The sequence below is a fragment of the Oreochromis niloticus genome, linkage group LG3, assembly GCF_001858045.2.
Source record: "Oreochromis niloticus isolate F11D_XX linkage group LG3, O_niloticus_UMD_NMBU, whole genome shotgun sequence".
NCBI lineage: Eukaryota > Metazoa > Chordata > Actinopteri > Cichliformes > Cichlidae > Oreochromis > Oreochromis niloticus.
In genome coordinates, this window is record NC_031967.2 from 19,099,926 (window position 1) to 19,172,014 (window position 72,089).

The following is a 72,089-nucleotide window of genomic DNA, read 5'->3' on the forward strand; positions in this document are numbered from 1 at the left end:
AAGAAGCTTCTTGGATGAGAGGTGAAATATCTTTACAACCCAAAAGAAATCCAGTTTCTTTCATTTAGAGCACTTAATGCTCTCAATTACCATGACCCGGATGACTGAGAACCTGCACAGGCCGGCTCAGTGAGGGGCAGCTACCTGCCGTGACTGGTTGGGGATTGAAGAGAACGAGAAGAGAAAAAGGAGAGCACTCGTAGGTCACAATCAGCAAACAAGGCAAAGTTGGAAGACAAAAATTATAGGATGCAGATAAAAAATTTAAAAAAAATTTCATGATAAAGGCCTCGGACTTTTATAGAGATTTTGCGGGACATCCATAATAACAAACACGGTGATCTTGTGACTGGAAAATATTGCTAACATCCTTTATGTGGAAACTAATGCTCAATAATGCCTACCTCGCTTTTTGAAAAGGCCAGCTTCCCATTGACCTCTATCAAAACATCGCAGTGAACTCACTGAATGAAGAACATCATTACGCTGCTCGGTGGGAGGTATGCAGGATGAGAATATCAAAATAATAACATTTATATTGAAAAACTGATGAAAGTGACATGAGTTTACTTTATTTTCAAAGTCATAACGCAGTGTCTTTCAATTTAGAACACATTAATATCTTATTTCATGCTTTCTCTATCTGTTCCAGTGGGCCGCTTTGTCCTTTCATATATTTGTGTTTTTGTCCCAGGAATATCCTTATTCAAAATAGGCAATTTTATTTTGACAGCTATTTGTATGTAAAGTGTGAAAGGGGGGGTGCCTTGTCATTGCTCCTGTACTTTGCTATTTGCTGAAGCAGCTTTTTTTTTCTCCCAGAATAGTCCAAGACATCCTCTCAGTGGATTAGATGCTATTCTTCGCAATAAATTCTCAGCAAGGTAGAGTCAGGAAATACAAAATAAGAGCGGAGAGCACTTTGTGGCAGCTGACTCGATTTCAGATAACTTTTTCCTCTCTTGCATTATGTCATGTGAACTTTTCTTTATTCTGTGCATGCACCTGTAAACACAAACCAACTCACTATTAGCTCACTCTTTTAGGATCATCGCTTTCATCTTTTACAATAGTGTAAAACTGAAGACAACCTCACTAGTGCTTAGCATGCATTGCATTCAATAGCCGTGTGCTTTTATTCTGAATAAACCAGTTCTGGGAATCGTTTAGTGCTGTGCTTCCATTACATGTCTATTAGCAGGTCAGAGTCAATCAACCATTTAATGAAAGGAATTTTATTAGTAAGCTGTCGGCAGATATGAAGATGGAAAACAAGGAATAGGGGAGAGGAGTAGGGATAACTTGTTCTCACCTGCATGTTCAAGGACAAGGGGGTTAGATGCTTTTCAGTGTTATTTTTCAGTAAGTATAAGTATGTGGGTTAGGCATGTGATTGATAGGCAGTGTGTCCGAGATATCTGGAGTGGTTCCAGCCCACACAACCATGAACAGAACCAGCAGTTTAGAAAATAGATGGGATCATAATGGATTGCACTGTTTTGCAGGAGTATTTGTTATGGTTCTTTTAGGTACTGTGTGTACATTTAGACTTGGCATATTTTTCCATTTCATCTCCTGCCTGCACTACTTGATTTTGAACCAGCCAGGGGCGGTCCAGCTCGCCAGAAACAACACTGACATACTGTATCACCACAGTGTTGAAGTGAAGTTGTTTAGCATTCACATGGAGTCAGGATTATGTCCCCCAGTGGGTATAAATCCAATATTTACCAAAACAGTAAGCTAAAAGATGATAAAATATTCCATAAAGCTGAAGCAGACTGCAGGTTTGGGTGCTAATTAGATGTGGCTTCAACAACTGTTACCTTTCACATTACTCGCGGTGGATTGTTTGATGGTGAAATGAATAAGCAAACTTTTAGCGCACTTGTAAATGCCAACTTACTTAGTTATGAGCTGATAAGATTCAAACACAGAGCAGTGCTATAATCAACAGTTTCACTGATAAGTAACAAATAACTGTCAGAAATGTACCAAACGATGTGAAAATATGCTTAAAATAGGTCATAACATATTGTTGGCAAGAACAAAGCTGACTCTTTTAAGATGTAAGGTTTTACATATCCGGACTTAATAAGAGGCATTTAATCCTTAGCAAGTCTTAAAATTAGATAAATTCAACCTCGGATGAACTACAAAACACGACATGTCACATTACATCATTATTAGTTTAAATGAAATTAAAAATTAAGCCAAATGCAGCAGCAGTGTGTGAAAAGTTAAGTACAGCCTAACTGCTTACTGAGAAATTAAGAGGTTAAGTAGCAGCCAGGTGGTGCTAATCAAAAACAGTTGATTAACTGATCACCAGTAAGTGTGAGCACCTCTATAAAAATCTAACGTTTTGCATTCAGGTGTGTGTTAGCATACGGAGGAAACACATCATCAAGGAGCTTAGAGAAGCAATTGTTGCTGCCCATCAATGTGGGAAGGTTTATAAGGCCATTTCCAAACAACCTGAAGTCCATCATACTACAGTGAGAAAGGTTATGAGAGTTAAGAAAGTTTAAAATACTCCACACAGTTGCCAGTCTCCCCAGGAGTGGATGTCCGAGCAAATTCAACCCAAGGTCAGACCGTGCAATTAGAAAAATTAAACACAATTAGAAAAATTACTTTTTTGGAAGCGATGCCAGGAGAAAGTCTCTTCCTTCTAGAAAAAACAAGGCAGCACAGCTTAGGTTTGCAGACTTCTGGACAGATGAGAACAAAGAGGAGACGTTTGGCATAGGAGTTGATTTAGAGGAAAAAATTACAGACTATGTCAGCATTTCAACTTTCAAGCACGGTGGAGGAAGGGTTATTATTTGGGCTTGTAGTGGAGCCAGAGGACCTGGGCACCTTGCAGTCATTGAGTTAACCATGAACTCGTCTATACCAAAGAATTCTAGAGTCAAATGTGAGGCCATGTGTTACAAATGTCAGTCCATCTTCGTACAACAGGACAATGATCCCAAGAGCAGCAGCAAATCTCCAACAGAATGGCTGAAAAAAGAAAAGATATAAGGTGTTGGACCAGTCAAAGTCCAGACCTCAACCCAACTGAACCTTAGGAGAGCTGTACATAAACAAATATCCACAAACCTCAATGAACTTAAACAGTGTTGTAAAGAATAGTGGGTCAAAATTCCTCCTTCATGATGTGAGACACTGACAAAATCATACAGGTCAATCATGCAATCATACAAAGCTTTACTTTAAATCAAGGGTCCTAAAGATGATTTTATGAGCCACTAAATATTTGACTCAGTTTTTTAAACACTGTTTTTACATTTTAGCATAATTTTTGTTACATAAAAACAATACAATGTAAACTTTTAAGACTTGGTAAGTACTAGATCATTTCTAATTATCTTCTGATCTGTGAAATCTCAGAACTGACAGAGGGTGTGTTTCTTTCTTTTTTACCATGGCTGGATTTTCTAATCATGTAATTCATCATTATAGCCTGTCAGCTATGCTGGTGATCAGGATATCCTAAGTGTTAGCTGAACAGATGGCAGGCATCTTAAGGTGCAAACAACCTGCCACTGAGGACGGATGAATTCACAGAAGCAGCAGAAGAAGAAAAAGGAAGCAGTTCCCAATATTGAGGGATTATACAGTAAAAACTGCTTGTATTTTCTCAGGAGTATACAGGTTTACTGATATTCCAGAAGTACAATGATACTGTCAGAGCAGATTAAAGACAAACTGAAATTCTATAAGTGTATTTATATGATTTAGTTTATTTTTTATTAGATCAATACTATGAGAGAGCTAATACTAATTGTTTGAGTCACTGGTAATCACAAGATCTGCAACAACAATAGTAAAGAACGTAATTTTGACAGATCTCTATTTACTTTGATGAGAAAATCGGTGTCAAGTAGACTTTTTTCGAGTTAGCTTAGCCTAGAGTAAAATGTGGAAATAAGGAAATAACTAGCTACTGCTAATACGAAAGTAACAAAAACTGAATATCAACGCATCTACAGCTTACTAATTAACATGTTATACATGTAATGAGGCGCAAAAAAAAACTAAGCCGTGGAGGCAGTCCTAAGGCAAACCGATAAGGCTAGAGGCTATCATACATGGCTAGACATAAGTCCTCCACATAACCTGAGATAACACTTTCTTGTACTTGTGTTTTGCTTTTCCTAGCATATCAAGTTAAGTTTTTTAAGGTGTAGACTGATTTTACCCTTAAACAGAGCCAAGTTAGCGGTGCCTCTACTTTCTAGTATTTATGATAAGCTATGCTAACCCAGTTCCCAAAAGTAGCGATTCTAAGCTAATATAGCCAAACATGTGCTTTTGATGACCCAACAGAGAGTCATCAGTTGGCTTTATGGTGATTCAGAGTGAGCTTCTACTCACTGTTTAGCCACCCAGCCCTCAACTCAAATGTAGTCACAGCTGGCCACTTGCTTTCACCAAAAAACAAGAAGAAAACCTACCTGTTTAACATTAAATAGCATGCAGAGACAGAAACGACTCAAATGAATAACAATGTTGTTTGATAACTGCTGAACCAACAACTGTTCCCAACATGTGTGCATTATAAACTTTAAAACATGTTAGTGTTGGGTTCACAGCTTGTTGCTGTAGCTTCCAAGCTGCCAAAGAGGGTTTTTTAATAGATTGAAATGAAACATGAACCACAATGCAGTGGAAAAGTTTGACTATCTTTGTGTGTGATAGATAAGCTCAGCTTTCATACGTGTTCTGGCAATTTGCAAATAATTTGTTCGGCTGACAGTTCAGATAGTGTCAGTGTAATATGGAGAGTAAGAAGCACAGAAAGGCAACTCTGACTTTGAAACGCATGCATTTTTATTGGAATGCTGTCTGAAAGTTTGTGATATAAGCATCTGTAAAAGGTCTCTGAAACACAACCTTTGCGATAGTCGTCTTCCCCATGTCGGCTATTTCACATTGACCTGTCTGAATTATATTTCTGTTCGGATTTCACCAGACAGTTGACTTTTTGCTCTCTGTCTTACTTCTGTAGTTCATCACCATTACAGAATTTGAGTCTCGGGCAAATTTCTGCAGCGGAAAACCCTTCAGTCAGTCAGTCTCAGCCCACATGCCACGAAGCAGTCCTCAGCTGAAGCAAAAGATAAAAACTTTTTGTGTAACTTTGCAACAGCCATTAGACCAGGAAGAGCTGAATAACATCCAAACCCTTCATTTTTATGGCACTTTTCTGTTCCTGTATTTTCTTGTTTATTTCTGTGGCAGAAAAAAAGTGCCCAGATAAAGATTTTTTTAATTATTTTATTCTTGTAGGTCATGCCTTTCACTGTTTGGCTTGAATTATGCATGTGGTTCTTATCTATGAATGTATGATGTTTGACTGTGCAGAAAGCACTCAGCAAGCACTTGTATGAAAAAAAAGAAAGCTTTAGAGTCTGAGAGCATGCTACTGCAAGACTCATGTGCTGCACAGTCATGTGTATACAATAGGGACCAGCAGTAGCACTCCAGGATTCCACTTAACCTTTTTGGTAATCGACTCATGTCACCTGAGTTTTTATTAATACTTGCAGATGCACATTTGTGATTTGTTCCCTGCATCAGAAGCAGTATCGTGTTTAAGTGCCAGCTGACAGGCCCCCCTTCTGGTTGAGGAGCACTATTGGTAATGAGTGGAGTCCATGAATATGGCACAAGAGACCAAACAGACGCCGTAGCGATGGAAGGATTTAACGTCTTTAAGACTGAAGAAGGCATGTGTATCAGGAACGTGCTCATATCTTTGACATTCACAGGGTTCTGCACTATCCATTCCTTACCTTGGATCAGACAGATAGAAATCAGATCAAGAAAACAGGTTCTTACACAAGCTTTTGGCCATGCTGCTCCATTGTGCTCCATACATGGTGAAGGTATTGGTAACAAAAAGGGCTTTCAAGGAGGAGGATTCTAAGTGATGCTGTAGTGTGTTAACGCAGAAAGTGACTACTTTGCAGTAGTCACTTGAGCTGCAGCTTTTGCTTTTTGTAGGCACAGTTACTGACCTTTTTGATTGGTGTTTTGCATCGAGTAGCCTGCTGACTAAAGGGACCTACGCACAGCTGCGCCAACATGTTGTACTTATGTAGTGTCACCAGAGGGCAGTGTGTAAAATATGAGCAACAGCTGGTCTGTGGGCTACTCCTATTCCTGTTGTAGTTTGCCCTTCTATAGCCTGCAGACGACCAAAATAATAACATACAAAGACTTTCCCTGTAGTTAAATGAAACTGAGCATTAACACTGATTTTAAAATATGCTGTTCATTGTAGCCACTGTCTGTGCTCCCCTTTACTCTAAGCTTTGCTATCATTTCCTTTCCTGCATAGGCAAACTTTTCAACCAATCGACATTCAGTGGTAGTGTCTTCAACTGGACATCTGCACAGACAAATACAAACTGACCAAAATGTGGCACCTCTAGTTTAGCCCCTTGTTAAAAAGGGGAAATACTTCATGGTTTTCCTTTCTGTTATGTGTGCTGGTCATTGTGCAGATAAAAAATGTAAAAAGCCAATAAAAAGCTACCATCATTAGATCAAAACCATTGTTTTCCAGATTGCACATCAAAGAACGTAATCCCTCGTTTGCTCTCCACACGAACTGTTTACCTGCATACAACCAAAGCATACTGCTTGGTCAGTAGATGGTGGATTAACAAAAAGCTTGTTTCTTCCTTTCATATGAAGACATCTGCTCACAGCAAACTTTAGGAATAGTGATGTTTTTGTCCCTGAGTTAGGAAGTAGCACAGTATCTCCTGTTTGTTCCCCCACCCCTACCAGTTACTGCAGATGGCAGCCCTCGCTGAGCCTGGATATGGTTTCTTCCTGTTGTATAGGAGTTTTTTTCCACACCACTGTCATCAGCTGCTTACTTGAGTTGAATGATTGGTGTTCTCTTCAGTAGTCGAAACTCAGAGATAAGCGTTGTTGTGAATTGAAGCTGCATAAGTTAAACTGAATTGTGTTATTCATATGTTTTTTTTAGTGCGAGCCAGACACTTATTGATATTACTCAGAGGAAAAAAAATAATAAGTTTGAAGGAATTCAGACATTAAAGTGAGGGACTAATAAAGCTGAATTGCCCATGTTTTCTGTGCCTGTGTTTTTCCTGTGCGTAGCCATCTGTAGCATGCACGTGAACGGCGACTACGGCACTCTGTGATAAGATCACAAGCGAGCGTTCCAGAAAAAGCATGAATATTTTTGGCATGAATATGGGGTTACGTGAATGCGGAATGGTAAAGAGCTAGCGAGTGCAGACGTGTGAAAAGCACTGAGTGTTTGTGGTGTCAGGTTGAGACACAGTGTCCACAGTGTATTCAGGGAAAGTCTGATGCAGGCAGGGAGGCAGACCCCGTTCTCCTGAAGCACTTCTATGTTTTATTTATCAGGGGTGGCAAAGCAAGCGGTGTGTTTAACTCAACAACAACCGCACCAGCAGCAGAAGTCTCAGCATACTCCCTTTATTTCAGCCTTCAATTATTGGTGAACTTTAGTTTTACAAAGTAACTTGCTAGAAAATGTCTGTCCTATGATTTATTTCCCACAATGAGCAGTTTAGCGGCAGCTCCGGCGTAACCTCTTCCACAGCACCCACAAAGAAAAAGGCATGAATGGCAAATGTCCTGTTTTCTTAAAGAAATAACACAAGAAATCAGAGTCATATATGATGAATTTGGGTTTTATAGTTTAGGTTTATAGCATGAAGATTGCAGAAGATGTGACACGAAACGCAATCGTGTGCTCATGGACTAATTCCATTTCTATATGTTTACTAAGATCTAATGACAATTACACCACCGGCTGTGATTATTAACCCTACCATCCAGGTTATTAACTTGTTCTTTGATAGCCGCCGAAACAGATATCCCAACTAGCGTGGAAGAAAGAAGTCATTTACTTTATAATTAAAGGCAATTAGTGAATCAATTAAAGCTCCATCAAACCTGATGGAAAAGAAAACAAAATGGCAGGAGTTGGGATGGGCAGTATTTGCAGATAGGCATCATTATTGTCCCATCAAACGTGAACCTCAATAATTGAACCCAGGGTTAAAGAAAAAAAAAATCAATTTCCTATCATGGATTGTCATATCCCACCCCCTCATATACCCATGCCAGCATAGCATCTATTTAAAAAAAAAAAAATCCCTGCCGAGGAGCGCATCATTCTGTCTTAGAATAAACTTGTCGATATTTGTCACTTTCAGTCCTTCAAATGTCGGAGACAATGCAGCCAGGAGAGATGTATGGCATGCAATAGATATGAGCCAGTTTCTTCAAGATCCGTGATAAATAATTCCAGTCACTGAAAAAAAATAGTTCTTGAGTTTTTGGTTTGCTAATAAAATGTATCCCTCATCTCATTCTCCTCAGATCCCAGTTTCCCCCTTTTAAAATGTGCTGGTTAATAACCCTAATTTATTAGCATCTTTAAAAAAAAGTCGCTTTTGATATTAGTGAGATTAAAGCTGAAATGCAGTCGGTCCAGTTTTCCCCGATGGCAGCAACTTTAAAACTGTCCTTATCTGTTAAATGTGATACACTGCAGTGATGTGACAAGGAAAATGGAATAAAGGAAAAATGCACTTTTTTGATAACCCAAACTCTACAGTGAAGGCAAGTAATAGTGCCTGTTGGTCTTTGTGTTGTTTTGTGGGGTTTTTTGCTCAAATCAGCCCTCGCGCAGCCTCGGGCAGTGACGCCGTTTGCTGAAAAAAAAAGAAAAAGAATAAACCTTGAGCTTCTTCGGCAACGTCAAACTTTAACTCTGAAAAATGCCTAAAAAAATACAAGGTTTCATAACAGAAGAGTGAACGATCTATCTTTCACAGCTGTGGAAATATTTACATTTTTACACTTGGAGTTAGGTAAAAGGTGGCAAAAATGTATAGAAAATGCCTGTGCTGATGAAAATTGCCTCTATGTATATATATAGTGTTCATGATTGCTCTTGTTCTTTGTGCTTTTCTCTCAGTCTATCATGGCTCACGTTGATGCAGTTGTTAGAGATGTGGCGTCACAGGAAGAAAGCTTGTCGGCTGGGGCCTTTCTGTTTCCTCCTGGTGCCCCAGCTTCCTCACGCAGTTGGTAAAAACAGAAAAACAGTAAAGAGATGCTTGTTTTGTTAGCAGGTGATGCTTAATTTGGCCGTAGGTGTGAACAAGAGTGTCTCCAGGGTGTACCTCACCCCTCACCCCTATGAAAACCCTCTGATTGCTGGGAATCATCTGTTTCTTTATCATAAACATCAATAAACTGTAATAAAATTATCACTGATTACTATCTGTGTGTCAACGGTTAACTAAAGCATCATTTCTCTGTGTCTAACACGATGTGTTATCAATCTATGGGGCTATAGGGTTATTCCAGGAAACAAGGGGAAATAAGGGTGTGCTCATGTTTTCATTTCATATTGGATAACCTCACCTCTAAGGACCTCAAGCTGTTATTTAAGCGAAATAATGCATGGTTCCAACCACAGATGAAAAGGGGAATTCATTAAAAATGAAAAGCCATATTTTTCATCGTAATGCACTGGCTATTTAGAGCATGCCAAGGCGTGTATTGACACATTTTAATAATGTCGGTTACCCCGTGATATCTGAGCCACTTTGCCAGAATTGTGACTCCTGTCTGCCGGCGCTACTATTAGACTAAAGGTTAATCTTTAGTAAAGTATAGTTTTATATGTTTTTGATGTGCAAAAAACAAGTACAGATTTGAGGTAGATGGTCAAATGCTTACACATAAATGTGTTTCCTTTATTGCAGTGGGTGGGTATTCCTCTGTCTCTGTTTCATGAATAGCATATAGTGCTCAGGACATGGGATTTCATTCATTGTTAGATTAAAAAAAAGACTGAATGTAATTTTTCATGCTTGAGCAAAGATGCTTTATTATTTGCTGTTTATGCTGGCGGAGTGTCCTTGTGCACAAGGAAACTCCGCAGCCCTAACTGCGCTGTGCTGATATGGTTTCTTAACTTAGAGTACGGAAACTGAGATATCAAGTGCTGCAAGCGATAAAGTGATAAAATAATATGTTTTTGAAGGTACTTGTGAAGTGCATAGGCTTACATCATCAACAGACGGTCTCATGCTAGGCAACAAGCTGCTCAAAGTTGCCTGGGTGGGAGTTAATGATTATTTGCTTTTCCAACAGCTTTTGCTGACATGCCAAAAGCTCTTCATAGAGTTTCAAGTAACAAATACGAGAGAACATGAACACTGTGGCTACTGGCCACCATATGCTGCCGTACTGAATGTGACTGTTCAGTTCACCTGCCATTTTTGCCTCTTGTTCTTTGTGCTTTTCTCTCAGTTTATGATGGCTCATGTTGCTAAAGAGATACATGCAAAAGTCTTAGATGCTTTCTTCAAGTTTTTTCCCCTCACTTCAAATCTGAGCTTTGCAGCGGAGGGTCAGGCTGTGTTCATACTTTCCACTTAATGCTCGTCTTTTCCGGCAGGAGCAACATACTGGATGAATTGGATTGAGGTAATACTGACATTGAGGTCAGAAAAGAGCTAAAGACCTCTTCTTTGGGTTAGCTCATTATTATTTTTTTCACCTTGTTAGCCTTAACACATGGCCAAAGCTCTGTTAGCAAGACCACGCTACTCTGATCAGTCCCTGCGGATAGTCTAAGAAGAAGCCATGCGTGGCAGCCAAACAAGGAACAGGAGGAGTGAAGCACCAACTTTTTTCGGGTGGGAAGTTAGCGCTTTCAGGCATTTTACCCATCACAGGAATGTGAAATAATTGGCGCGGGGTACGACGATTGTTACACTGTTTCAGCTCCTCATCACTCGGCCTTGTTAGATCCCTCACACCAGTGGCGGGTGCACAAAAATGTAAGAATTCTTCAACACCGAGCTAGAGAAATGTAATAAGGGCTCTCATTCACTCTCAGCGTTGGGTGTTTAGACTCACTTGGTGTGACACAAGTGAATTTTACATTTGGACCAGACAGAAAAATGTGGATTGAGACTGGTTATGGATGGAAACAGACAAGATTTATATAAAAAAACATCAAGGTCTCTTTGTTGCTGGTGTTCTTGATGATGAATAGAGGCCTCTTCTAACAATGCTCTGCATGTAGGCAGGAAACTGCACTGTAGTTCATTGATATAAATGGGGGGATATTTACATAGCATCGCAGTCTCTGATGTACTGTGATGTAATTCAATGTGCTGATACATGGTTTTTTGCATCGCTACTATTACAACATTACTAACAATATTAGTTTTCGGGCATTCAAGTTTCATGTCAGACGTTAACGTGGTATTAAAAGAGAAAGGTCATATTTCCACTGCACTACCTACACAGTTATTGTTTGCATAATCCATGTTTGCATGATATTTTGTGTGAAAGCCACTCGAACATTAAAACACAAGCTTTAATCAACTGCATGTTTGGCTAAGAGTATAGCAAGAAAGCACAGGGGGAAAAAATCAATAAAACAAGATGATCTCGGTGTAAAATCATTCATAAAGATTGTGTGTTTACTGAACTATTGATTGCCTGAGTGATTCTATACTTCTCTTGCTTGGGTTATTTTGAATTTGGGCGTTATCTCTGTTGTGTGGGATGTTTGAGTCACGTAACATTATTCAGTAGAATGTGTGGATTAAATCTAGTCATGTTCATACACAGAGATGTGTGAGGTTGAGTAACTTTTGTTGCCACTAATAGCCCGTCCATCCGTTTTCTTCCACTTCTTCGATTCAGGATCACAGAGGAAGCTCTGGAGGCCATCCCAGCTGCCATAGGGTGAGAGGTGGGGTACATCTCAGAAAAGTCTCCTGTCACAGGGCTAACACATAGAGACGGATGCTCACATTTGCACCTACGAAGAGTTTAGAGTCACCATTTAAGCTAACCCCATCTTTAGACTGTGTACAAAACACTGCACCGCCGCGCGTCCAAAACTAACTGTGGCAAATTAATTTGAAAAACGATCTACAAAGATACGATGAAATAGGAGGCATTAAAAACAGTTAAGACATGACGTGAAAATCGATGAGGTCATCTGTTGACCAATTTGGGCGATAGGCGAACTACAGTGGGCCCAGTGTGGGTGGCAGAAGAGTCTTAATGTACCTCATGACGAGCCTCTCGAAGAACTTCATCATGATGGGTGTGAGTGCAATGGGGCGGTAGTGATTGAGGAAGGACAGTGAGGACTTCTTTGGCACAGGAACGACGGTGGTGGCCTTGAGGCCCATTGGGATGACAGCAGTGCTCAGGGAGAGGTTGAAGATGTCAGTGAGGACATGTGTCAGCTGGTCATCATCTTAGGATCAGAATTAATAATCACAGTATCAATATATGGACTCACAAATTTCAGCAAAATCCTGAAGAGAGATTGCTGAAAGTATCAGAATGGACAAGAGGGGATGTAAAGTCGAAAGAAGTGGAAAAGTTTGAAAATATGATTGCTCCCGAAAAACCTGACCATAAAAAAGAGCCCCAGCATTTTATTTGTTTCTATTATAACTGGCATTGCATATTAAACACATGGACAATTCTGTAATTAAAACATAGCAATCCAAGCAAAGCAAAAATACTGGCAACGTCCCTTTCATTGTTTCATTGTAGACTCTACAGGATTCCCTGCAAAAGTCTAAATCAGGCCTTAGTGTAACCAGAAAATATAGTAAGAATGACTTGCTTTTTTCATTTCATTCAGCCTGACATTTTTCTTTCATGACATATCAATTCCCAGAAACATACATACTCTCAACTACAATGCAGTCTGTGTAAAAGAAGTGCTGATAGAGCAGTCTAGAGGAAAGAGAATGTAGAACAGCCACTGCAACTATCAGCTTTCTGATAGAAATGTTACCAAGAGCTCCGGCTAGATATCAGGTGCAGCAGTAATTCTGGCAGACCAACTGATCTAAATAACATCCCACAATATTTAAGGCTCAGCTGCACTGTATCTGCAAGCCAATTTGCAACCCACCTCCACCCCAGGTCTTCCTTTTATCCTGTCGAACTTGATCAGCACCACGTCTGTTGTTATTAAGGTGTGTTCTGTGCTGTAGTCTTGCTACTGAGCCTCAGAACAGAGCCAAAACACCAATCCGTAAGGACTCTGAAAAAAGCAATGCATAGTACATAGAGAGTTAAATGCAAGCAAAGCAGATAATCTCACATTTAATTTGAGAAACAGAGACAAATCTGGAAAATAATGAGGTCTGTACGATGGTTTAAGAGAAGAGCGCCTACCCGCTGTCAGGATTTTCAGTTATGTGAGGTTTTGACTGCATGCATAACTGTGTTACTTTTCTGTAATGGTTCCCGACTGAGCGGCTGGTAAAACACATCAGATCCACCCAGCACATCGTCTCCCTGGGTGCTCGTCTCAAAAAAAAAAAGAAAAGAAAATGCAATAAATCTGTGGGGTAAAGGCCATGGTTCATCAGATGCCTCCCCACATGCTTTATATCTCGTCCAAGTTTGTGTCCCTCCTCTAGTTACACCTCATTAAAGTAACAAGTTTACCCCTGGTGATCATGCGCACCGTCACACACCTAACCGTTAAGTTGAAACAAAAGAAATCATCTCACAACTTGTTTTGGCTGTGGACCCTCCTTAATTAACTACAATCATATGAATGTGGCATTTCAATGTGACTTAGATCATGTCTGCCTCTATTTCCCCCCCCATTGTGAATCGGGGCCTGAGGTGTGGAGGGAGCAATGATAATTATGATAAGTGATTTGTGCCCACTCATGCAACTCCTCGAGGTAAGCCTCTTTGATGTCCTTTGCTTAGCCGCCTCACTTATTTTCCTCTGCTAAGCTTGCATTCTCATAAAGACACCACTTACTGCTCTAATAGTGCTACTTTTAATCTCAGGGGATTGGCCCTTTTTCTTTTCTTTCTTTTTAACCTGATTGGTGTTTTACTGTGAATTGGATTGTTTTAGGGGAAAAGCCACTTGTTCCAAACTCTGCAATTGAAGTTCAGTGTTTCAGTTTGTTTGACTGAAAGACGTGGAGGGTTTTTGGGGGGACAATGAGAGTAGCAGCAGCATCAGCCACCAGGTGTCCATTCTAATGGCTACACTCTGCCACCCAGCCCTTCACTTCTCCTCCTCAGTGTTAAAAAGAGGCTGGCGGGCATGCATTTGATATGTTAAAGGTAGATGGCTGAAGAGTGCTGACTTTGCATAGTACTCTAAAGATAGAGGAGGATATATGGAGGTAGAGGGAAAGGGAGGGGGAGGTGGTAAAGAGATGCTGAACTCTCCCTCTCGTCTCCTGGAAGCAGGCCAAGTGTGGGCCTTCAGAAGGCTTGTTAATGATGCAGTGTTGCCAAGTGGCAGATTTTTAAAAGCTGCTTGCCATAAATCTTGCTCTCCATCTGAGCGTACATGTCAGCACAGGCACTGACAGGTGCCATGTGGCGACAAGTGCCATCGTCAACACCCATCTCCCTCATATAGCCCTCCCCCCCATCATCCCCTCCTCCCGGAGTATCACACAGTCCGGTGGCAAAGTATAAATAACACCTTGAGATACTGTGAGAGCGCTGGAACAGTGCAGAATTTGTCTCCAGGTCTTCTAATAATGAAAAGTTTTCGAAGTGTCCCTCAAATTTGGCACCAATTTCCTTCTCTGCTCAGGTGTCAGCGATGAGGTGTGTGCTGGAATGTAGTGAGCATGTTTGTCCGTACGAGCGCATGAATAATCCATCCGTGTTGTGTGCATGTGTATCCGAAAAAGAGCCCGAGGTACAACCAGTTCCTGCCCTCCTGGGAAAAACGATCAGGTTTGGGAGAGCCATCAAGTTTTGCAGTACACTGAGCAGCTCAGTCAATATTTCCACTGTTAGCGGGAGTGACTCACACAGGTTTACTTTCTGGAGCGTTATATTTTAAGCTGGCAGGAAAGCTGATGTACCTTCTCGCCACAATACGCTTATTTTCTTGCCATTGTAATTTTGCAAGCACTATAACGACAGCTCATTTTATGTGGAAGAAAGTGAGCGTGTGATTCGCTCTACCACGTTTTCATTTTCAGCTCATTGCTGTGGATGTTTGGTCAGTCTTCAATAATAGATATATTTAAGGCAAAAACAGTCTTTAAATTTTCATGACTATAGAATGTTTTCACATGAAATCACAATCGATAAGGAATCAAATACATGGGAATTCAAATCAGTGGAGTGATGTTGCTTTATGGGATGCTTGTAATGCCTAATGTTAGCCAGTGTTAATTGGTATTGTTGTGTCACCGACGCTACTAATCCCACTTCTTCACAGAAGCAACTTTGTGCTTCCTGTCATACAAATGCTGTACTTACAAAGGAATTATTTTTTAGTTCTGCTTACCATTTAGTCATGTCCATTTAGTCAAGTCAATTTAATCCATTATACACATTTAAAACAACTGCATAAGCTACCGCAGCATTTTAGCTAGGTAAAAGGAGCGCTAATTTTAGCTCTGACTAGCTCAAAATAGCTCACTTACCTATGTTGTCTTAAAATACAGCCATCAGAATGGTTTATAACAGTCAAACGGTTTTTGTGGAACAATAAATTCTCACCTGTTCAAGAACAGAGACCAAGAGGACACCTGGTGTAACTCAGTGCCAGCGCTAGCTAGCTAATAGCAACAAATGCTTGACAGTCATGGTTATATGTTACTGTTTTATGGTATCCTTGATTTGAGAACAGATGCTGTCAAAATTCAAACACAAGACAAGTGAATCCAGATATTTAGCAGTTTAGTGTACCTTATGAAAGCTATTAGCAGCAATAGTTCAGCAATAATTATAGCCTCCCTCCTGCTCAATTTAGCTAAACTGTGGAGGAAAAATAAAGAATGAATGATCTCATTTTTATCGAAGTATCTGGCTGTCTATGAATTTCTTTCCTTTTTTTAAAAACAAAACTTGTTTCCAAAGACAGTCAGAGGAATACTTCCTGAATAAGTGTTATATTTTTTCCGTTGCATATGGCACCCTCTGGGATCTGACCGTCTGTCTACCATTACTGCCAAAATGCACTCAAAAATAGATTTAGGACTTAATCTGGTCACTGGTCAAGAAGTAAATGTAGAGCAGGTCTGTCTGTAAAATCACACTTTAATAGTTTTATATTTATATTCTGTATGGATAAAACAAATCTAATATGCAGAGGCACCTTTAAATCTGCCTCTGCTCTGAGCTAAACCAGCTGCGTTCTGCTACTCACAGGCTTATGCTAAGCTAAAGTTACTGCCTCCTGGTTTCCCAAACATGAGAGTGCATACTGTTGTACTTTCAAGAAAGAATATAAGAAAATTTGCCAAAATTTTCACATAATGCAGTTTTGCTTGCAGTTAAGCTGTATTATTGACTACAGGCAACTAAAGCTTCATTGCTAAGAAGTATTTGCTGTAATATTATATGCTCTGGCTCTAATTCTAATAGCAGGGTTTATATATGCAGTTCTTCCAAACTGCATGCACTCTACACATTTAGTCTGGGGCATTAAAAGTATGTTAAAAGGGCATTTAACCATGCAACCAACCGCTTCCTCTGTAAATGAGAATGTAAACCCGTGATAAGTGTTGGACAGTGTGGAGTTTTTGATAGAAAGGCAGCTGAGAAATGGCTCCTTTACCTCTTCCTCTCTCTCTCTCTCACTTTTGCTCTGACTCTCTCTTCAATCTCTGTAATGCAGAGAAGAGCCCTGAGATCTTTTTTTTGTGCAGACACAAGCAAAAAGCTGCATTAAGAGGACAGAGGACATTGGAGAAGTAAGCTGATGAGGAAAATCAGGGAAGAAAAATGGGGAAGGATGTCTCCGCTTCACCTTTAGAAAGGAGAGTTCTGTAAATGCAGGCATAGGCTGCTCCCCTAATATAACGCAGTCTTAAACAGGCTATTAGAAACAGTAGTGAAATGCACTTCACTACTCGTTTTTTTAAGATTATAAATCCAGACAATCTGATTCCCAGGGAATCAAATAATGCTGCTTTGTCGTGCTTTGGCATTTCCCACATATGTGCATCCTTAGATGTCTTGGATTGGGAGCCTGGATCCTCTTGTTTACGTCAAAGTCGTAATGCCTAAAGTCTAATTTGAAAACCAGCATCGTCTGCGTATGAAATTTGGATCCAAAGACCGTTAATCAGGAGGCAGTGGCATTGTTCCTGATTGGGACTCATGTGTAGCAGTTAGTTTGTGCTTTTTTTTTTTTTCAATTTAGGTGCCAAAATTACATGGTTAGGTTGAAGGGTCCATCTTGTTTTGGATTAAAAATATTAGTAATATTAACCCTGCACATAGCAAAATTATGCTTATGGCTACACAGTGGCAGAGACTTGTACAGTATCATTAATGTGGCTGCATTAAGGCATCAGCACAAAAGTAAGTATTTGCCGACCTGAGAAGAAGGACGGCCTCCTCTTTTGATTTTCTCCCATATCTGGAGGCTAGAAACTCTGGCATAAGAAAGCAATGCAATGCATATGGTAATAACACTATAAGGATGGTGGGTGTTTGTCTGTCAGTGTGTATGCATGAGTGTGGGTGCACATACTGTATGTACAAGTAGGCATATAGGTGAATCAGTATTTCTGAGTCACCCGCCCTGCCTTGTATTGTTGGGGGACGCGTGGGAGTGATTCACCATTGTGCCTCCGTATCTCTGTTGCCAGCTTGGCTGTCCCTTCACTGCTGATCTGTGAGATTTAGAATTGCTCCCAGAGTGCTTTTCTAATCTTTTCTCGTTCTCTTTTCAGGAGAAATGTAACCTGCAGTCAGAGTATTTTCCTTTGGCGGCTTCATACATGTTTACTGGCTGTTTTTATTTTATTCTTTTCTTTTTAAGTTCAAGAGTAATGGATCGAGATGTTCGTCCAGAGTATAAAAAGCGTTACGTTGTTTCTCTTTTTATTTCTGTTAAGCTCGCCACGAACTTCCTCCTATTCCTTCCGAACTTGATTTAAGAAACGCAGTGAGGTGCTGTGTCAGATGTCAGTGCAGCAGATTTTTTTAATAAGCTTGTTAATTTCATTAAAACAGAGCTTGAGGGATTTCTGGGAAGAGGTGCTTGACATCTCACAAGCATCACAACCCTGGGCTTCAGTCTGCTCTGTAAGTGGTCTGCCAGCTCATAAAAAATACATTGGACAGTGGGCAGTCTGCTGATGAGAGGCACTTTCTTCTGTCTCTGTTTGCCTGACGTCCAATTAGCTTTGAGAAACAAGCTAACCCGTAGCTGCCATTTAGCCCAAACCACCAACAGCGCCTCCAAGATATCGAGACATGACATAATGAATGCAATCAACAATAATTAGGGGGAATGATGGGCTCTCACTTTGAGGCGTCATTAAGAAGGAAAGGCTGGTGCTGCACTGCCAGTGACCTCTACCTCCTTAAACACTCCCCGCCATCAGGAAAACGGACCTCCCGCTGTGTCATAATCTTTCATGTAAGACATTTCACAAAACTAGGAGAGTCTTAAAGGGATGTAACACCACAATAAAAATACTACTAATGAAGCTGTTTTGCTAAAGTTGTTTGGATTAATTTCTTAAGCTTAATTAGAATTATTTAAGAAGCACAGAGTTATTTAAGCTTGTAAGTCTACTTGAGCTTAGATAAGGTACAAAATAACGGAAACACTGAAACATACAGTATAAATGACAACATCTTATGAATTCCCTGTTATTGTGTTCTGAATCTGAATGCATAGTAAGCTTGATTTTGGGGAACATGTGGACTAAAAGTGGGTTTAAAGATGCTCGTTGTGACTTCTCAACTGTGCACAGTACGTCACAGATTTTTAATAGTGTGTGAAAGTTTATTCTTCACAATACACTCAGTGGCCACTATGTTAGTTACACTTTTTCCAGTTTTAAAAGAAATATTTAGTCAGCCAATCAAAGTCCAGCAACTCAATTTACTAATGTTATCATGGTCAAGATGACTTAAACCAAGCATCAGAGTGACTTTGAATGTGACATGGTTGTTGGTAGTGGTGGGCGGATCAATCCAAATATCGATTGTATCGATACCAAGTGGGCATCGGTATCGGATCGATACTAGCCTGGTGAGATCGATTCTTTACTTTAAGTTAGGCTCTTGTTTGCAATGCTGTGGTTTCGGCAAAGACGAAAGAGCCAGGTCGCCGGACTCGCCGCTCCTGTGTCAGCGCAGAGCAGGCACACTTTGCTCACCCTCCCCCCTGTTGTGTTTAGATGTAGCGCCATCACGTGACGGGACTTAGACGCTTTGGGGGGGTTTACTGGTTTGCGTGCACTTTTAGTTAAGATTTTCTAAAATAAAAAATTATAATATTAATTTCCTATAAGCATTTTCTATTTAATTATAAACTTCGTCCTAATTATGTCCTGGGTTTTAACTATTTAATAATAAAACAGGAAACATCATAAAAAAACACTTAAGGTCATGAAAATTAATTGAGATTTAGCAATTCAATGACGCATCCACCTTATTTATTGAAAAGTATCGGAATCAGCGATACTGGCCCATATTTACTTGGTATTGGATCGATACCAAAATATGCAGTATTGCACACCACTAGTTGTTGGTGCCAGACGGCCTGGTCAACTATTTGAGAGACTGTTGGGATTTTCCCCATGCAACCATCTCTTGGTTTTTAGAGAATGGTGGAAAAGCGAAAATATCCATTGATCGTCAGTTATCTTATAGTAAATGTCTTGTTGATGCCAAGATCAGATGTCAGAGGAGAATGGGAAAATTGCTTTGAGCTAATAGAAAAGAGCCATAACTCAAAAAGCCACTCATTACAACCAAGGTATGCAGAAGAGCATCTCTACAGCAGCAGAAGACCACACTGGTTGCCACTCCTGTTAGCTAAGAATAGGAAACTGAGGCTATGATTCACACAGGCTTACCTAAACAATAAGAGACTGGAAAAACTGGTCTGGACTATCATGTCAACATGGACAAAAGAGGAAATATTTCCTGCAGCTTGTTTAATCTATGGCGCAAAGAATCAGACGGCCAACTGGGGTCCAAATCAGTACTAGCAAGTGTGCACTCCTACAGTTATTGGAGTGAAAGAAGAAAGTTTCATTTTGGTAGATTTTACTTATGATATTTGATCTCATGGCTCTTGTGGTGAAAGAATCCTTCAAATACTCCTTTGTATTGCCAAGATGGTTATCTATTAGAAAACATTCTGAGATGGTTAAAATCCATATTAGGTAACAAATAGAAAATAATTTATTTTAAGTTGAATCTTTGCTTCACTTCCAAAATATTTTGGGCGAATCTAGTAATGAGAAAAAGCTGAATGTGAATCACGCAGACTGTCCACTTCTCTGGACTGACCTTAACAGAGACCGTTAGTTTAGAAAAGCAGAACAAGGGGGTAGCCAGGTGAGGAAGGCCAGGACACAACCACACTCCACCAGAATACCAAACAGACGGTGTAACCTGTGGGTGAAAAGGAGAGAGCATGTCCGTGAAAGGTGGTGCTTGATGCTCCGCTACAAAGGGTTTCAGGTTGATGGAGATCAATAAAAAGAGGTGCAAAGAGACACTACAGGCATGAACCATCTCAGACGTGTCTTGAGACTTTCAGTATACTAGATTATTGTTATTTATATTTTTAGAGCATTCATAAGGATCTGATTTAAATTTCACAGATAATCTTTTAGATGGAAAACGTAATTGATCTTTAACCAACCTCAACCTGTATTGAGACGGGTGACATTTGGAAAAACACACGTATGAGTGAAAGATGTGAAGAACGAGCTCTGATTAGAAGGCCGTGGGTGTATTCTCATGAGCCCGGAATATGAAAGATGTGAGACTGCAACTGTTGTGAAAGAGGGAAAAGTTATTACTTGCTGTCTGAAGCAATTTGTATTAAAAGCAGTTTGCATCTGAATATCTGGCTATGTGAATGCAATTAATGTGAGCAGTTGTGCCATGAAATATGAACCGGGTGGCAGAAAACATTTCCACTGAGATTCACTTCCCACAGTTTCTGTCTTATTTATGCTGAGTTTTTAAAGTCAGGGGTTTGGTGACACACGCACGGATTAGTAAATGTTAAGCAATGAATTTACTGTGGAATACCATCAGTCTGTTCATACTAATGGGATTAAATCACATAATAACTGAAGATTTATGCTGAAACTTCAGTTTTCTTATTTAATCACATGAAAAATACATTTTCATGTGTTTAGTTGGGGCTTTTACTTGGCGTGTCAAACGGTACATGTTTAGGTGGTGACAGAGCATCCTGTATTTTAAATGATTTTTAACCCCTGTTTCTCTATACACAAAAAGAGAAAAAGACATGATTTATTTATGTGTTTTTTTTACTTAAGCATTCAGTTTAGGTTTTAGGCACATGAAACCTAATGCAATTTTTAAAGCACTTCTTCCAGGCACCTGCTGAAACTCAGATTAAAAAAATTACCACAAGTATAAAGGCCTAGCCTTTTCTTTGCATTCAAGCGCATATGTTTAATTCAATTTTGACTGTATTTCATATTAACATATTGGTGGGAGAGGTTCTTTTCTGCTGCTGCAGACAGCCTTTTAATCAGTTTAATTTTCTCTCCTTCACTAAGTATTTTCCATTCACAGAACAGCTTTTGGAACATGTGGCTCATGCAGCAGAATTAGAGGTTATTCAATTTAATCTGTGCTACATGCCCTCTCCCTCCCCTTCCTGCTTAAATTACCCAAAATGCAACACAAACACCAAAAGTTGGTCTGATTTTTTTCATTATTCTATTACCAGCTAAGCAGCAACCTCCATAGCTAAATAAATAAATAATGCATAAGAAAAATGCCAAGGAGGAAGTGCCAAAAGCTGAAGTTCTTGAAGTGACCACTTGAGGCTAGCTCCAAATCCCAACTGAGGTGTTGCAATCGCATGACCATTAATCGCATGACCATTAATCACGTGACGTTAACTTGTCAACCATTTTGGACGTGTGACAATTATGGTGAAAATTTAGGAACAAGTAAATAAGGTTCCAGGTACAGAGGCTGGGAGATAAGTCCATGACTATCTGGCAACTGTGTATTACCCAAAAATGTCTTTGCGGTTGTTTTCATTGCTAGCAGACTGCAGCAGCTACCAGGTGTTTGCATGGAACATGTTGACTTGAGTAGGGAAACTTGGAAAAGTGCAGCCAAAAATTGGCATAGTTCACTTTCAAAGTGGAAGTTGCCCATTTTGAAACGCGTTGGCAGAAGAACTGAGGCATTTGTTTTACTTTAAAAGTGAGTGTGACATGTTTCTTTTTTCAGTTATAGTTAAATGGCCTGTAGTTATAGTTATAGTTTTTTAAGCTGCACCACCGCTCAGTGAGTACTTGCAAATGTCTGCAAGTGTTTGCAAACAAGTAGCCTTCTTCTGTGCAAACTGCAGGCAACCATTACAATCTGCTAGTGATCAAACCAATCATGGGGAAGTTTTTGATGTGACGGCGTCTTTTCTTTCGCCTAGTGACAGCCAGCACTCAACAAAAACCAAGAACCAGTTGAAGAATATACATGTTTTCCTCATGATCATTGCTGTCATTGTTATATCATGGCAGACAACTCACTCAAGTGCACATGACTTTACATGAGTCAAAGTTACCATACAAATAAGCAAATAAAGGAACACTTTACTCTACAGGTAATTTTACCCTTCACTACAATATTGCTAGGTGATCTTTTTAGAGGTCACCAGATTAAACCTCCTTAAGGAAATACTAGTAATGTATTCAGTAGTTAGCACTTAGTAGTTATTTCTTTGTCATAGAAAGTATCACAGATGGATATGGGTATCGTGACATCATCAAGTCTCACTGTGAAGCCTTTAAGATGAGAATTTCTCCATCACCATCTCAATCGCAAAAAGCTGTATGTGACAAGTTTGGTTAGAAAAATAGTATGTGATTCCATACCACAGATAACCTTTAATTTTTTAACATAGTATGACCAAGAGTTAAAATATAGACCTAATTTTTTATTCAACTTGTCCCAAGTGGGTAACTGAGCCCATGATCTCAGTATCAAAGTGTTTAAAAAGGTCAAGCAATGAAGACTTTTTCCCGAAGATTTCCATAGGACCAAAAATCCTTTTGCAACCACAGATATCTGATGGCCTTCAGATGCATTTCAGGTTTAAGGCACTTCTTAATTAGCTTCATTTTTCCAGCATGGAGGCAACGTCCATGATAATACGTCCGTATTCACTGCTCCCTCAGAAGGACACTAAAAATGTTCTACATTTTTGAACTGATTTACTAGCACTCTTCCACACCTGCAAGCAGATTTTTCCACGTGAAATCAGCAGTGTTACCCTTTAAATAAAGGTTAGATTAATTGGGTTTCTTTCTTTCTTTTTTTTTTAAAGAAACTTCAGCTGACTAACACAACTCCTTTCATACTATGCTGCACAGATTTTCATTCAAGCTGAATTCTAATTTTTCCCTTTTTTATTAGTCCAAAACCATATGTCTCTCCTGCCATCTGTGTGATGGTGTAAAGCAAGGATGGAGCATATTATTGAACGCTAAAGACATCAAATAAAATGATGAATCTCAAAGAAGAAAAAAACTTCAAGGAGATTAATTAGGCAGCGCAATGCTGTTGATTGGTCTATAAAAAAAAAATTGAATGGTATTTAAGGGAATGTGCAGACTCTCAAGCAATCAAAACATGTCCTGCCATTTATGTGCTCAAGTTTTAAAGGATAATCAAAGAAGCCAGCACTGCCAGGGTGCACAGAGTGTGCCAAGAAATCACTGTAATGTACCGGGTTTAACATTCAATCATATTTTGCATGAATTGGGTCTTGATCAGTGAGTAGCTCTGTTTTTTGAACACTGATTTAAAGAGCCAAGACTGAAATCAATCGGCTATCGAATTATGCAGAAAATCATATAAAACAATGGACAACTGTGTACAGCTAACCTTAATGTATGTTTCCAAGTCTAAATAAGGCTTAGGTTTAGACAATCAAGTCACAAGAGAAAAAAAAAAACCTTGATTTTGCTAAATCTAACTGATGTTTCTTCGCCAAACTTGTTTTTTTTAAAATAAGTACTACATAGTTTGGTTAGCACACTTCAGTCTAGCTGGATTGTGAAATTTCTGTCTAGGAAGAATGATGCAAAGGTAGGAAAAGAATTAGAAGAACCGTCACAGCCATCCTGTCACTGCGCTGATAATCAAACTGAATTGCTACTGGTTTCACATTTGTCATTTACTCAGACATCACTTTCAGCTCATATGAAAGACATATTAGGGGTGGTTGAAGTGGCACCTCTTGAAGCTGAACAAAAAACAAAAAAACAATTAAAATGTATGTATCTGAGACATATATTACTACATGAATCACTTGTCGTGGGCTGTAGGATGGGCCTGCTGGTAAACGTAGCTCACGTAGCTCAATAATCAGAGCTTGATTACATATAAAGGACACTGTAGCACCTTGTTCAGCCTCTCATGGCTTATTGTCACTGACTTTGGTGGTTGCAGGTATGTGCATCAGTATGCATGTACGGACGAATTGTTCACAAGTTCATTGTTTAGTGACTTCCTTCTTACTCAAGCTTGATCCCGGTGTTTGTGGGCCAAGTACACCTCATCCCTTGGTGACCTTGTGTTTTGCTGCGTAGTGCTCGAGTAGGGTGGGAAGGGCTGCAGCAATTAAGTTTGGTATTTTGGACTTTGGTAGGGTGGGCCCCAGATAACATTTGTTTTTCTTTATAGATTTCCCTGCTATTTGGCCTTAGGCCTGTTATTGTATTTTTATTTTGGCTTTTATCTGCTGTATCGTTAGCAGTACAAGTATCTTGCATTTTATTGCAGTGTTTTGCTTTGCTGTACCTCTGTTCATTTGATTACCTTGAAAAATTAATCATGTTTGTCTGAGTTATAACTCTCAGTTTTTTATTTAGTTTCTCTCCTTGGTGAGCTGATGTGCTGACTTGCTGGGGGGCTAGGTAGCTCTGGTGAGGTCCCCTCCCCACACTTATGCATATGAGCGAAGGCACTGGGACACAAGTATAAAAGGCATTGTTTGCACTGAAGTGGAGCGCACACGGTGAATTGTTGGCAGCACCCCTGAGCACCCCTTGGCATAGACTGCCTCCCAAAGAGGAATCTGCCTAGTTGCATTAATTTTTAAGTTGTTTTGCTTTTTGTAATGATTTTAGAGTTTTGCGTGTGTGTGTTCTAATAAAGTAACACTATCTGAATTTTTTTAACCAGTTTACTTTTTCTTAGTAGCTCTAGCCTTGTCCTTGGCTTATCACTTCATGTTAAATAAACCTTTATAACACACAATATGTGGATGTGTTTTCTTTGACTTCTTAGTACCTCTTAGTTCCTTTAAAGTTGTTATAGCAGACAGCATGATGCCATGTTGCCTAGCAATGAGCTACAGTGACTTTTTTTGTATTTATGCACCAATATCACTTATTTTGTATGTTTTTTTTGTGGCCAACAGCACAAACAGACCAAACTGTACTGTAGCATCAACACGTAGTAGTTTGAATTAACTTGTCAAGTCTCTCCTTCACCACTGTGTGTGTGTGTGTCTGTGTACGTGTTTTGCTAACAATTTAAAATCTACATGGTTTGTTAAACTAATATTTCCTGGGGTGCAGTTTCCGCAAGTGGCATTGTTGGTCTCTTCTCTGTCCTCTCACCACACACTCTAAATCCTGTTGCATACAATTGGTTTCACAGTTTTGATTAAATTGTTCCCATATTTTGATTGATCCATTCTTCATGTTTTTATTCATATTGAAAGAATATGAGCCTAAAGAGCGCTGTGCCTGCTACTTTACTGGAAAAAGTAGCTGAGAAATTGTTTTCTCTATCTAACCAGAGTAAGTCAGAAAAGCTCCAACATTTATCAATGTGAGTTGACTGTACAGTGATCAGATCTACTCCTTTAAATGGGACTGCATAGCATTTTAACCCCTTGGCCAAAAAGGCTGATGGGTTATTGTCGTCACTCTGACGAGCAGAGATGGGCAGTAACGCGTTACTTGTAACACACACACACACACGTTACTTGTAACGCGTTACTGTAATCCATTACTTTTTTCAAGTAACGAGTAATGTAAGGGATTACCATTGCAAAAGCGGTAATTAGATTACCGTTACTTTCCCATAGGAATGCTGCGTTACTGCGTTACTAAAACCGTGAGTTTTTTGCGAGAATGTCTCATGACAGTGACGTAAGCGAGTGCGACGTTCGTGACAACAGCTGTCTGCAGATCAACAATGGACAACAATATACGGGAGAGAGTATGAGCGTGCAGCGTTTAAAGCGTGGAAGTACTGACCTTATTTTGAGTTTCATTCCATAAAAAGTGACAAAAACATTGGTGTCCACTGTTCACTGCGTGGGAAGAAAACTTCTTTTTACAGCGAAAAAACCCCTAAACTTCCAAGCAAGCGCCAAATGCGCTACGACTGTAACGGGAAATTCACAGAGAAACTCGCGGAGTCTTCCACTGACCGCTGCAGCACACCTGCACCAGGGTAAACCTCCGCCTACCCCAGTCCTGCTTTACAGGTGAAAATAGAGCAACTAGCCTTTGACTTTATTTATTTTCTGCTGTGTTTTACTTGCATCTATTTGAAAGAGTGAGTATAAACACAAAAAAATATTTTATTTTATGTGCTGGAATGTGCAGAAAATAGGTTTAAATGTTAAACAAATTTCTTCCAGTCAGAGAATGTTGCATATAATTTAATTTTTGCTTGATGCATAAAGTTAAAAGATTAAAACTAATAAAACAAGTTTTAAAAAGAGACTTTTCCATTTGATTACATTTTGTATGATGAATTATGCAGAAAAAGTAGAATTGGGCTGAAAGATCTATCGCTTTATCACCTATTCAGGTTGTAAATTGTGTTTTTAAAAAGTAACTAAGTAATTAATTACTTTTGAAAATAAGCAATCAGTAAAGTAACGGGATTACTTTTTTGGGGAAGCAATCAGTAATTAGTTACTGATTACTTTTTTCAAGTAACTTGACCAACACTGCTGACGAGCGGTAAGCGGACACCGAAGTTTGTGAATGGGATAACTCAAGAAGTCACTTAGGACTTGAAAATTGATACCATAGGTGCATCTACTAAAAATGTGGGTGGCCTCAACCTCAGGGCCAAGTTTTCTGAAAATCTTGTGAAGATTCAGAATGAAGCGGCATAGGATTTTCATATTAATACCATAAAATGGTAGGCCCATTTGTGAAAACTACATCAAAGAAAATGAAGCGCAAGAGAAATTATGACATGAAATGACAGTGTTTGAGCCATAATTGGCTACAAATTGCTGAAATTGTCTGATATGGCTCAAAAAAGTTATGCTAATCTCTGAATGTATCATTAGTGAAACTAAAATTTGTTTACCAGTTCGTTTTATTTTTGTAAGAAGTTAGGAGTTATTTCTGTCTTAAACAGCCCCTGTGGCTGTTTTTGGAAGCTCCTGTTATGGTATGTTTCAAGTTAAATGACCTAGCAAGTGCAGGAAATGTAAATTTCCTAACGTGTTTAAAAGGTATTGCTCAAACTATTTTAAACCTAGCTAAGCAGTTTGTGTGTGGGTGTGCTTGTGTACTCAGAGTGTGAGCAAGTGAATTTTTCACATCACTCAGTCACTTAACAGTCCACAATGAGAGATCGCTAACATTAGCTTATAACAGATGGTACCTAGCAAAGATAGCATTAGCAAGGTTGTCATCTTTGTTGATTTAAATCATAAGTTTTGTATATACATAGCTGTACTTGCCATAAAATCACAGAAAAACACATTAGTTTATTTAATTGTGGGGGCTTCTCCATGTTTGGCTTTTAAATTTGAACTTTCTGCCCAGTTATCGATAAATATGATTTAGTTAATAAAATTTACACTGAGCCGTTACTTCAGCCACACCTCTCTCCTGCCCACTTTACTTGAACTAAGAAATGAACAGTTGGCATCAGGAACAAATCCATTTCACTCACTTTACCCAAAATGAATATTTGTGTCATTAAAATGTTCATGACTCAGACAACTCTTGAAGCTGCTTTCATTTTTAAATGAAGCCTTTCCTGCCCATTTTTAGGTGAGTGACACCATAATTCACGTTACATCAACCATGACAATTCTGATTAGATCCTTCATTTATAAATTACTTCTAGGTCTCATATCTGGGGATTTGATTTTCTACCATTTATGCTGAGCCTAATCTTGAATTACATCTTTATTCCATGAGGAAGGGTAGAAATGTCAGCCTAGCTATTTTTGCGTACTTTCATCAGCAGTGTGAACACCTATTAGTTTCTCATGTCTCTCTTGGCCTTCTGATCTACATTCATTCTATACTAAATGCCAAAGACATATCTCAACCTTCTTATTTGTGTGTTTGGTGGTTAGTAGACTTTACCTGGATGAGCCCGCCACCCTTTCCCACAGAAATCAATTAAGTCTGTCAATACCTGATTGATCTGCAAGCCAAGGATCGACCCAGTTGTTGGAGGATTAGAGGCGTCGAGGGGAAGGTTACTGTCTTAGCTTTAGCATCTTCATGAACCTTGACATAAATGCACACCATCTCCTCCCAGCTTCCCGGAATAGGGTCTTGCTGGCCTTTGCAGTCTCCAGGAAGCCAGCTGTGCTGTAATTGAATAACAGTAAGGCAGCTACATGAGTGGGGCTCAGGAGATGTGTTCCCTCCCCTGTCAATCCACTTAGATGATAAATGGTTCTCGCAGAAGGTTTTTAGAGGGTAAAGCTGAAAGGTTTTGCTCAGTGTGACCAGTGAGAACAAACACTCAGCTTGTAAGATGAGGATTAGCGTGAAATGACAACTGATAAAGCAATATGAAAAAGTATATATATTATCTATCCTTGTGAGGAAGTTTTTTTATATGATTGCATATTATTTCTTGTATAAAACATAAAATACAAGTAATAAAAAAAGAGCTTATACAGTTGGTGGAAAAGTGAATTCAAGGTGAAATGGGAATTTTGGTCTTGGTTGCTGATTGATTGATATTTCATATCTATGACAGGAAAAAGTATGTAAACTGCTGCTTTCAGTATATAGAGTGACACCAATGTGCAACAGAAACTCCATCTAAATGTATGTAGTAACTATCAATCAGGGCAACATATCAACTTGGAGAAATTGTAGTTCATTCCTTAACTCGGCGATGTTGGTGGTTTTCTGCACATCGGCTGCTGTTATGGAAGATGGTAGATGTTTCTATGCAAAAAGAAAAAAAAACCAATGTGTCGTTTTAGCTAAGGGGCTGAAAAAAGTTTTATATACATAAAGGCTAAGAACACCTCATTTTAGCCCAATGTCTTCTGGTTACCACGCACCATAATGAAAAAGAAGTCTCAGTACTTTCGTAAGATGTTATAGGTAGCTAAATGCTAAAAAATGGTCATTTTAGCCTAGTGCTAGGTGGTTGTGAGGCAATATAATGAGATCAAGTGATTTAGGTAATAACTTTTCAGCGCCTAAGATATGCCTGTGGACCAAGTCTGGTTCTCAGTATCTGATGGTCTAGGAAGAACTCGGAGAAAACCACATAAACTGATATTTTTTGTATTGCGATTCCCCTTAACATCATGTTCTTCTGCTGAAAGCCATCTTACTATATCATGTACTTTCTTAAGAGTCACTTCACGGACAGGTCATGACAATATCTTTAATAATTTGCTATTGTTATTCAGATTTCATGGTACCATAAAAAAATGAAACTATCTGTCCCAGATGCATCAAGACAGGCTCCAATGGTCATACTCCCACCACTATTTTTTCACAGATGGGATAAAGTTTCAATATTCATGTGGTGTCCTTTAAACCAAACAGTTCTATTTTGGTCTCATTCATCACAAGCCTTGTGATTGTTAGCAAACTGTAGACTTGGAGTGGTATGAATTAATGAAAAAAAGTATCTTTCTCTTTGCAAACCACGCGCAGTAGTGTTATTCAGTGTTCAGACGCTGAACTCGTAAACATTAATATTACCCAATGCGACGGCACTCTAGCAGAAGTTGTTAACATCAGTTTTTACATTGATTCCATAGGTTTACATACTTTTGCTACTGACATTTAGTTGCATTAACGAAATTCGATTCCTTTTAAAAATGTTTAGAATTCAGATCACATTTTTTTCTTTTCTCGTATTGATGTAAAAACAGTGCTTAACAAATTTAATACAAATAAACATGAGGTAAGTTATATATAACGTTTACTGCCCTAAATTAACAGTATTTAAACTAACAGTAATTATTGGTAATTGCCAAATAAAATTTTTTATTTTCTGTAATGTTAACCCACCAATATGCATAAGATCTTTAACCAAAGAGATGTTTTTAATACTAAAGTATGATTACAGCTGTTGTTCATGAATGTTCAAATGTACAATTTCACAAAAAAGCAGAACAAATTGTAACTCATCGTATTATTTTTTGATTAAGATGCCAAATTACAGTTATTCATTTGCATTCCTGAAGAGAAAAATTAACGGTTGAATGGTACTCCTGATTAATTTATGACTTCTTAAAGAAGTCCAGTAAAAACACGAATTCAGTTTATTTGCATGATACATAAAAATATATCTGTTTTTTAGGTTTAACAAGTTGCTGAATGATTTCTAGATTTTTTGTTGTTGTTTTTATGACTTCACTGTATGAAACAAGAAATACTGCATAATAGGATCTCATATTAATATACGGCATCACAAACTTTCTCCCGCACAGAAATATATCATGCGTGCATCACTGCACCACCCAAGCGCAACCGAGTCCTTCTGCTAAGAGGAAATTTAGCTTTATGTGTGATTACAATGAACTAAACAACTATGAAAATATATCAATTCCTGTGGCGGGCCCTGTAATTGCAGGCGGTCAGTGCTTGTGACAAAGTAACACTATACCTAAATAAATGACCGTGCGCTCATGCGTGTCGAAGTATAATGCTTTTGGTTCACTGACTGATGAGATCCATTACTCTTAAAATTAAGTTTAATGTTCTTGTAGGCAGCAGGTGATTTTGTCCGTCAGGGTGTATGCACATGCCCGGCTCTGCAACGATAAGCATAATCAAGAAATGATAGACATGAGCACAGATGAACACGTGCATGAATGTACACAACCACGTGTGTGTGTGTGAGCGTGCATAATGCAACCTGAGTGCTGCCATATCTTTATCAAAATAGGGTGTGAGTGTTGTTTATGAGGAAAGAAATAATGCAGCGGTGATATTCGAGCAGTGTTTAACTGGAGCATTAATGGAGACAGAGACATTGAACCAAAATGTATTATTCACCACTTAAAAGCACAGAGCATCTGCTTGAAGCAGTTTAAAGGCCCTGTCCAATTACACTGCTACTTAATATTTCACACACTGATGGGGAGGTGCATTACTTCAGGAGCTAATAGAAAGGAATCATATATTATGCACTCATTGGTGACCTTGACAGAGTCCTCGTAGGTCAAGCAAGGCCAAGCTGGAGTGTAGTGTGGTGTCGGTGTGAAAGGCGGTTGTTGTGGCGTCACATAGTTTCATCCAAACACACTTCTTTTATTTAGCTATAAATGTTCCCTCAGCTCTGCATTAGTATTTTACCGCTTTCCCTTTTCTTTTCTCTTTGGCAAACACACAGGCACACAGGAGTGATCCACGTTCTTTTGTCTCTGTTCCCAATCTCTGACGTTCCTTTTATTCAAGCCGACCTACAGTATTTCTGTTGGATGACAGAGCAGCAACAGCAAACAGATTGCAGCGCTAGGATATATCAGCTATCTCTAGGAATCTGACATTTATGGGTCTTGTTTTTCTCCCACATTTTTGCATAGACTCCTTTCAGCTTTCGCTGTCCTTGCATCACCCCTGACAGCTGTCAGGGAAAAAAAGTTTGAAGTTTTGACAGAGCTGTTGCTAGATTTGAAGAAAAGCTGGTCAGAAAAAAAAAGGTATCCTCATTCTATTATGTGGTGTTGACCAAATTTGTGCCCTCGGGGATACTGCAGGAGAAATGTGCATTTCCACTTGTACTTGACTGCACACCGCCTGAGGCAGACACCTATGTATACCTCCACTCTCAGCATCATCAGACCTGCAAACTGCCAAATAGCAACCAAAAGTCTGTGTACAGCTCTTAAGTATTTTTGCTGGAACAAGAGGTTTGTGTTTTTGTTTGATTCATTATCAGGTGAGACTGACAAAATGATGGATGGAATGGGATTGTTAAAAGTAACTGAGTGAGTTATTACAGCTTGTTTACACACACACAGGGCAGGACCACGCACCACTATCAATTGTTTAAATGCAAAGAGAAAAGATAAGCTTTAGAAATACCTGCTTTGCATTCTGCAGTAATATCATGCAAGTAAAAAAAAAAACAAACAAACTACATTTTGATATGAAAATAGGTTTATTTTTAAAACTTAATACTTTTTCTTGCACTTTTTGAGTACCATTAAGAGACCACTACTGAATTTAGGAATACAATATGAACTAAAATAATCTTGAATCTTGTATTAGTGTGTATTGTGTTATACCCAAGGTAGGCACATTAAATTACTTAAAAGATGCTTGCAAGCCCTTACCAGAGTGGAAATAATTGTGTCCGCTTACTCATGCAACAATTATGGTAATGTGCTGCTTTCCCATGGTTATGTTATTATCACCATGATTGAACTCTATGCGTGACTTTGCCTACATGAAGAGCTTTGTAGAGAAAAATAACCTGCTTCTGGTGCTGAAAAATGGTCTAAAAGGTGCAGGAGACTCAGCTGAATGGTAACTAATGTTAGCAAATGACTGAAAGATTCCCACTTTAGCTCGGTGTAGTATTAAGTTCATAATGTCCTCCAAACATTGCACATGAAAACAACAGTTTGCTTTAATTGTGTAGTAATGACTTTGAGGTAATTTATGGGTGATAGTGCACATTTACGTACATTTCCAAAACTATTTCCTACACTGTTTTCAGTAATGGTGATAATAACCATTACCTTTTAAATGCTGTTCAGATGTTCCACTCTGAAAGCCAAACTTATCCCCTCACGTTGTTTGGATCTAACTTAAGGAAAACCAGTGATAATCAAAATTGTTTTAAGAAATACAAACACCTCAGGTCCTTCCCACTCAGTGTGCCAGAAACAATAATAGGCCCACAGATATTGTTTGAGTCACATTTGACTTTTAAAAATTTAATTTTACATTAGGAGTGAAAGAAGGTTAGTATTACATCATTTGGTTCATTCTTACCATCAAAATAAACAATTGCTTATTGTGTTCAATGTGAAAATTGAACCTTAAATAAGGAGAAAACAATGTAATTGACTACAGTGTTATTATACTGAGCTACCATTCTTTTTGTTATATTTCTTAAAATTTGTTATAATATTTAAAGTGGTCTTGAGCAGTAATTCTCCAGGCTTTCTTCTTTTGAGGTTTTCTTTCAACACTATCTGACTGTTTATTAAGCTACTTAAGACTTGTGTATGAATCATTCTAAATAAAATTTAAAAACTCTTTAAAAACTATCTAACCATGAATAGTAGCTGAAAGTCATGTCCTGAAGGAACAGGTAAAAATAACGCAAAGACCTGACACAGGACCTGAGAGTTGATCTGTCTACTATTCACTGAAGCCTCATCCGAAGTGGTCTCAGTGGAAGGGTGGCTGTCAAGAAGTCATTCTAAAGGAAAGAAAACAGGGAGAAAAGCCTGAGGAATGCCACAATACAGAAGAACTGGACTAAAACTCAGCGGCAAAAGGTCTTACAGGTTGATGAATCCAAATAAGAAAGCTTTGGTTAAATCATTAGTGTATGTGGAGGAGGTCAGGAGAGCGTTACAATAGTTGGTGTCTCATTTATAAAACGATGAGGCAAAATTGATGAAATTATTAACAAAGAAATTTGGCATTAGATTTTGATCCACCATGCAGTACCATCATCAGTACATATGGTATGTACATTGGAACTCTATCAGTCATGGATTGGCCTCCCCAGAACTCAGACCTCAACATTATTGAAGCAGTGTGGGATCATTTTGAAGGGGGACCCAACAAAATGCAGCACAGATCCGAAGAAGAGCTTTGAATGAATTTCAAAATCCTACGTTGCCCTCTTCTCAAGTCGCAAGATTTTCCGAAAACTTGACATGGGACCCTGACCCGTGAGGTCACTGAGATTTAAACTTAGCCGAGATTTCTCAGTAGATACACACTGGTATCAATTTGACACTTGTAGGCGACTTCCTTCTCGAGTTATCGAATTCACAAGATTTGAATTGGACATCTGACCTTGACCTTGAAGTCGAGGTCACTGAGATTCAAAGTTGCACGTGATTTTCAGTAGGTACACCTATGGTATTCATTTAAAACTCCCCCATTGCTTTGTTATCTCATTCACAAACTTCGGTTTCCATGTCGCCTGCCTGGCAGCATGATGACAGTACCCCATGTGGCTAACAGAGTTCAGACTGTGTGACAATAAAGATGGTCAAACCAAATATTGACCTTCAAAACTGTTAGATTTCTATAAGCTTTTGTCTTTTGCCTTATGTGCTGTGTTTCCATGCTTGTCTGTACACATTTCTATCTTCCTAGCAATATATAAAGAAATGAGAAATTGCTTAAGACTTTTGTTTATACATTTCTGAGCTCAAATTAGATTATAAATCCAATTTGCAACAACAATTTCCTGATGAAGGCCACGATGTGTGGCAAACTTAATGGGAAAAAAGCAACACTAAAACATTGGCCTTCAAAAACACAGCAAACCATCCAGATTATTTCCTGATGTTCCTGAATACTAAATGTAGACATACAGATCTTCACAGATATTAGTATTAATGCAGTGCAGACATTAGGGTTACAAAATGTCCTCATCAACAGTTTTTAGAGATTTCACCATCAACTGATCAAATATTAAGAGCACTATGAGGACTGAGAGAGTAATTTGAATTTTCACCTCTACCCTTAGAGCTCTTCGTCTACTCCATAGCTGGGGAATTCTTACATTAGAGATGGGACAAGGTCACTGTTTTGCAAGGCATAGGCCGTGTTTTTGGCACTGAAGTCCAGAGCTAGGTCCCAAGTCAAGTCCAGGTCCTTTACTTAAAGTTTTGAGTCTTAAATCAGTTATTATGCACCCTTCACCCAATGTAACGCCATTTTGCATTTCAGGTCAGCCCTAATCACAAGGCCAGGGCACACCAGACAGTGGCACAGCAAAATTAATCCACTTATCTTAATGAAATATTTGGTTTAAAAGCTTATGGTCCTGTGAATTTTGCAGGGAGTCGGTACAACATTTAGCTCAATTCTTTCCCCGTAGAACAACATTACAAAATCGACTTATACACATAAAGTTGTATTATTGTAAATTTCCTTCAGTAGAACTATTTCTTCGGTTAAAAAAATGTTCCCCATCAGTGTTATATGGAGACTTTATATTCTGCTAAATATCATATAGTATAAAAATAATGTAGTGGCTATCCTGTGAGTACCACATATCTTAAAATAAAGAGATGAGCTCAGAAACATAAGACTACAAAAAAGAGGAACTTGAATATATTTATGCTGAAATGGGTGACATGGTTAACTGTCAGTTTCTACAGGGCCAGAAAACGTTTTCTATCAGCCAATTGTCAGTAAACTTGTTGGCTTTGTCACCTTTGGGACAATAAATCTCTAGAATTTATTCAACAATGAGTTTTTATCACAATCACTTACTTGCAGCAGTTTAAAGTACAACAGCTTTAAAAACATTTAAACATTCTATATGGAGCAGCACGGTTAAAATACATTAACTCTGGCTCTTCTCTCAAACATCAGCACTATCACAACAGCTCCCTGTTAGTCTTCACACTTCCAAGTCTGAGACTGACCAAAGTTAACTTTTCTTAAACAGTGGCTCATTTTGCCACCTGTTATAGTCAAGATGGACAATCATTAAGTCAAGTCATCAAACAGAAATCTGACACAAGTCCTTCAAAGTCAAGAAGAAAGTATTTCTTTTAAGTTGTTGCCATTGTTGGCTGTCAGATGATTCAGATTTTTGCCCTCTGCGGCACACTGACTCGAAAATTCCCTTCTACTCTCAGCTGGAACACAGTGCCAGTTGTCACCTTCGCTGTGAGTTTCATTCCCTCTAATCAACCACACCTGGCGATACACCTGGCACTTTTGTCATTAGCTGAATTCCCTGATTGCACCGAGCTGCTGGCCTCCCTGCGTTTGATTCAGGTCTTTTGTTCAGCCGAGCACACACAGGATTAGATACAGTTAGAGATTAACTAAATGTTCGGCTTAAATCAAACCAAGGCGGTGTTGCAAATCCATTTTCTTCTTTATAAGAAGTCTTCAAATTGGTCAAACCTGCAATTTCCTCCCTCATTTTCTTAATTTGAATGTAAATTTAGAGACGTGTATTGTGTGGGCGCAGTTAGGGGCAAATTAACTTCGGAGCTAACTCACTTACGGATCTCATTAAGGCAGAGCTGCCTGAGCAAGCTGGTGTATACCAGCTTCTTCCCACCTTCTCTTTTTTCCCCCCCTTTCCTCCTCAGTATTTGCTCCAGTCCTCTCCAAAAGGTGTCTTCTTTGTTGCCATTAGACCTAGGGAGTAGGGTGACTTTACTTGAGAAAAGCTCGGAAAGAAGTTAGCTGCAAAAGAGGCCTTGGGGAGGAGGAGGGAGGGAATAACAATCATGAAATGCTGCTGTGTCTTAAGAGGGCTTCCCACTGAGAGAGAAGAGAATGAAAGGCACGCTCATTCTTCCTCACACTCCTTGACATCCAGGAGTGAAAGAAGTAGGGGAGTGAGTAGGAGGGGAAGGAGGGCAAAAGGAGAGAGTGTTTTGGGAAGAAAATTTTGTGCCCTGTGCCCTCATCAACAGGCCTCCTTACCCACTGGGGTCCAACAGCTCCGTTGACACCATGAATAATTCCCAATGTCCTCTGGCCCTAGCAGTGACCTGAAAAGAAGATATAATTAATGCATAGACCTCGCACTCAACAGTCACAGATGAGAAGGACAAGATCCAGATTTGGATTATTAGATAATATTGTAAGAAAAACTTACATTGGCAGCTGCTTCTTTGTCTCAGCTGTAATGCGTGCAGTACTTCCACAAAAAAGCCATTGTTTGGTATGCACACCGGTAAGTGCTTGCATAGGCACACTGCGGCGGTTAGTTTAACGTGCCCAATGTCATACAGATATCCAGCAATGTCAAGATTTGTATTTCTCTGTGTTTCCAATTTCATGAGACAGTGATGCGTGACAGCGGTGACAAAAACTCCAAGGTGCTGCTGCACTGCCCAGGTATTCACTGAGCAGTGCTGACATAGCTGCTGAATTTTTTTTTTTTTCCTTCCTGTTTTACTTTTTCGCAAAAGCTCTCACAAATTAGATTTAGCCTGTCATCTGAGTGCGAAGCTCGAAATTTTATACGGGTCATCTTAAACTGGAGTGGAACTCCTCAAAGTTCAGGGTGAGAAGCGAGTGTCTTCTGTTCTCGTTAGTTCATTATTAATAATAATCTAATCTAATTAAATGCAAAACACATTGTGATTCCTGACCTACCAATGTCACGTACTGCTGCTATCAAATATTTATAGACATTAGTCAACATTCATTAGTGAAATGAAAAGATCTACTATGTCATTTGACCTGCACGACCTTTGACCTTCCTCAGTTCAACTACAGGGATAATTCTTTTCTTCTACGCTGTCTCAGCACTGATCACCCATCTTCTACAACCACCAGGTGAAAACAGTCCCTTTTTTTCCTCGCTCCATTTCATTTGTTATTATGTTAATTAGATTTTCCTTCCAAAGTCAGCTTTGTATCGGGTATGTCTGTCGGTGATTAGCTTCCCTCCCATTCTGAGCTGTGAGTTGAATGCGGTATCGGGCTGCAAAACAGTCAGTCTAGGAAATACGTGCAGTCCAGCCTCCCCCCAAAAGGTTTGCCCTTGCACGTATACTGAAATAAGAAAATTTCACTGATGTTTGAATTATAGCTGGCCCATATCTGTGAAGAGAGATCGGGGTTATATTTTCCTTCGATATGTTTTTTCTTTCAACCCTCATGCATGCAAATGATGGTCCGTTTGAAACATGCTGGGAAGAAAAAAAATAAAAGAGGCACTCATTTATATGTTCATTTAACTGCTGAACTCTGACAGTGCAGCTGGTTTGCCCAAGAGAGTCTCGGAGTCTATTTGATGATGTTTTGAAATGTATTCACTCAAATTAAATGCTGTGCTAGTTTTAAAACTTTGGAGGTAGTAAAAGGATTTTTCAAAATAGGCATCTTTCCAATCAGTCCACGTAGCAGCTCTTAAAAATGTACCATCAAATGACAATTTATCCTATTAAAGGGCACTCCACCAATAAAGGTGAATAAAGGTCAGGTCACTTATCATGCTAAGTGCCACTCAGCCTGTGAAATGAGTCTTTTCAAAGTTTAAAAAGGAATAAAACAATGGTGTCATTAGGGTTATCTCAGCATTCGCTTGGAGACTTAGACTTTATACAGGGTTTTTAAACAGGGGTGTTTACTATGCATGAAAGGAGCGACGTCTATAAAGAGATCGCTCATAAATGTGCTGAATAGGTTTGGGGCAAGCTGTTTGTTCATTTTTATAGTCCACTTTAGGGATGATTTTCTAGTTGTTTGTAGAAAAATATTAGAAGAGAAAACCTGAAGGAAACAATTAAAATTGAGCACATTTTAAATGTATGACTTTCAGTGTTAGCTAAACAAATATTTAGCATGTTACTTTGGAAGCTATATGATACCATTAATCCTGCTCCTTCTTAATGAAATAATATTTTAAATGGCACTGAAATGTTCGGCACTTTTTGCATCTGTAAAACGTTGCAAACACACATAATATCAGATGACGTGTGTAGAGTTTGGCTAACATTAACAGTGCTAGCAGCAGTAGTCTTGGTTTCTCCCATGCTAGCATCCTAGTGCGGATGCTAGCACCTGGGCTCAGCACTCCAGTTAGCCGGTTAGCAGCTGTCATGGCTGTGGGTTGCATTGTAATATCTTTGTAACTGCCATTGTGCATTATATTAAAATAAGAATAATGTGTTGAAATGTTTAACTGGTTGACTGGTTCTGGTGCCGGTTAGCAAACATTTAAAGTCTAGTCGACTAGACAAGTCCCATTGTAGTTCAAATTATACCAGCCCATGATATTTCAGCAGTTTTGAACTACATGTAAAGTCTTCAGTGATCAGAAAAAGAAGAAGAAGAAGAAATAAAGAATATATCTGCAGGCTGCATCTTAAAACCTGGCTGCTGCCTAAAAAAGTTAGGTAATGTAGTAACTTTTGCAACTACCTTAAACAAAGAGGGACATCCAGGGATGAACTGTTAACCTTAATTTGTCCTCTTTGTGCAGAAAAGACAGGCAGCTGTGTGCCTATAGACGTTATTGCTCCGCCACTTGCAGGCAATCCAGATGCTAGAAAGCTGTCGAAACTGGCTTGATCCAGGTTTGGGGTTAATTAAACTTGCAAACCCTGCGGCTTCCAAGGCCAGAACTGAAGAGGACACAAGCTCGAGGTCAGCAGGACCTTGTTAGGTGGAGCACGGGCTTGACATAACAGCGATGGGAAATGGTTTGCAAGGTTCAGAGAAGGGGCAGAATGAGTAGGCCAGAGCTACACTCTGGGAAGGTGAAAAATAAAAGTGTTTTAGCGGAGCTGACGACTAGGTCGCATCGCAAGACAGATGATTGCCAGCGACCCCCTCCTTTCAAGCCGAATGTCGGTGAGAGAAGCATGTTGGATGAGCAGCTGTACGGGAGCTTTCTGCTTCCTGCCAGCTTGTTCAGCAAGGTGACCTTAAACTAGTTTGGCAGTGGTCCCAAGGCTCAAGCTGTGAATCTCACAGGAGGGTTTAGTGGCAACAGAAATCACTCTGCCACTCTTGCCAACAATTATGAGGGCCATGTCTGTGAACTCACCACAGTTTTTACTGTCCACAGCCTCTCAGCAAAAATGAAAGAATACAACCGAGTGACAGCGAGAAATTATACCTTTGGTTTAATCTTCGTTTTGGCTGGTGGAAGATTTCGCCAGCATCTACAGCATGTTTTATCACATCACGGGCCATTCCAAGCCTGAAATAAATCATTGTTAAACAAGGGACAGGTGCCTGCAAATTCAAGTGTCATGTGGAAATATATCAGCTAATTTTCACAGTCATGTGCCTGTTAAAACTTTTCAAGTGACTTTGTTTGATATACAGTTTCCGTGCAATGGCTTAACATCTGCACCACTGTTGCAACTGTGTGGTTTTCTCACCTGAAGATCAAGAGGTGTTTCTCTCCTGAGTTGTCTCATTATCACTCGGTACAGGAATATGGGTATGAAGCGACATACTGTATAGTGGCAGACATTACCATAGACTAATAGGTCTCTTCTGACATTTCTATGTAATTTCTGGCATGGGGCCATGACTACTGCGAGAATAACGACTAAAAAGTGAGCCTCTGGGACACAGAGCCGATCAGTGCATCACTATGTATCAAGGACCCCTGTCTCAAGGGTGCCCTATTTTTCTCTAGCAGAAAGGTCTTTGTGTTCCAAGTCTCACTTAACACACTGCAGCTCTTATATTTCCCCAGGAAGACTCTCTACAATAACTACAGCTAGTCACAGTTAGATATTCTACCATTGTATCATTATCACTTTGGGTTGAGTTGTGTCTGTGTGCATTTGTACACTTTATTTTAGTGATACACTAATGAAAATCTGGGAAGTCCTGGGAAGCTACAGTAAGACAAACCTGCCGGTTGTTAGGCTCTTGTTCCATAGTGATCTCATAAAAGCACAATATCCTAAAAATGCAGCTGAAATATATAAATTAAAAGGTTTATTTAGTCAAAAAAATTAATATGAAGGGAAAATATGATTGGTATGAACTGAATATATACCAAGCAGGTTAATTTAAATTGATCAGATTTGCCTAAATTTAATATTTTACACTGTACATATGTAACAAAATTGCATTGAAAATTTACATGAAATCAAATTTGCTTGAAGTGAGTATTTTGGACACACACACAGATACATTTTTTTGTGTGTATACATGCTTTGGTCACACAAACACAGTTAATGATACCGATACAATGTAATGTAATTCTACAAGAATAAGTCACTGTCAGTGTCCCAGGTTCTGTACCAGCCTGGGTGTTTGTAGGAGTTCAGGTCTGGTTCAGCAACATTTGGTCATCTATCAAAGTTAATGCTGACAGCATCTTGGTTTGAGTGTATATGAAAGATCAGTAGTGTCTAAATTTTCCACTGGACTTTAGATCTACTGCAAACACAAGATGTAATTGTCAATAGTGATGCTAAAACATCAGTTCTCAAACCTGATGTTTTTTTGTATTTACTCTTTTATTTGCTGTAACGTGTGAACGGACGTTCAGGAAGAGCACCCAGCATAAAACTAAAACTGTGGTGACCCCTTGCGACAAAGGATCAGCTAAAAGTAGTTTAGCATTAATAATTTTGTTTTAAATATCGGATTTTCCTGAAATTGTGCCATCAACACTCAGACAGTTTGTCCTTCTATTTCATTTTGGGCAACATAAGAAAAAATTCACATATTCAGTTTTCATTCATGAAACATTCACTGTCACTGTGCTGAATCTGAGAATTTGTGTGTGCAGAATATCAGCAGAAGTGTTTCTTTGGAAGATTAAAAAGGTTACCTCTAATCATAATATTAAATCAAACGGCTATTACGTTCATGTTGACTAAAATACAATAAACTGGTGCCTGAGAGGTGAAAAACACACATCATAATGTTTCATACTGAACGAATGAATTTAAATGAATTCATTTCTACACATTTACAGTTTTATTGCATACATAAAATGTAATTAAAGAGTACAAACAATAAAAAAAACATTGAAGGATAAAATGTGCATTAAGGAACACAATAAATAAAGCCAATATACAGATACAGTTAATTAAGGACAAAACATCCAGCTACGAGAAGCAAATCAATATAAGCAGGTACAGACAGAAGCTATGCGGTCTGAACGCAGCAGCAGAAGATATCACAGTATTTAGAGTTTACTTAGCTAACAGTCAATAAATCAGTGGTTCTCAAAATCCAGGGGCCCTGACATTCGGGAGGAGCTTTCTTTATACCTAACCTTTTGTTGCCTCTGCTGCTGTGTGAGACAGACAGGCGAGCAGAGGCAGCATTGATTGCTCGCCATGCCAGAAGGCTGCGCGCTGTCCACACAAAAAGAAGGCTGCGGAGCTTGCATACTAAAGGGTGTTGCTCAGCCCTGCCCACTCCCGGAGTTTCTTCACAACTACACACAAGTTGGAGATTGTTAGAAGATGTTTTACTCTTTTTGTTTTCCCCTCGTTTTTACAGAAATATTCAGGGCATGTCGAACAGCATTCCCAGCCAGAGGCCCGGAAGTGTTGACGATGCTTGCGGTCTGAGCTCTGTTTTGTGTTGCCTGTTTCTTCGTGTCACATCACATCACATCGAACCACTGGATGTTTTAAGGCTCTGTTCCTGATTTCACTGAAATGACTGAATGAAGCACCGACCCAATATCAGTCTCATTGCATTTGTTCCTCGTTGCTTTTTTTTATTTTTTTGCACATTCTCTTTTCTTTCTGTTGTCTTGGTTCCTCTTGGACTGCTGTCCCAATTCCCGATTGCTCCTGTTACCTGCCTGTCTGCTTTGCTTATCAACCTGCCTGTGAGCCTTTGTTTTTCCCTAAAAAGGAAAAAGAAGCTGGTAATTCCTCCTGCTCTTATCACAAAGTTTCCCATTTAAGCGTACTCATTGTTTAATATTAATGCTCTACTGTATATGGTGGTGGTATAGTGCTGAAGTGGTTTATATTAATATGTGAAATCATATAAATGTCTCAGATCCAGACTCCCGTGTTTGCAAATGTGGCGAGGAAGACATTAATAATGCCGAAAACACAATCCACAGACAAACTCCAATGCTCCTACTAATAATAAAGTTTAAGTTACTAACTTCCAGTCAGTGTCGGTGAAAAGTGGCCACTGTTACCTTTGCTGGATTAAGTCTTGTGCATCCAAACTCAACCACATTTTGTCTGGTTTGACGTGCACAGGTGTGCAGCTGCGTGCGTCGTGATTGTTCAGCATTGACGTGGATTTGTTTGTGAAGAGAGGAAGTTTGAACTGCTACACAGGAATTATCCTCTTCCACTCTGTTTGGCTTTCCATCCTAATGTGACCTTTAGGAGAATTCCCCATTAGCCAAAGGGAGGCACAGAGCACATTTTGTACAAAGGCCACTGTGAACGAAATGTAGCACCTACAGGGAGCCAAGGTGTCGCAGGAACCTCACTACAGACACCTTAAACAGTGAGATTGCTGCGATTGATTTCCATAGAAAACATTCATGGCTCTTGCACCCCACCTTTATGCTGAATGAGACTGACTTTGCAAGATCCGCTCATATATTTGCAACGACTTTACCGCAGGACGCGAAATTCTGCACTCATAACTGTTGCATTACCTCCTTTCTACTATTTGTTTGCATAGTAGCCTATCCTCACATTAAAGAATAAGTGAAAACATTTGTGCTGATGTAAAAACATGTTTTGTTATGTTCTCTTAATTCAAATTTTTTTTCTTAAATCCACAATCTCGTAGAGGCAATAAAGTGGAAGGTCATTTTGCTTTAACACATCTTCACCGCAGCTGAAAAGTCTTTGCCAGAAGTAGAGATAAGCAAAACAAGCCCGTTTTTATAATTCAAGGTAATAGCTTTTTCACTTCATTTACATCAGAAAACAACAGTTAAGCAGGGAGTGTGTGTGCCAGTATTTTTCGGGGGGTGGGTGCGAGTCGTTTCAGAGTGCGTGCATGTTTCTGAAAAAAATCCACTTAGAAAATAGAGGCGAGAGAAATAATTAAAACTTGAAGGAAAATTGCCATTATCATTGTTGTTTTTCTTCTTGGTGTTTTTTTTTCCTGTTATGTTGTTTGGCAGTCAGAAGCTGCCTTGCTAAGCGTAAAGCAGATGAATGGGGTCTCTTTTTTTATGGTTTTTTTTTTTTCAAAAACAAGCAAAGTGTTAACAGCAGCAGATAGATGGGGAGAGAGTGCACTGGTGTTTGGGGAAAATGAATGCCACTGTAAGTAGTAACTGATGAGGTGTCTACGTTTAGTAAAAAAGTGCGAAGTCTGTTTGATGTGTCCAAGAAATAATAAATCCAATTATACAGCACCTGCAAAGTTTTGTCATGATGTGAAACATGAAAAGCACAACACTGTGCTTCCATGATATACAGGGTGTATTTTAAGCTTTGCTACCTACACTACATTGGTAAAAGTATTCACACGTTTATGAAGCACAGCATTTAATATGATGTCGGACCACCCTTCGGAGCTACTAAACTTCAGCTCTTCTGGGAAGGCTTTCCACAAGGTTTTGGAGTGTTTATCGCAATTTTTGATTGTTCTTCCAGGGCACATTTGTGACGTCAGACACTGATGTTGGAGGAAAAGGCCTGGCTCACAGTCTCCACTCTAATTCACCCCAAAGGTGTTCTGTCAGGTTGAGGTCAGGACTCTGTGCAGGCCAGTCAAGTATTTCCACACCAAACTCACTCGTCCATGTTTTTATGGACCTTGCTTTGTGCATTATTGTGCAGTCATGTTGTAACAGTAAGGGGCCATCCCCAAAATTTCTCGGTATGCTGAAGCGTTAAGTTCCTTTCACTGGAACAAAGGGGGAGGAGCCCAACTGCTGAAAAGCAACCAGACTCCATGAGCCACCCTCAACCAAACTTAACACTTGGCACAATGCAAGTATCATCACCTAGCAACAAACCCGGACTCGTCCTGGTTACATCGTCCAATCTCGTTAAGTTTGATGAACAGAATACCTCCTGCATCCTCTACTGCATTGGCTTTAATATTTTGCATTGTGGCCTCACAGATTACTCATGTTAACAAGACTCTATACTCATTATCCAGTTTATACTTGTTTGTTTCTTTGGATGAAAACTTTCTAATGTCTTAAAACTTGCTAACATAGCTCTTTTTTCTTTTTTACAGGAGTGGGTATACGTATAGTGGAAAGTTAGGGTCATGGTAGGTTCATAACCCCCTATATATAACATTGTAGGTTTTATTGTAATATTTCATTTTTAAATTCTACAGTACTTACCAAACTTATTAGACCACCATGAACAAGTCATAATCAAGAAATCACAAATATTTTGGAATTCTGTCAAACACTTGTTTAAAACAGTCTAATATTATTAGTTAGTTAGTCAAAAGTAACTTCACATTATTATACCAAAATTTGAGCCAGCACACTGGACTTCTCTAAAAAGTCAAAAATTAATCAAGCATAACATCCAACCACCAAAACTTTATTTTTATTCAGGAATGCAACTAAAAAACTGTCGTTTGGCATTTTAATCAAAAATAATAACATACTTTTTTGTAAAACAGAAAATTTGAAAATTCATGGATAACAACAATAATTATATTTTAGCAATAAAAAAAAATCTATTTAATTAAAGTGCTTGTGAAGACTGTTGATTAAACATTTCAGGAATTTAAAAATGATTTAGGATTTAAGGTGGCATAACCTTAGATTGTATGTTGGCCTTATAAATTTGTGCACGCTGTACATTATAATGTTTTGTTGTGACCTTTACCTAACGGACCCACAGATGTGAAATCTACTGCTGCAGAAATCTTGAGGCAGATACTCAAAGTCAAAGGTGATTTTGAAACCAGCTTAACTGATGGATGTAAGTCGAGTTTACTCGAGTTTACTTACTTACTGTGGTAGGTAAGTAAGGTAGGCAAGGTAGGCAAGATTAGGAGGGTAATGAGGGACCCCACTCTGGTTTTTAAGTCACTAAACTAACTTGGTTGCTTTAGGGTTGATATATTTTTTATATGCATCGTGTTTTTTAAGAGTGATGCATGAACTGGATGTGCTACATTTTCCTGCTTTTGTCAGCTTAAACTTCAGTCTCCCTTTGTACTTGAATCACCTTAATCAAAGACTATTGTCAAATGCACAATGGCAGTCACAGACATTCACACATAAACACGTCCTAACACCTGCTCATTATCATGTAGACTTCATCTAAAATGGAACCACTTTAGCTACATCAGAACACGGTGTTAAGCAGTGGTGTGAATGTGCATGCCTCTGTACTTTTAAGAGGTACTCGCATGGAGCTGTGACTGGAATAGGTGTGTGATTGGATAACCTGTTCCAGTCAGACGGGGGGGAGAATAGAAAAAAGAAAAAGGGGGGAAAACGAGAAAGTATGCTGGCTGGAGAAAGAGGAAAAAGTTAAAGAAGTAAAAAGTAGATCTGATGTTTCAAGGCCATGTTTGACCATGCTGAGCACATAATATATGCATCCAATTTTTACATATATAATTTATTTGCATAAGATCTGTAGAGGTTTGTAGGGCCTTTACCTTACAATATAAAGTGCCTTGAGACGACTGCTGTTGTGATATAAGTTGATATACAGTGAATCTATGAACCAGCCAGGGGTTTTCCCATAATAATGCATAACCATGTATAACACGACTTTTTTGGAGCTGTATTAGTGACATGCTTTTTTTTTGTTATTGTTATAAATTTGAGTTTTTCATAGGCTATGCTAAAATTAGCAATAGTGTAAACACATAGCTTTTCTTTCTCCTCGCTACTTGCATGGATGATGCCGAAAGACACAGAAGAGCATCTATTTTTTGAATGCAAAAAGGTGCAATCCCATGGAGGGGGACAGTAAGATTTCCTGAAGATTTCCACATTTATTGCTTTTGTTTTTTTACCAAGACCCTTTATAAATGTAAAGCAAAAGTGAGCAGCACTCCTTGTTTTTGACATTAAGAATATATACAATATAAGAGAACTGATCAAAAATGTGGAACACAGATATTTACAGTGCAGTTGATAAATGGTGACATTTTTATGACGACAACATGCGTCTGTATGCATGGTGTGAAGCATGCACAGTCTCACATGCTCATTTGTTTTCTATGTTAGGACTCAACAATGCCTGGTTGGTTTGTTGCATTTATAAATTGCTTGTAGATCTTTCCAGGGTTTAAACTGTAATGCACATTGATAGGTTTAAGAATTTACCTCAGAGTTTATGCATGTACTGCAATACTGGATATAGGCTTTGATAATAAATGTTTATGTTGACCTCAAATTCTTCTAGCTCTCCATTTTATTCTTGACTTATTTCTTGTTTGCACACCGAGGGTCGGAGGAAGAGGATTTTTCAGCCCTGTGCACAATACAAGCACAGTCTGGATTCTTGATCTTTCAAAGAGGAGGAAAGAGGAGGAAAGAGGAGATCAAGTAGCTTTCCTGTGGTGTTTTAACATATACCTCTACTTCAGAAGAATAAGTAAAAGAAAAACGAGTGCAAGATTCGGTTACAGTCCTGATAAAATATAAATTAATTTTAAGGATGTGTACTATAGTCGTAGTCTGTGTTTACAATTGCATTACAGTGTATTTCATATGAGTAATGCAATGTTTTTTCCTTATCTGATAAAACCAGCTCTTTCATTTACCATACATGTTTATTTATTTGTTTCATTTGATTTATTTTGCTCACCTACATACGCCCGGCTCTCTCGCTGGGTCATATTTGCATTCAGCCTCAGATGCTATGTCGTACATCCGAGGTGCAATAGAAGCCTTTAACTGTGCTGCTATCTGGAGCAAGATTACATACAGTGAGTGAAGGTGTGAGACATGCCCTTAATCTATGTTAATATTAAAAGCCTGATAAATGTGAGAAGGGTCTCAAATGGGAGTTGGGATGATTAATACTGTTTTATTTATGGCAGTCATATTCTGTGGTGTCTGAAATATTGTCCCGTGTAGATCACGCCAGCGAAAGATGAAAAGCAGGGCGGCTGATCCAGTTACTTCAGTAGCTGTGCTTTAGCATTTTTCGTTTTGTTTTTTTTTTTAGTAGTAGTCCATGGGTATTTATCCTTTTTACGTGGACTATTTTGGCTGAATACAAGAGGCTATCAACAATGTTTGCTGTGCACCGCTTCGGGCCGCAGGCTGACCTCCTTGCGTCTGTGGCGATCACTGGAGCTCTCCTTGAGTGCCGAGCACGTTTCATCATCGGCACACTGCTTCTGTGAAAACATCTGGGCGAGAAATGATCCATCTCACCGTTGTCATCCATCTTTCTTCCTTCTGCTGCCCTGTCTCTTTCCATCTTTTCTACTTCATATACTGTTGTCACCGCTGCTTAATTAGGGGTATCAGAGGTGGTATCTCTGATATGCCTGAGCTAAGCCAGGTTCTGCCTCCCTGTAGTGCCTCAGCAGTCCAAGTTGTGTAGTTTGAATATGTATCTTTGCTCTAACAATGTAATGTCTTTTCCAACAGTTTTGCCCTCCGTTGCTTTTTAAAAACACTTTCTGGAGAGTCCCTGGAGTCCTCTGTTATTGTATGAATAGATTTTTTTCTTTTTCCTTTCTTTTTTTTTAGATTGGTGACGTTGGCTGGCAACACAACAATTGACTCAGCTGGCAAACCCTCTTTTTTGTTTTCAAACAAAGAGAAGAGGAACATTGCCAAACTTATTAGCATTATCCACACTTGCACTGAGACATGGTGTGTAGGCAAAGTTATGTGCTGATAGCTCTGACAATCAAGACTTGTTTAAAACTTGGATTAGATAACTCAGAAGACATACAATCACAGTTGTGGGAGTTAAGCTGCAAAATGATTGCAGCATTCTCACCTGAGGCATATTTGTATTGTTGCATGTTGAATTGTTGTTACAGCCCACCTACCTATCACCCACTTTTATTTTTTAATCGCACAACCACCGCAGGCTTTCCAGTGATATCCCATAATGCTTTGTATACTATTCTGTAGTCCTGTTTTATCTATATGATCCATTCTGGCAGAAGGGTTTTGTCCCGAGCTCAAGACAGGCTCTTCAGCGTAAACAAAGTACACCAGTTCACATGTAGCTGTCAACCAACAGCTGTGTTCTGTCATTAGTTAAGCTTCTTCACTCCCTCTGCAATTAACGTGACAAGTAAAGTACACTTGCTAATCACGTCATTTACATATTGTCATGATTGCCATGATTTTGCTAAGATAACATCATACGATGCTTTGCTTGCACTTGTATTTGTCTTTGCACTCACTCCTTTGCACTCGTTTGTTTTTTTTAGATGCACTGCTCAGCTGCTCTTAACATGGTAACCTTTAGGATCAAGAAAACCTCCAGAACGTCAAACTGTGGAAGAAAGTTGATTTAAGTTACTTTCAAAGTGGCGTGCTTGTGGCCAGCGTTTCAGAAACTGCTGAGGGAATTTCCCACATGACCATCTCCCATCATTTACAGAGAATGGGCTGAAAAAGATCCAGTTAGCAGAAGCTCACTGGTACCAACTGAGCATTGTCTAAACACCACAGAGTATTGTTGGTGACCATGTCCATGACTTTATGACCACAGTGTGCCCATCTTCTGATGGCTGTTTCCAGCAGGATAAAGCATCAAGTCACAAAGTTCAAATCATATCAAACTGGTTTCTTGAACATTTGAGTTTACGGTACACGAATGACCTCCACAGTCACCAATAGAGGACCTCTGGCATGCGGTGGAAAATTCACATGGATTTGCAACCCACAAATCTGAAGCAACTGTGTGATGCTGTCATGTCAGTACTTACAAAAATTTCTGAGGAATGTTTCCAGTAACTTGTTGAATGTTGATCCAACCTAGTCCTAGCAAAGTGTACCTAAGATAGTATCTAGTGACTCTATACTGAATCGGTCCTATAGGCTAATCAAATAGTTTCTTTGTTTGTTGGTTGGGTTTTGCTTTTTTTGTCTATGCAGTCCCTGCTGTAAGCGTGTTTTTGCAGCCAGTAAAGAAAAAAACAGACATAGCCTAACCAGGGTTTATTTTCCCTTCTGTCTAAATATTCAGATTTATTCACTATTTAGTTCCACTCAAGCTGAGACAATCACAGGAGATCATTCGGTGAACAAAATCTATGGAGAAAGCAAAAGACTACGGCTGTCAGCGTTAATCTCGTTAAAATGACGTTAACCCCATAACCCGCATTAACGCGTTGACGCCGTGCAGCCCCACGCACGGGGCGATCCGCGTTAACTCGCTAACAGAGATTTGCCGCTTTAAATATGAGTTATGGCATTAACGCCATTTTAACGAGATTAACGCTGACAGCGCTACAAAAGACATGAGAAGTAAAATGTGTAGGTTTCTGTAGGTGAACCTGCAGATGCTCAGCAGGTTGGGCATGACTTGAACATTTCATCTGCCCTGGAGGCTTCCTTTTCAAATGTCCGAACCACCTTAACTGGGTGGATTTGAAACAGAGGAGCAGTGGTTATACTCTGAACGCCACCAGAATGACGAAAACCCGAAACCTGTCACATTTCCACCACCTGTATCAGCAATTTCGCTTCTTTTGGTCACTATCCAGAGTTCATGGCCAAAGATGAGGGGAGAAGCTTAAGTGTACCAGCAGAACAACAGCTTTGCTTTTGGATTTTCCTTCATGGTGTGTATTTCAATCACTGCAACATCATCCGTACTTGAACTCCTCTTGAACCAGCAACTGATCCCTTACCCAGAGTGGGGACTCCACAGTTTTCCAGGTAAGATCTATGAAGAAGGAGAACATCCACTAAAAGCAGAAACTAGATCCTGATACCAGCAAACTCAATAATGGCTCTTTTTCACAGCATGTCTGTTGTCCTGTCTTCCTTCTCTCACACCATGCGGTTGCAGCAGATGGCCCCGCCCCTCCCTGAGCCTGGTTCTGCCGGAGGTTTCTTCCTGTTAAAAGGGAGTTTTTCCTTCCCACTGTCGCCAAAGTGCTTGCTCATAGGGGGTCATATGATTGTTGGGTTTTTCTCAGTATATATTATTTTAGGGTCTACCTCACAATATAAAGCACCTTGAGGCTATTGTTGTTGTGATTTGGCGCCATATAAATAAAACTGAATTGAACTGAATAAGTTGAAAAAAAAGATCTTTTATGCCTCATTGCAACATAGTCATACACAGTTTTGAAACTGCTGCTTCCAAATGACTAATAAAGCTGCTCTGTTTAAAAGTCGAAGCTTTCATTAAATTTTTAATTTTGATTTGACCTCTCGTGATGTGCTGCTGTGTCTGGGATGAAACAGGTAATATGGGTTTTTTGATCATTCATTTGGTGCTTTAATGAAACTTTATCACACTCTTATTACTAACTTCTGAAATATCCATCTTCTTATCTGAAGAAAAAAACATTTTCTGTTGTTTTTTTTCCTTCCATGCAGTGTCTGTCTCTCTCTCTCTTATGAGTTTACTGACTTTCATTTCTTCCTGTCTATTTGAGCAAGGTTTATATTTAGAAAAAGCATAAAGTCTAGTTTGTCAAGCTGCAGCCTTTACCTGACATGAACCTTATGCTATTTCTTAACTTATTAGCAATTCCCATTCTGTTTCTCACATTTGTCAAGTTGAAAAGGGAATTGCAATATTTTAAAGTTTTCTATTTATACAGCTGCATCTTCACATCACTCGTACGTGATATATTAAAACAATGAACTAGAGCGCGTTCACTTCTTACTTCACATATGAATTATTAAATCAGCCCTTTTCTCACACTAATTAACTCACACTTTTATCGCAGCAACAACTTCTAGATAATTGTGCGGGGTGTCCGTGATCACATGCTAAATTTAATATGCAAATCAGATCAAATTTGTTTTCCTTGATCATGTGTATTTGAATTAAATGATTTTATGCCCATAATTACTGTATTGTCATTAATTATAGCCTGTTTGCATTATTCTTCTTTCACTCCAATTAGAGGCAGATTTTATTGTTTTATTTATCCTGCTTTGAGTAACACTGGCCAAAGGTATGAAAATACAAATTTAATTACAAATGAACTTCTGAAAATCAGGCACCAGTATCAGAGTCTATCTCTTTTTTTCCTATGCAGTGCCAGTGAGCAGGTAGCTCTACCGAGTTTAATTTTAACAGCTTTGAAAAGTGTTAATCATACCAGGAATCATCTGGACTTTTTTGGGTGAATTCCTTGAGTTGGCACAACAATGTTGTGGTCCCATGATAGTTGTTTTTTATGGAAATGGTTCTGGTTTTTGATTGTGCTATTTAAGAGGAAAATAGACCCAAAAAAGCTGCATTTGTGCATTCTATAAAATTATGATATAAAAACCTTATAACCACACAGAATGTGTTCTGATAAAAAAATAGACTGTCTTGTGATACACGAATAATTAGTGTTTAATTGGATGTAATATAAAAAAGGAAACACACACATGAAATAATTCTGCGATCATCCACTTTAGTTGGTTAGTTACAAGTGCATTCATTCTTTTTTAATACTGCACAAGATTTGCTATTTGGTGACTCGTAACACTTTCCGTCTCTGTGATATTATGTTTTATTTGACTCTCATGTTGACATTTCCAGTGAAAAGCTACCAATTGCAAGTTTAACACTCGAAATCAACTCCAGATCTTTTACCTGCTGAATTTGCCGCGGAGTAACGAGGAAACGGACCTCAGGTTGGCCATGAAACTGCTTGTCCAGTCACTTCCGTGCTTCTGAAATTGGGCGACTGTGTATAAAAACATCTCAAATTCCTAAACAGCTAACTCAATACTATTGTTTTAAACCCCTTGAATTAAAGCAGAAAGTCTGCACTTCTATCATATCTTGGTTTTTTTTTCAATGAAAATTTACTGTGGTGCTGTAAGGAGACAAAATTGCTCAAAACAGAGTGTCGCTGTCCAAAAACTTAACTGTAAATCTGCTTGACGCAAATGAGCTGGGACTGGAAAGTTTAACCTTCGAGCCCCATCCGTCTGCAGTCACAGCAAGTTTTTCCACTTTGCATTGCCACAACACATCACTGCTTTTTGTAACACTAAGTCATTTAACGCTCTCACACTCAGAGAGGAATATTTATAGAATTATGGCAGCACCAGTCATCGTGTTGCGCCTTAATTACGCACCTTCCATTTCCTCTGTGTGATTAATTTCTTCCTTAATTTAAATGTTGTCAGTGTTCTTTATCTACAATCATGGCACTCTGCCTGTAGTAGCTACACCTTGTAATAAAATACTAATTATCTTATTGATTTCCATGTCATGTCATGTATTTACACTTTTCTTTGGCTGCTGGTGAAGCACACAAGAACATTAAAACGGGATTTGTAAAGAGGAGTTATTTACTTCAAAGTTGTGACCATTGTTCCCTATAGCCCGTGGGGCTTGTTATAGGAGGAATATGTTAAAAGTCTCCTCAAACTCTGAGATAAATTTGAATAAGTCCACGCTTTGAAGTGGCAGTTGTAGCAGGGATAAATCTTGGGCATTGGAAGCTGTCAAAGCCGACAGTGAATGTGATAATGAGACGTTTTGGCAATGCACACCGCTTTCTCTCCTCCAACAAGTGATCAGCATCAGCGTGTGTCACACTTAACGCATGCATGAACACACAGTTGCAAAGGTAAAAAGGGCAACAAGGTTAACGCGGGAGGAAAAAAAACTGATTAAGAAGAGCTGAAGACACAAATGGTATTACTGCCATTTACCGCGCAACTTCTTTAGTCTCAGCGGGACACTTTTTTTTTTTTCTTTTTTTGGCTGGTGAATGGCCCTTCCTCTATCACAATGTCTAAAACCACACCAAATATGGAGATATTCTCACCTCCTTGTTGATTATTTTAATCGAATCCCGACTCTCTGGGATTTCACAGAGGCTTATCAGGCGGCAGGCTGGCTGGGAATCCGTCTTGCTTGGTGAGGTGTAGAGTCCCAGGGACACAACACCTTTCTGAAGCGCCACACAAAAGCCCCCAAGCGCTGCTGAGAGTGGCAGATATCATTGCACCCTGCAGCTCCACAATCATAAATACATACATTTAGTAAAAAATACAAGGGACTTTGCTGTTGGGCAGATAATGACACTGCCAATCCTGTGAAAATGCATGACTAAAGGGGAGTAAAAATAACCCAGGTTATGGAAATGGAAAAAAAGAAAAAAGCTGTCAACAGAAAATATATAAATACGGGTTCTTTTTTCCTATAATCTTCAAGTTTTTCACTGTATTTTTAGTACTGTGTAAGATGGTCAGTGAAGGAAGGCTCTTAATCTGAGCAGCAGCACTTATATAAACCAAAATATTGTTTTACTGGCTCATTCAGAGTTTCTTTGCAGACTAAAGCAGTCTGAAAGGAATAATGTACACAGACAAGCAGACACTATAGGCTGTCTATAGACAGCTAAAAGGAGGAGGTGAATTTTGCTGAGATGAGGAAGCAGAGAATGGGACACAGTGAGTAATTGAAAACATCCCAGACAGGATGTGGTTACAAGGGAGATAGATTACATTGTGTTGAAAAGGATGTGAAGGAAACTAATGAGTCAGTATTTCAGTAATTGTCCTCAGCTAAGAATAAGCATCGACTTAGACAAGTCTGAGACAGTGGGCCTCTCTTTAGACGGCATTTAGATTCCTATGTCACCATACCCTAATTGCAAGGTGACCATTCTATTTGAGAAACCAGACAGTGACGCCAAACTTGGTGCAGCTTTTAATGAGCTGCGCTGCTGTAAACAAGCTTTCATGCTTTTCACTGGCAATTACAATAAAAGAAAGAACCTTAAGGCATATTTTAATCCTTCTTTTTCATTATTCTCTAACTGATGCTGTTTGTTGCTGCTGCTGGTGTGCAAGTTAATCAAAAGTAAGAATAGTTTAAGTACACTAGCTTTAGCTCAGTCGTAAATTAATGCTTTGAACGCAAATCTGTTAAATGAAGATATTAGAAGTGCAACAGACACAGAATGTGTCACCTAGCATTGTGTTTCATGTGTCAGCTGACATGCAAAGATGGGATTAAATGTTTCAGTTAGACACAAGAATTAGTGAAGTCACAGTTGCCGGGACTTTCAGACTTGGGGAGCAAAACTTGCATCTCTGTCTTCCCACATTAACACCAGACACCAATTTGTCATTGTCTGGCCTTGCATGGAATTAATGGCTGTGAGTTTTTTTGATGCTTATGAAACGGCGTTGGAGAAATGAAGTAATAGAGGGTTGTCATCTATTATTTTAGCCTTATTTCCATCTAGCAGCAGAACTTTTCACTGAGCAAGCTGTAATCAACTACTCGCCCAGTAGCAAATTGCCGATAGTCACAGTTTTCAACTAGCTGGCCAACATAGTCAAGCATTCTTCTACTCTTTTAGGCAGCTTTATTGCTATTTCTAAAAGATGTCTTCATGAATAGTTCTCCAGGCTTCTTGAAGGACATTCAGAGCTCTTCTTTGAATGTTGGTGGCCTTTTGTTTAATTCTCTATCAAGATGATCCCCAATCCTTCAATAATGTTAAGGCCCGAACTCTGGGGAGGCCAATCCATGACTCATAGTGTCCCACTGTGTGTTAGAATATCCAGCTATGGTTTTACTGCACTGGCAATGTTTTGGGGATCGTTGTCATCCCTAATACCACTGGCTGAAACGCAACCGCAAAACTTCACATTTTAATCTTCATTCATCTTTTCATGAAATCCATTGCCCCTGATTTTCAAACAAGGTCTTCTTTAATTTGCTTTCCCCCCCTTTCAGTGAGGCTAAATGGATTAGCTGAATGGTCAGATGCACCTCTCAAGTCCTGTGTCAGCCCTTTGCTGGATTTTTTTCCTACATGTCTTAAGAAAATGACTTTCTGATACTGTTCACCTGCTGTAGATTGAAAATGAACAGTGGAAGTAGAAATGTCAAAAGAAAATACAAAGAAATGAGGGGTGGCTCAAGACTTTTACACAGCACTATATGAAAATGCATTATTTTCCATTGATAATAATTGTCACACATAGTCAAACATACCACAATAATCTTCTCACCAGCAGCAGAAAGTCTTGTTTGTATAAGTTTAGCTGCTTTCAGCAATGAGTCCAAGAGAAATCATAAAAAGACATGATTTTAAAAAAAAGAGGGAAAAAGCTGGGACTCTGCAGGCCAAATCAATTGATTTTTATGATACCAGAGAGACAGATGAAGGAATGTGTGCAGAGGATGTAGATACTGATGAATTGCACGGCCAAGTGGATTTCCACAACACCTGACAAGATCACGACTCAAGATTCACCACTTCCAATCCCCGGCAGGTGAAAGAAATTGGTGAGGCTAGAAAAATTGTCCAGTGGTCAAAATGAAGAGATAAATCAGAGTGTGAAACCATTCTAATAATGAGAACTGGTTAAACATTATTGGCTGTGAGCAGAAGCCATTAAACGTCTGATGTCCTAACATGACAAATGAAATACTGTGAAATACAGCTGCTACCTGCTGTCATAACCCTGTTAACACGTCCTATCACAAGTTTCTCTCGCACAAACAACCATTTGGAGAAGCTGTAAAGTCTTCAAGAATTTTCCCTCTTTTTTTCTCTCAAACCACAAAGAGATTCTTGTTTAAGAAGAAGGACGACATGGTCCTTACTTCAAAAGGTCAAGGACAGCCTCAACGGCCAATCATCCCAGTCAGACGAACAAAAATTGCAGCCCAGACATGGAATAGACATAAATGTAATGGTTATCTGACCATACTGTGTACTGTAATCTAGCGCATCCAGATTGGAAAGTTTTCCGTCACGTACACTTCCAGCATGAACTCCAGGAACTCCGAAAGGACCCAAAACCAATCAAAGTCACTGTATTAACTAAGGTGAAGTTTTCAGGCACCTTTTGAAACATTAGCAAATTAGCCATTCAAAGTGTATGCAAAGGTCAACACTGGTCAGGAAGAGGGCGGTCAGCATATAGCATGATTCATGACTATCATTTGTATTTGAAAAATTAATAGAGGCTGCCTAGATAAATCATCACCCGGACTATCCTTTGACAAAAATCACAAAACCGCCATAATCTGCTGTGCCCTTTGAATGGAGACACATGCTGACTGCAAGGTCAAGATGAATGAGGGAAACTTAAGCACTTCTCAGTGAAAAAAAGAGGGCGCAGAGGTGGTGTGTGTATCGCTCGATAATGACATTTAATATCGACCACTTGTTGTGGTTCTGAATAGGCCTCTCCTGAACTGGGCCTTAAAGAAAAGTAGAAATGTGTACTCTTTTACTCACTTAACCCACAAGGATGAAAAAAAATCTCACAACATAATGTGGCTGCAAAAAAGTGACTCTACTGCTGAAACAGTATATTGGCTGTATAAACTATATATTATAAATCCACTATTGCTAGTATATATTTTCTTTCCTGCACAGTTCTGATGGTTTAGGGTTTAGGACAGCTGTCCTGCACACTTGCTGACAGAGCAAAACTACAGAAGCTGCAAAGCACAGGTTTTTTTAAACAGCACAGATGTGCTAGAGGCTTTTTATGCCCAATGCTGCAAATCACGGTGAGGGAAAGCTTCCATTGTAACAAAACGCACATAATGTTCCATGCAGTAGCAGCTAAAGAGCAATGTCCAGCTCAATAACTGCTGTGTAACGTGTGATTCCTCTGTTATCCAAAGGAAAAGAAAAAAAGCCCGAGCGTCTCGGCCTTGACACCAGATTAAACTTCGGCGGTGTTGATGCTAAGATTGAATCCACCGCAGTCTTTTCAGTGCTGGATGATGTTTGATTGCGGTTTAAAATATTGGAACAGCTGGAGAATTGCTTGGGTTATCTTGCCTACCACCTGCAAAGTTGGAAACGTTCCTGGCAAGATAAGATGAAGTGTCCTGTAAGTTTTTTTCTTTTTCTTTTCTTTTTTTGTAACCACTTAAATGTGTTTTTACACCGTGCACTGCAGGACAAAACAAAGGACATGCCAAATAATCATTAATAAGTGCAAGCACACACATGCTTACTTGCTAATGTGCACCTGCAGCCTGTCTAAAACATATGCATAAGTGCACGTGCACACACGCGCGCGTGCATGAATATGTTCATATTTATCTCTGTCTCTTTCTCCCTCGCTCTTCCTGTGTTTCTAAAATAGGAATATCAGTGATGAGCAGTGCAGCTGGAGACAATAAACTGGTAGAAGAACCAATTACCAGCAGGTGACAAGCTGGTGGTTCAGGGCTTTCAGCATGTCATTATCTGCACATCGACATTTCCAAGAGTCCTGACAGGGCCATTTCTGAGGCTGCCATGACGAGCCACCTTGATAAACCCTGGAAAGAAAAGGAGGGTGGCGGGGGAGGGGGGCACCCATTGCAACATTACTAAGTTCACTTACAGTTATACACTTTTTACTCACCTTCAGAATACAATAATGCAAGCATAGCGTGGAGGGAAAAAATCTTTCCACTTATTTCTAAGCATATGCACAGATATAAACTTTGCTAAAGTCTTTAGTCATCTCTTATTTCTTTATATTTTGCTGGGAAATAGTGACTAAGTGAGGTGATTTATTGCAAATTGCAAACATAGATGGAAATACAGCATATAAGGCAGAAACAGAGTTTATACTCCAATAACCTTGAAAGTTAATCTTTGGTATAACCATCTTTGTTTTTCATCACAGCCTGAACTTAGGCTTTATTGTCATTTCTTTAAGTAGTCTTCAGGAATAGTTCTCCAGGCTTCTTGAAGGACATTCAAAGCTCTTCTTTGGACTTTTGCTGCCTTTTTTTCTTTTCTTTGTTAAGATGATCTCACACTGCTTCAGTGATGTTGAGCTCTGGGCTCTGGGGAGGCCACTCCATGGCAGGGAGTAGCAGATTCTCCCTGGTTCACTTCTTTAAGATCGAAATTCAGACCATTTCTGATGAGGCTTCAGTGAACAGAAAAGGATCAACTGAAGGCAAAGATGCATCTCTCAGGTCCTGGATTTTCTTTTTTTTTTTAAATAAGGACACAACTTTACCCTATAATGCCCTTTTATCATATTTGATACATGAGTTTCTGAGACCTCCAGCTAATCAACATGATCAATACTTGCCATAATTTCAAAATGTTATGGACAAAACTCTTTTTTTTGTCTAAAATTAACATTGTTGTTAACAAAAAGTTGCCAAAAGCGCCCAATGTATGAAACGCGATACAAAAATATATAATAATTACATAATAACATATATCATACGCAACATGATATAGCAAAACAAATGTGGATTTTGTTATAAGGGTTAACAAACATCTCAGTTCCAAAAAACCAGGATTTTCTGGCTATTTTTTGATAGGTTGGGTCTTACAGGGTTTAGACATTGTTCAATTGCTGCAGATATTTTTTTAGGTTTTGTTCTCCATCTTTTTGTTTCCTCAAATTTTTTAATGACACACTGCACACCATGCTAAGATATGCCAGGTTGTCAGCTAATAACTCTGTGAATCAACTTATTAGTGCAAAAATACTATTTTACTCCTGTCAATCTATGTTATCTTTAGCAGTTTTCATAGATTCAACTAAAGACATTGAAACAAATTATGTGTTTTTGCAACAGGCCGCTAGTAACAAAGTACCTAAAAATACAATTTAAGTTAGTTTATTGATAAATTCTTCATTACATCTCTAGACAGAGCAATGGTTGATCCTGTGAGTTAGGTGCCTTTTTTATGCTTTCATAATTTAAAAAATGAAAAGACATTCTGGCTCCTAGGAAGCAAAATATAAGGAAATGAGGGGTGGCTCAAGACTTTTGCACAATAACGTATATGCATAAAAATAATGCTCACCTCCTTTCACCTCCCCTGAGCTGATGAGCGTTTCAAAGAGTATTCCTTTTATATGTGAAATGGTAATTGTATTCTCTAATCTAATCCCATTAGAACCCTGTACCACCTCTGCAAACCGCCCTGAGGCAATTACACAAAATGTCAATGAATTAAGTAATAGCTTGGTGCCAAGCCAGGGCTGCTCACTGTTGATCACTGCTGTCAGTAGAAAAACGCCCCTGTCAACAGTAGCTCGCACACAGACACGCACATACACACAGACATGCATAGTGTACAGTCACTGGTGTTTTTCCGAGAACCATTTAACCTCTCTGTAGGACACACACTCACACATTGCTGGCACTCTACCACCCATTTAACTCATTTCCAGGTCACACAAGTGCGCGCACACACACACACACACACACACACAAAGAAGAATAAAATGCAGCAGGTGAAACTGAGTGTGTGTTGCTCTTGGCTTGAAATGTGTCTTCTCCTCGCTTTGTGCTGACTTCACCTGTGTTACAGATAAGACCATACAGAAGGCAAAATATTCTCTGGACTTGTTGGGAAACATGCACGAAATACAAATGTGGGTGATCTGTTTGTAACCACTGTATACAATAAAGCCTGGCGGCTATTGAGGCTACTTTACACGAGCATTTCCTCATAGATCATGCTTTCCTAAGCACTCAGCTGGATAAAGGAGGCTTTGTGTAAATGATAGAAGCGATTGTGGGGAGATGAATAGAGTTTGATTTAAAGTGTGCGCGCCACAGAATGTGATGATTCATCTTGGACTGGCAAAATGATCAAACTGAATAAAAATTAAAAGATATCGTGTAAGAGTGTCAAGTGCAGAGGGCTTGATTTATGATATGCAAAGTTTCTGTGAAGTGATTTTTGACCACCAGGAGGCAGAAAGTACTGATATTATGATAAGTTATGCTAATATGCTTGTCTGAGTATGTCTCTCAGGCTTGCAAAATGTTTCTTCACTGGCCATCAGAATAAATTCAATTACATCACCAATGCCCACCTGAGTGGGCAGTGAAAACCCACACTATTACTTTTTCATGAATGACTGAGTTTCTGAGTTTTCACCTATTAATCAACATAACGAAGATCAGGGTTTGGTTACAAGACAGGATTGGGGTCAAAGTTAAGGGTCAAAAGTTTAAAGAAACTTTACCTTTCAGTTTCTTCTCCTTCAAGCTGTTCCAGTTAGGGGTAGATCATCTCTCTACATCTGATCCTATCAGTGCCATTGCACCAACCCTTTGCATGTCCTCCTTCACTACATCCATGAACCTCCTCGGTGGACTTTTTCTTTTCCTGCTTGGCAGCTCCATGTGGCCAGAAACCAGCGTACTCCTAATACCAATACCAAGCCTGGATAAATGGCACAGGGAAGTCCAAACTCTTTGCCTTTATTGAAGCAAACCTGTTTCTCCTATTGAAGTCCAATGATTTGCTAACCCATCCATCCACCCACACAAACATTTAGTGTGGCCAGTAGAGGGCACTGTATCAATAAAACAGTAATATGGTTGTTTTTACAAGAGGAGGAGACCCAAAATTTCCAGAACAAAACATGAAAATCTGAATGTTAAAATTTAAATATTTTAAACAATAAAACTGAGCAATAATTCAAAACAGACAAAGCGGGAAGATTTTCATTATTTATTTATATAAAATATCTCTTTTTTGGTATGACAATTCTAAACATGAAATCCTGTCGTGAATCGCACGATAGTTTTTAAGAGCTTTCACAACAACCAACAAAATTAGTCCACAGAATGAATTTGTCTTCTTTTAAAAATATGCTAAAGAAATCTGTCTTGTTTTTTGTCTCGTTGAGTTGATCAGTTATATTGTAATGTATTTTAAGTGTGACTCCAGTTTCATTTTGAGTGTTTCCAGCTACTGCAAATGCAAAATTCAGTTTTGTTTTGGAGTTTGTTTTTTTTCTTACAGCATTATCAAAATTGTAGAAACACATCCAGAGACACGAGTTGCATTGCTGTAGTTCTCCTTTTAAGATTGTTGTGATGTGCTTTTGCGAGGTTCATGTGCTTATCCTCCTCAGGTGCAGTGGCTGTGCATAAACATTTGAGTTTCTGCCAGTTTACGGGTATAAAATCGAGTTAGTGGCTCTGTAGTGCGGGTGGAAATAAATAAATAAATGCAACACCACTCTTAGAAAGCTGGAGTACTTTAGCGGTGAAGCTGTCACTATTCATGAAGGAATGATTGGGGCTAAGAGAAACAGAGAGGAAAAGAAAATAGCAAGCGGCGCAGATTCGAGTGACAAACTTTAGGAATTACTTTTCCGTCTTTAGGTGGGAGCAGAGTATCCGCTCACTCTGTGTTTATCTGTGAAATTGTCCCGCGAGCTTAAAGTTTTCCCGTTTTTGTCACCTTTGTAATTCTGCTTAAAATCTGCATCTCGTTTTCAGTGGGAGAACAACTCATTTATTTCTTTTTGATGAAGTGATGAAGGGTATCTTTGAATTTTACAGTCTGCTATATGTGTCACATGTATGTCGTCTACTGTATGCCAGTTTATCAACTCGATTTGTTTTGAAACTAAAATAACTTAGAAATATTACATTATCGGTCAAATTAATTGCTTTTCTGAAAGTGGCTTTTTATTGAAAATCCAAGTAATTAGCTGAGGTGTGAGCATCAAATGCAATTAGGTCACAGCGACACTGAGGAATATATACTGTCTAGGAAAACTGTTTAGTGCAAAACAAGGTGACGATGCCAAACCTCCAGGCAAAAGTTGTATCATGTGGTTACAACAGGTACAGATAATAGCCATTCATTCTGTGGTTCCTAGAATATTTAAAGGTAGAATGGGAGGCAGAGCAACCAGCTCCCAGTTTGTCACATTGTCCCATTTTTAAGATTGGGCTTAAATGCTAAGCTGCATAGCGCTCCTTACTTCTGTGTACAGTGACAATAAAAGGCTATTCTATTATATTTAATTCTAAACTTTAAAAAAAAAAGCTTATAGTTGGAGCTGGATCAGGTGACTCTGAATCCTTCCTTAGTTACACTGCAATAGGACGAGGCTGCTGGGGGCTTCCCATGATGCACTGAGCGTTTCTTCTACACTCACCTCTCCATGCTTTCATACACCACTCTGTGTGTAATCATTACCCAATGATGGCCGCCCCTCCCTGATCCTGGAAGTGTGTTTTTCCTTACCACTGTCGCCGACGGCTTGTTCAAAGGGGGTCGTCTGATTGTTTGGGTTTTCACTTTAATGTTTTAGGGACTTTTAATATAAAGCGCGTTGTTGTGATTTGGCGCTATAAAATGAAAACTGAACTGAATTCAATGAGTTGCAATGACTGCAAACCGGGAATAATGAGAAAAATGGTATGTTTGGGCAAAAAAAAAAGTTTTGATTTTGCCTCTCTGCTGGATTGCTCGATCTAGGAAGAGCATTTAATTTGCTTTCCTGGCTCATTTATTTCACTTCCTGGTCGTCAGCTAATTTTTTGGCCCTCGCAGCAGCAGAGGATTTGCTGTTTAGCGCCGTTGTTTATCATGCCTGCATATGCATCTTTGCCTCTTTTTTTTTTAATCACAGCAAAAATGCAGTGGAGCACAGATGATACCATTTCCTGCCCAGTGGCTCCATCTGGCTGTAGAGGATTCCCTTAATTCTCTTTCTTATCCTTCCTGCTCACCTCCTGCTCGTTTCTCTCACCATTCTCGAAATGCTTCCTCCCTGGTCTCTCTCTAGCTTCACAAACATCATTAGACAGCACTCACAGTGTGGTTCTACGTCCATCTTCTGCGTTCTCCCTCTCTCCCTCGCTGCATGCCTCTCCCTCAGTATTCCTCCCCCTGCCTCGCTTTTCTCTTTCTCACCTCGTCTCTCCGTTCGTCGCTGACAGCTCCGCTCCTGAGGAGCACTGAGGGGAGCAGAGAAAACAAAGATTTGGTTCAGTGGCTCTGATCTTGATTTTCTGCAGATTGGATGGAAGATTAGGAGGAGCTTTTATTCATACACCACACAATCACTTCCCCTGCAACTGCAAACCATGACTGCAGACCACAGGGGTTGCAGCTATCAGCACAAATGTGCCATCTGTGACAAGGCGTCTCTACGTTTCCTACCTAAAACCATGACTAGTCGGGGAACACACTGTACCGAACACAGATCCCAAGAAGCCGGTAAGAAATGCGAGACAGGAAAAAGAGTGAAACAAAGGCACAACGCGACTCACACAAGCCTGAAGTAAACTCTCACATCACAAGAGGAAAGAAGAAATGAATCAATTTTCCTGTAACATCTCTGTTTTGCTGAGCTTAGGCACCTTAATAGCTACAACATTTCATCCTTTTTATGGATCCAGCTGTTCATTTTGGTATAACTTCAGCATCTATCCGTCAGCCCGCAAAGGCAACGGAATGGTTAACACTCGGAGGGATTCATGAGCCCAGATCCTCCTGTTGAGAGCTCCTCACTGAGAAGATGAACTCGAGAAATAAAGAGAAGTCAGCAGTAATCTGGAGTTTTAAGGAGGTAAAGGCAGTGGAGGACACTGTCGAGACAAACCAGGATCGATGTGACCTGTGTTTCAGGTCATCAGCAGTTTTTTTAATCTTTTTCTCATTTCATAGTAAATACCTTAATGTCTAATTTTGCCTAAAAGTACAACCAGCGTTGGTATTTTGTGCTGATCTCATGTGATGAGCGAATGCTTGAGAGGGCACGGCAAGTGTAAAACAGTGACCCTAGCAGTTAGGAGCCTCATTTTAGTTAAGCACCATCTTCCCAGTGCTTGATTATGCCTCTGTACTAGCTGTGCTTTACTCTCTACAGTACATTTGCTGGAAAGACTGGAACGTTTTACTTTACATTTTCCCGAGCGGCAAGTGGCAATAAAATCATGACAATTTCCCTTTTCTATTCAAGCAGGAACTGTGAAAATAACAGGAAAGAAAAGACAAAGCAGAGAAACCCGGCGCAGTCATCAGACAGAGCTCTCTGCCTCTCCTCTTTCATCTCCGTGGCATTACTTCTGCTTTGATTTCAGATTTTTCGAGCACCCGCTCACATTCTCAACAGCTGGAGATTCCATAGCCTTGGTGGGAAAGATTGCAGCAATAAAGTCGTGTCTTGTAGCACAAGCAGTGTAACCACTTGATTGGCTAAATAACAGAGAGAAAAAGGCGGCAAGGCTGAAGTCAAAAGAGCTGCGACAAGAGCAGTTGATTTATCACCCCGGTTTTTTTCCTTATCTATCCCTCCACCATAAAAGTGCATTAGCTCTAGGCACGCCACTGTCAGTGCTTAACAACTATTTGATATTTTCACTATGAATTGTTATACATAAATTCATGGTCCTCACAGGATTAACAGTACTGTATCAAACTGACTTTGATCTTCTCTAAATGTTTCTCTAGCACAATCAGCACTCAGCAGGTTGACTCCTTTTGGCTTTTGGCATGTACTTCTAATTAGCAGATGTCAGCACGTTAACATGCTGAATGTGGATTATACTTACTAAACGTCTGCTAATTGTGAACATGTCAGGAATCCGTTCAAAATGGAGCAGAGCCTGAGGCAGCCTCACAGAGCAGCTAGAGGTTGTAGACCTTGAGGGCCAATTCGTGGTCAGCCAGTGGGCAGTGGAACACTATAAACAAAAGAACTGTTCCTTTAGCTGTCAGGGCGTTTGCCATCATGGTTTCTTGTGCGCCCGAGTGGAATCTGTCTGTCTATGCACAGCCTGGGAACCCACTGGCTAGCCTTCTCACTTAGTCTCTGGGGACAATGGTCAGTCGGTTTTTTGAGATTTTCTGTGTAGGTGGGATGTTCAGAAAATGCATGATGAAGATGTGGTGCAGGAGTTCTTGTTCAGGTAAATTTCCAAAAGCTAAACGCTAACAAAAGGCTTGATAATTCCCTGACTATGGTAAAAAGTTTCACGACTGCATTACAGTAAATGCAGGCCCTGATTTTGTCTCCACATTGACTGCTTGCTTGGATGGAAACAAAGCATGCTCATCCTTGATTATTCAGTCGAACTCAAAATAGCTTACCATCCAAAAATATTGCTCAGTGCCTGCAGACTTCTGTTTGTTTAATAATCATGTATCTGTTTATAGAGATAAGGTTTGTAAGCGACAGTAAAATTTACTAACTAAATTTTGTATATAGATTTTTTGCAAACATGCATCACATTAACTTGTCCACCATTTTGGACATGTGACAATGTAGGATCAGTCACACACACCATCTGGTAACCAACAGTCATGAGGGAAAAGTGAGTATTCCCCAACTAGTGGCGAGAGCTTTCTTCAGGTTACTGGGAAAATGACTGAAGCCTACGGTGGCCCTGAGAGGCCAAACGGACTGCAACTTAAGAAAACACCAGCAATAAGAAAAACGCTGCAAAAGAACACAAAACACAACGGAAATAGGAAAAACAAAAATGGGAATAGGACAAAAGAAAACAGAAATAGAGAAAACAAAAACAGAAATAGGAAAAAACAGAAGCACAAGAAGTGTTTCTGGGGAGACAATAACCTGACGGACCAGCTGCAGGAACCAAAATGTGTTTTAATCTCATGATTCATATTTAGTGATGACGGATTTTTAGGCTAATAGTTAGGCTATCACACTTACCTCTCATCTTTTCTTTCCTTGAAAAACGGATAGATCCTCCACCTCTTTTAAGTGTCTCTCAGTTCAAAGTCTCCTAATTCTTAGCATAAATTTGGTTCCTGCAACTGGTCCGGCGGGTTATTGTCTCCCCAGAAACACTTCCCTTGTGCTTTTAGAAATCTGTTTTTTTCCTATTTCCGTTTTTCTTATTTCCGTTGTGTTTTGTGTGCTTTTGCACCGTTTTTCTTATTGCTGGTGTTTTCTTAAGTTGCAGTCCATTTGGCCTCTCAGGGCCACCGTAGAAGTCCCAGTCACACAGGCCTACAGATGTGACAGTGATACCCTGTCGCTGCTCAGCTGGTTGGCAAAAACCTCATGGTGATTGCCTTGGTCGCTAGCATGCTCCTGTGATCGTTTGCAAACACTGGCCAGCTACTCTGTGAGCTGCAATGAAAATGTGAAATGTTGCATTCTTTGAAATATCTTGGCTGTAGTGCTAAGGCACAACACCTCTTACTCTGAAGGCAGTTTTTGAAGCACTTTATTAAATTACACTGCCACTCATTAGTAGTCACCGAGCATTTGCAGACAAACATGAAAAACTTCCGTCAACCGTGGCAATCTGCAACCAAAGCAACTACTAGAGAGTTTTTGATGCACCAGCTTCTTTCCAATCAATTTTATTTTAGCAACAGGTATCTCCTCTATTACACACAAAGCTTTTATATACTTACTACAGATCCGTCAGGTTTCTTGTTAAAAAAAAAATCACCTAAAAACCTGGTGTAATAGTGACATGGGCAGTTTAATATTGGCATAAGCAAGAAAGTGTATAAGGGACTGAACGCTCCAGCTCTGTCAGGACTGCAGCTACCTGCTGTGATTTTTGGGAAGCAGCCAGCACGACACTTTCCTGAAAAGCCTAAATCAGTTCCTAAAGCACTTAAAATCGTGAACCTCTCAGATTGTGAGGCGAGGAGCACACGGCATGATAATCTCAGTGTTGCAACAGAGGAAACGGACAGACAGTTTTTGATCCGGGCAGGAAACGCTGGAGCCATTTATAGATAGATGAAAAATAAATGGAATGAAGTCAAAGAAACATTGTATGTAGCAAAAGGTGCGACAACTGCCTCCTTAGCCCCATGAGACGAGAAGAGGAAAAAAAAAAATCATAATGCTCAAGTTTGAGTCTTATTTCTTTTCCTGGCCTTGATATAAGACATCCCTGTACCTGCTGCTTTCACCGTTTCTAAATAACAGCTCAGGCTTCTCACTCTTGATATGATTTCTGGGTTTTGCTTACTTCACTGCAGCACTTGGGTATGCACATAAAAAAAAACGCGCTCAACTTGTAATCTCCCTTGTGCCAAGAGCTGTGATGTGACCTTAACAGTACAATATATTTGAGTTTGGAAATCAAATTACATATGCCTTTCACATAAATATACATTCAAATCATGGGCAGTCTGGGAGAAAAGAAATGGGTAATTTACATTTACTGTATTGATTTCCCCAAAAGTGCCCTGGCAGCAAATCAGCTTCTAAGCTCATATACTTTTCTTCGCCGTGTCGCCACTTACAGACAAAAAAAAGCAAACTGTTTTGCACTCTCGCTTTTATTTCATTTTGGATTCAGCATTTTTATCCAATTGGGAAAAAGATATTTCAATGGTGCAAAAAGTCATTCTGAGGAGTCAGTCATCTCTCAGTCCTCCCGCCTTCGTCCCTGCTTTCTCTCTTGCTCTCTCTCCTCCCTGGCAGTAATTGTGTCCAGGGCTAATAGGTGCTTACATTAGCATGTTTATACATTATTCATACGTCTCTGTTGGAATGCACTGTACTGCTGATGTCTTATGAAATCAACATAACATATACTTCTAAACTCTACCTGAATTTGATTAACATATGGTTCGGGCCAGATAGGGCTAGAAATTTATGCTAGCTGGTGAAAAATGAACTTGGAAAAAAGAAAAAGAAAAAAAAACTAATGGAGAGAATAAATCAATTGGACTTTGGTAAAAGGCCGAAAGAAGCCACCTGCCAAGCTCGCACTTGACGGCGTGAGTCCAAAGCCCGTGTCCGAGAGTATTTACATTAGCACATACATCTGTACACACGCGCTTGTGAAGCATCCCTGTCCCAGCCTGTTCGCTTGGTACGACACGTCTGACCTTGGTGTCCTCTGCGCTTGGCACTGAGACGAGAGCCCCGTCTAATCACACTGAGCCATGCCTCAGCTCCTGCAGGATTTGGCTCGCCACCACCCTGACAATTTTTGACTCCACATGGCCCTTCTGTGGCTCGACAGCTAAATACCAACACATGCTGCCATCAATAGCGTTAAATGCCAATTACATGCTCTCCCCCAGACTTTACTGGCAATTAATGGCATTGGAGCAAAGCTGTCCTGTTATAGCTTTAATTGATGTATGCTCTGTCCTGTTGTTGTTGTTGTTGTTGTTTGTAACCTTGCCACAGTCACGTTGACCTTATATTTAGAGGCTTGGACAGTACAGCTAGAGGCAGGATAATTAAAGATGAACTATTGTGCTCATTTCCACCTCCATATACATTTACTTGTGAGCTGTACTAGGGTAGCTTTGGATGATTCAGTGTTGAAAATAATCCCTATCAACATGACGCCATGACTTGGTTCTGCCCCTCAATTCGTCTACTGTCTGAAACAAGCCATTGTACCGTCCTTCCTTCCTACTATTATAATAGTATATGCAGTATATGAGCAACCTATGGGACAGGCGTTCTAGGCATGTCCTACAAGGAGAAAATCCCAGGACACGCTGGAGAGAATACATCACTCAGCCGGCCCGAGAACGCCTCAGTGTTTCCCTGGAAGAGCTGAAGAAGGTGGTTGTGGAGTGAGGTATGGGCTTCTCGTTTCTAGGCAGTAGAAGATGGATGGATGGATGGATGGATAGATGGGTTAATGACATAAAATAAGGAAAAGGATTTGCCTTTTTATAGGCTCCAGTGCCCTAAAATTGGATAAGTGGAAGGTATTCTTATATGTGAAAGATATCAAGTACGAATAAATACGAGGGTTGCATGAGTGTAAAGTCTGCTGTGGTGACCATTTGGGGAATGAGGGAGCAGCTGAGAGTCTCTTCTTTAATACGTCTCCTTTAAACTTAATATATCCTGGATGATGGTGTAGTTATTTTAAAACAAAACACTTTTACCTTTGAATTGACTTTTCAAATTCCCAACAAATCACACTGGAGGAATAACAGAAAATGTTGCATGAGTAAAAAGTTAAAATATGCAGAGCTGCTTTCACAAAAGAGCTTGAGCTCGCCTCTTTAGGAAAAAGAAAAGCTGCATACCATGCACCTTCCGGATAAATTTGCATTCGCTAAAAACTGTTTTTGTTTTCTTTAAGCATTTACACTGTGTCCCATTTTCACTATTATGGCCATCAAATATAGGTTTCCTGAATGAAATTATATAAATGCATTTTCCCTATTACAATGTGATTGTAGCCAGATTGTAGCCTAAAATGAAAGAAGATCCTTTTGTTTCACTGTGAAACAATGCAGTCATCCTGAGATTGATCTGATGCTAGAATAACTGCAGGCACGACAAATGGGTAACAGCTTATTTCCCCACTTCATCTCCCTCTCTCTATGGTCAGTAAAGATTGCACTGGACCAAGAGCGTCCGCACATGACGAAAGACGTGCGTGTGTGCGTGTGTGTGTCATTGGCTGCCTCAATTGAATTCTACTGGAAATGTTTCCATTGGTTAAGATCAGATTAATGGGAGGCAGGAAAGGAGCAGTGGTGTAGAGCTGACAGAGCTCGAGCGGCTGAGCTAATACAGTGATTTGAAAAGTGCAGGGAAGACAACATTATGCCATGTTGGATGAAAAATCCAGTACGTGAGCTGATGCATTTACCTATGCTTCACTGGTCAATAGAGTAGTGCATGAAAGTAAATTGAAAAATGCTGAGAATGTACTGACCAACTCACCTGGAAATGTTTTCTCAGCACTCGCACTTTCATAAATTTATTACAAAATATCTTTCATCCATGCATTATTTAACAGCGCATTGATTTATCTGCACCTTCCTTTCAACTATGCAAGCTGGGAAACTAACCAAAGCTGAGGCGTGCCTCTGTGCAATCCATACAGTTTGTCATTCACTCAAAACTGGCTTGATCCAGGCATTCACATAACAATGCCAAACACGGTATGCTGGGTGGGGGTGGGGGTAGAGACAGCTAGGAGACAACCGATGAAAAATATGGGCAGTAATAAGGAACAATAACACATGCTGGAAGGTGGTGCAGACTACACTGGCAGCCAACCTCCACTATTTGCTCGGGGGCCTGGCCGGTCCACTTGCCAACTTATTTTTCTGTCTGTGTTTGGGAGAGAATATCACGTCAAACTTTCTGCCAGAATTTGATGATTTAACACGTCCTCTGTTAGCAGAAAATATGGTTACTTGTAAAACAATGAGTGCTGTTTGATTTTCTGAAACAGACAGAGATAAGAAAACAGAAAGTGCGGGTGATCATTTTTGTCATCCAACACTGATTCCAAGAAAAGATGAAAAGCGGGAAAAAAAGACAGAATGAAATGATTTTAACTCTGTAATTAAATTAAATTAAAAAGAGTGTTCAGAAATGTATTTGCTTTTTGAAAATACATTTAAATTTGGTGCCAGCGACATGTTTGAAAATGGCAGAGACAGCTGCATGTTGCATTACCTCTTCTTTAACAACACTTTCTAAGCATTTGGGCACTGAGGAGACCAAATAGCCTGCTGGAGGTTACTTCCTGTTAAAAGGGAGTTTTTTCCCCCCACTGTCGCCAAAGCGCTTGCTCGTAGATGGTCACATGGTTGCTGGGGTTTTCTCTGTATCAATGTAGGCTCTTTACCTTTCAGTGTTAAGTGCCTTGAGGCACTTGATTCTTATGATTTAGCACTTTATATATAAAATTATATTAAATTGAACAGTTTCAATAATTTGTCACACCCATTTTCGTTTCCCTACCACACTAAAGAAATGATAGGAAGTCTTTTGCTCAGTGCTGCACATCACAAGTTGTCCAGTTTTAGTTATAAGATATGAAAATAATAAGCTCGAGTTGTCGATTAACGTATATACTAGAGCTTTCAATGTGTTAATGTGTTAAACCGGCATTAACGCGGCTTACACGCATTAACGCGATTAACATTTTCAATGCACTCGACCCATCTTTAATGCAGAATTGACAAAATTTGGACAAACTGCCCAAAATGCATTGACAGAGACATTTCAGGGATTTTGAGTCAGTCTGCGCTCCAGATGGGTTAGTTGTTAATCGCGTTAGTTGTGATGACAGTGGTAACACGTTTAAGCACATTAACGCGTTAACGCGGATTTGCCCGTTTTAATGTGTTAATGCTGACAGCACTAGTTTATACCAAATTTTACAGTAATGTATATTTAACTGTAACACGATACCCAAAGTCATCGAAATTTAGTCTCTTATTGAATGTCCACACAAATGTGATGCTATGACTGTGTTCTCTTGTGTATACAGTATGTAAATCAGCGTCAGCAGTATTACCAGGTTCAGGGTACCATCACAAAGTTGGACTTTAATGTGTCTTTAACAGAGCTCTTGTAGACCCAGAAGTAACTTATTCTTTTAGTGACACAATGCTATTGTCTTT

At 39.4% G+C, this 72,089-nt stretch overlaps 1 long non-coding RNA gene across 8 annotated transcripts; it reads right to left on the minus strand.

The window, feature by feature from the left end:
• Positions 1 to 7,029: 7,029 nt before the first annotated feature.
• On the minus strand, positions 7,030 to 28,796 carry LOC102075644 (uncharacterized). Of its 8 annotated transcripts, XR_003219491.1 has the most exons (6): positions 28,480 to 28,796; positions 20,353 to 20,457; positions 13,264 to 13,398; positions 12,998 to 13,129; positions 12,133 to 12,325; positions 8,755 to 11,845 (listed from the first exon to the last, which is right to left on the minus strand). It is a non-coding gene; the product is annotated as an uncharacterized LOC102075644 (long non-coding RNA). The 8 variants fall into 8 exon arrangements; XR_003219493.1 differs by lacking the exons at positions 20,353 to 20,457; positions 28,480 to 28,796 and adding an exon at positions 7,030 to 8,738 and having other exon boundaries at positions 9,020 to 11,845; positions 13,264 to 16,727; XR_003219494.1 differs by lacking the exon at positions 20,353 to 20,457.
• Between the last annotated feature and the right edge of the window lie 43,293 nt (positions 28,797 to 72,089).